Source organism: Carassius carassius, chromosome 22, assembly GCF_963082965.1.
Source record: "Carassius carassius chromosome 22, fCarCar2.1, whole genome shotgun sequence".
Taxonomy (NCBI): domain Eukaryota; kingdom Metazoa; phylum Chordata; class Actinopteri; order Cypriniformes; family Cyprinidae; genus Carassius; species Carassius carassius.
In genome coordinates, this window is record NC_081776.1 from 25,920,410 (window position 1) to 25,992,498 (window position 72,089).

At 37.8% G+C, this 72,089-nt stretch overlaps 2 long non-coding RNA genes across 2 annotated transcripts; both read right to left on the reverse strand.

Annotated features, from left to right (window-relative positions):
- Window positions 1-11,009: 11,009 nt before the first annotated feature.
- LOC132098484 (uncharacterized) lies at window positions 11,010-14,401 on the reverse strand. Its single transcript, XR_009422934.1, has 3 exons — window positions 14,136-14,401; window positions 13,503-13,563; window positions 11,010-11,839 (listed from the first exon to the last, which is right to left on the reverse strand). It is a non-coding gene; the product is annotated as an uncharacterized LOC132098484 (long non-coding RNA).
- An 8,476-nt stretch (window positions 14,402-22,877) lies between these two features.
- LOC132098485 (uncharacterized) lies at window positions 22,878-30,185 on the reverse strand. The gene is made up of 3 exons (XR_009422935.1): window positions 30,044-30,185; window positions 23,149-23,293; window positions 22,878-22,977 (listed from the first exon to the last, which is right to left on the reverse strand). It is a non-coding gene; the product is annotated as an uncharacterized LOC132098485 (long non-coding RNA).
- Window positions 30,186-72,089: the final 41,904 nt, after the last annotated feature.

Genomic DNA, 72,089 nt, shown 5'->3' on the forward strand with positions numbered 1-72,089 from the left:
TTAATATATAACTTAGTAAATGTAATATATGGCTATTATTTTATAATTATATTATATATTTTCTAATACCGTCGTCGTAGATCGGTGTTAAAATGGCGTGAGGTTGACAAATTCCAACAATATGAGGACTTCTGGCGGTCAGCCAATCAGAAGCCGCGATTTCATACACACAAATTAATAATTAATGAAGAGGCGCAGTACCAAGTCCGGAATCGCACTTCCGATACACAAATTCAGGTTTATGTGAATTATAAAGACGTGGAGAAACTTTGGATTTCAGCTCCCCCTAGCTGTTGGAGCACTTCTACATTGCCCGAATTATGAGGACACAGGCCATGTCCTTGTAATCCAAAATTTCCTTGTGGCGTGTATTCATATGAAATGTCCTCATAAATCACAAAGACCAACACACACACACACACACACACATACTGGCATATGTGGTTTATGAGGTCATTGTGACTTTTTGGTGGTTTACGGGGACACCGCTTTCCCAACATCCGATCGACATGGAAGTTGTGTCAAAAAATTTCATTTGATCTACGAAAGACAAATCAAGCAAAAAAACGATTTCACTTTCATAACACACAGATATTAAATATGTGACATTTCACAGTCTTGCGGGGTCGGGCTGAATTGTGGTTTATGAGGACACCTGGTTTATGAGGCCACTTTTACACACAACACACAAACCTAGCCTCAATCCTGGTTTAAGGGACTGACAAACATTAATAACATTAGTTTGCTTTGCTACTGAAAGAAGGGTCTTCATGACAATAGCACAGCTCCTGGCTTTCCCCAGCTAAACCCCTGCATAAACCAGTTCAATTATATATATATATATATATATATATATATATATAAATCAGTTTCACAAGTGATTTGTAGCCTAAGTATGCAGTAAAATATTATATATGATCTGGGATTAATAAAAGAAACCATACCATTTGACATTTTGCTTGGAAGGACAATGTAAATGCTTGGAAATATTAAACATCTTTAATTCCATTCATTATTTCTAGCATGCCTGCAGTTCGATAATCAGAGCACAAGTTTTGTGCTTTGTTACTTAAAATCAGAAATAAAGTATTTATTTAGTTTTATCACAAAATTATTATTATTAGAGACATCAGTAAAACCCAGTGTCACATAAAGCTTCATTTTTAATCGGTCATGGGATGAGCAAGGAGACTTGTGGAATGCAGACTTGTTAGAAAATGTGTACTCAGTGAAATCATGGCGTGGGGTGGCTTCACTTGTTACCATGTCTTGAGCAGTTCAGTTCTATATTAGAAGTTGTAGCCATTGCAGTGTGAAATGTCATCTCCAGCTATCACAGCAGAAGAATGTCTCAGCGTGAACATGCATTGTCTACACCAGGCATAGTTCTGCCTCATTGTAGTTTTAGTTGATGCAACAGGTGTAAATATATATTGTAAAGCTGGTCATTGCAAAGTCTGAAATCTTTTTGTTTGAACTAATTTAATGTATTCTATTTAAAATGTTTAATGCAGTGTTTGTTGTATATATTTTTCAGAACGAATGGTGGACTGTTACTGTCACATTATACACATTATCCATGATCAACTGAGGCAGTTCAGGTTTTTTTCTTTTCTTTTTTTTAATTTATTAAATTTTATTTCTTGATGTTAAACAAAACCTCAAAACCATAAAATAAAATAAAATAAATCAACAGTATTAGTAGGAGAGTAGAAAAAATGTTTAATAAAAAATTTCATCTTTTTGATTGGGTAAAAAAAAAAAAAACATTTTCACTCAAAGGAATTAAAAAAAAACATAACTTTTAAAAACAGTAAATCATTTAAGAACACTGTCACTCAATGACAAAATGTTACTTGTAAAAACAGGATTACATTTTAGTGCTGTTAAAAGACTAATCACAATTAATCGCATCCAAAATACGTTTTTGGTTACACAGTGAGTGCATACTGTGTATATTTATGTGTGTGTATATTATATGTGTGTGCGTGAATGTATATATATATATATATATATATATATATATATATATATACATACAGACAGACAGACAGTCAGACACACATATATTTATATAAACATGTATATAAGAAAAAAAAGTTTATATATATTTATAATATGATATATACATGTAAATATTTTCAAAATATATACTGTATATGCGTGTATATAAAGTATGTAAAAACTTATTTTGGAATGCGATAAATCTTTTGACAGCACTTTTAAATTACATTGCATTCAGAACTTTACTATATAACAATAACAAAACTTTACTTCTAAAAATGTACAGTAATTTAATTAGTCATCAATAAAACTCCATGCGTTTTAAGGTTACCCCTCGGTTACGGACAAAGTCTCTGATATTTTGGACCGTCCGGTGTTGTAGGACTGGACTTTCTGAATTTTTGCAGACCTCACACTCCCTCATCGATGCCAAGCCGCCTTTACTTATGTGCTGTCTGAAGTGTCGCAAAACAGCATTCACCTCAGATTTTTTCCATGGCCTTTTGGCTCTCAGTTTTCCTCTGCTTGGGACTGAAAAGAAACAATGATAAATTGTTACCATTACTGCCTACCATTTTTGTGCCTTTGCTTTTTCTCATTTATATGTCTAGGTCAGAGATCACCAACTGGCAGACTCCAGGCCGAATCCAGACCACAAAATATGTCCTTGTGGGCTGTGTCCATAATAGCTTCAAACATGAATTATGGCTTTATAATAATTACGTCGCAGAGATGTATAAATTACTAGAGACCCAGACTTGAATAAAAGTACAAGTGCTCTATCAAAAAAAATGACTTGAGTAGAAGTTGAAGTGCTCTTTAAGCACCACACTTAAGTAGAAGTACTAAAGTATTCAACATTTTTTGTACTTAAGTATTGCAAGTAGTCTATTTGAAAACTTACTAATCAAGTACTGAAAGTAAAAGTACAAGTATTGTGTTATGTAGTTATTAAAGAAAGTAGTCAAAAGTTTGAACATGTTTTTACTATTTCAAATGATTACTGTCCATGTCCAGAAAGGTAAGAAAAACATTATCAAAGTAGTCCATGTGACATCAGAGGGTCAGTTAGAATTTTTTGAAGCATCGAAAATACATTTTGGTCCAAAAATAGCAAAAACTATGACTTTATTCAGCATTGTCTTCTCTTCCGTGTCTGTTGCAAGACAGTTCAAAACAAAGCAGTTTGTGATATCCGGTTCGCAAACGAATCATTCAAAGTAGCCGGATCTTTTTGAAACAGTTCACTGAATCGTTTTAAACGGTTCGCGTCTCCAATACGCATTAATCCACAAATGACTTAAGCTGTTAACTTTTTTTAAAGTGGCTGACACTCCCTCTGAGTTAAAACAAACCAATATCCCGGAGTAATTCATTTACTCAAACAGTACACTGACTGAACTGATGTGAAGAGAGAACTGAAGATGAACACCGAGCCGAGCCAGATAACGAACAACAGACTGACTCGTTCACGAGTCAAGAACACTGATCTATATATATAACTTATATTATAGATCAGTGGTCAAGAACCGTTTCTTTCAGACGTGTCCGATTCGAGAACCGAGGAGCTGATGATACTGCGCATGTGTGATTCAGCGTGAAAGCAAACCGTTGCACAGAGCGTCTGAACCGAACTGATTCTTTTGATGATTGATTCTGAACTGATTCCGTGCTAGTGTTAGCCCAGGTAAACCGAAGGCTTGCAGTCAACGCCAATGACGCCATTACGTCGTCGAGCGCAAAAGAACCGGTGAACTGTTTTCTTCAACTGGTTTATTGAATCGAACTGTCAGAAAGAACTACTGGTGATCCGAAAACCGATGCAACCGGTTCTTGACTCGTGAACGAGTCATTATCCGGCTCGGCTCGGTGTTCATCTCTCTCTTCAGAGCAGTTCAGTCAGCACGCGCAGTCTTCTTAATCGCTTGATTCGCTCAATGATGTGCCAGCTTCATCAAACCTGCCATCTACAGTTCTGGCAGTGGTAATGTGGGTTTGTAATGGAATGATTCGTAACATTTTTATAATTGTAACGAGTAACGATGCAGCACATAAAAAAATATCGGAGTAAAAGTATTGAACTCATCGAAAATATGTACTGAAGTAAAAGTGGAAGTAGGAGAAAAAAAAATACTCTAGTAAAGTACGGATACCGCCTTTTAGTACTTAAGTACAGTAGTGAAGTAGTTCTACTTCGTTACTATACTTCTCTGTAATTACGAAAGGTCTTTCTACAGTATAGACCTGTTAAGATTGTAGGGATGAGAATCTTGATACACCTCATAATTTAATCCAAGTCACAATTTAATTTCAACAAAAATCTTGACCTACATTTTAAATGGCTATTTTAACCATTTATACATTTTTTTAATTAAGCACTTGAAGAAATTTTGAAATAAAACTGTAAAATTGTGCCCTTTAAAATACTGTAAGTGAATACATGTCACGGTTGGTAAAACCGTAGTTTCTGCTTAGCACTATGTGGGTGGAGTTTTTGTGTGTCTCTCGTCAGCACTGATCGTTTCATCGTTACCTGCTCCCAACTTATTGCCCTGTCTTTTGTTTGTCAGATCGTTGTTTGAAACTCCCTGTTGTATGCCTGGTTTCTCGTTCCTGTTTCTTCCCTGTTCGTCTCTTCGCTGGATCTTCTCACCACTGGAACCCCATCCACCTCACTCCACATCGGACCGCTCATCTCAGTTCCTGCATCACACTCTCCTGCTGCCTCACCTCATCGCTACTTCCTGGATTCCTGTGATATCAACTCTACATTCCTGTTGTTCCTGCTGTTCATCTCTGTTCACTTGTATCTCCAAATAAATCTACTATCATTAACTTGCCCTTGCTTCCTCACCTTTGCCGTTACAGAACGATCTGACCACAACATGGAAGCAGCAAGTTCTATCTCACTATCGGAATTCATCCACCACAGCATAACCCGTAATGATCAACAGCAGGAGAGCATCGTCAACACCGGATGCGCAGCCCAAGCGCTGGTGACGCAGGTGTCCGAGCTCACCCAGCAAATCCAACAGCTAACCACTCCCGCTGCGCTCCCGCAAGTCCAGCTACTAACTGGAGCCCCACATACCTGTTCCTGAGAGTTACTCAGGTGAGCCGAATTTCTGTAGAGCATTACTTACCAGATGTTTCATGCATTTCTCGTTGCAGCCTCGCACCTTCAAGACGGAAGTCTAAGGTTGCGTTTGTTCTCACTTTGCTCTCCGGGAAGGCAGCCTTGTGGGGAACTGCAGTGTGGGAGAACCGAGACCCATGCTGTGCTTCGTTCCACACCCTAACAGCCGAAATGAAGAGAGTCTTCTACTGAGCTGTAGCCGGCAAGGAGGCTGCCAGAAGACTTGCGGATCTCAAACAGGGGGATCATTCCGTTACGGACGACTCCATTGAGTTTCGCACATTGGCGGCCAAATGCAAGTGGAATGAGTAGGCGCAGTGGGATATGATCCTGCATGGGTTAGCCGACCGTGTTCATAAGGAGATCTACCTGCTTGAGTTGCCATCCAGCCTCAACGGGCTTATTGACTTGGCGCTTCGTGTGGATGCTCGCATTGCTCAACTGGGACCGAATGCCCGGTCTACACGTTTCCCCGGTAACCATGAGTGTGGCAACCCGAGCAGAAAGAACACGGCCGGCCAGTCCTCGATCACAAGCCCATGCAGGTGGGTAGAGCCTGGCTGACCCGGGAGGAGATAAGAGAGAGGCAGAGGTCCTGAGGACTTTGCTTATATTGCGGTGGCTCTGGACATTTTCTACTCTCTTGCCATGTAAAAGAGCCAGCCCGGTAGTAGACTTGAGGCTACTATCGGGTGGGATCTCTGCCGGGAAGTCCTCATCATCATCCACTCTCCTTCTGGTGAGACTGAGATGGGCCAACAACACACACACCTGGTTCAGTTTTTCAAGAGAAGGCAGTGGTTTTGTCAAACGTGCCCGCAGAGTATCTGGACCTGAAGGAGATGTTCAGTAAGTCGCGTCTCTGCTTCTCTTCCTCCGCATCGTCCCTATGACTGTGCCATAGAGCTAGTTCCAGGTAAGTCCCCGCCTAAGGGCAAGCTTTACTCTCTTTCTATTCCTGAGAGGGAGGCCATGGAGAAATACATCCATCTTCACAAAATTGGATTTACATAACACTTATCATTTGGTACGCATCAGGAAGGGGGATGAGTGGAAAACTGCCTTTAACACCCCCAGAGGGCACTTTGAATACTTGGTTATATTTGGTTATGCCATTCGGGCTTTCCAACTCTCCCGTGGTTTTTCAAGCACTAATGACTGTAACAATCTAAACTTCATATTCATCGGGAAGAAGGAGGCTGGGAACCGGCGGACAATCAAATGAAACTTTAATAATCAAAATAAACACAAAACAGCGCCCCTCGCGGACGACTGTTGCGCAGAAATAAAAAGCAAACACAAAATAAAGTCCAGGCCTGGTCCTCTCTCGTGTGTCACTGTCGTCGCTCCGGTTTTATATCCCTCCATCTCCTCCGTGGGACTCAAGACCGGTGGGTCGAGCAGGTGTAGATCATTTCCCAATCACTTCACCGGCCTCGCTCCTGTTCCCACGTCTCTCGGCCCCGCCCCACATACCCCATCGCCCCTCGCAGGCCGGGGGGTACTCCCGAGACAGCGCTCTACTCCCAGGCCGCTCACGGGGACCTGCGGGAGCCTGGGGGTAGGACAGACGAGGCGAGAGAAAAGGAGATGGAAGGAGGAGCGACAGAGACGAGAGAGGGGAGAGAGGAGAAAAAAAAAAAAAAAATCTGGTTCCTGATATTCAAGGTTTTCTGCCTGTAATCTTTCTTTCTCCTCCTGGTGTCTCCTCTCCATCCCTTGCAGACGAGAGTACAGATGTTAAGTGACTTCTCTCAAGGCTATAGTGTTTTCATCATCCTCCTGGCTCAGATGTTTAGAGTGAGAGCCGTCCACAAGTCCATTGGAGCCATTGGTTTTGCTGACAAGTAAGTCAACTTTAAAGCCATTGGATGGAATCTTATTATTATTGTTTTGCCTGGCTGCCATTTGCTCTCGCAGAGTCTTTGGACAGTATCTCCCACTTTTTTTTTCTTTTTCTTTTTTGACAATCAAATGAAACTTTAATAATCAAAATAAACACAAAACAGCACAACAGCCCCTCGCGGATGACTGTTGCGCACAAATAAAAAGCAAATACAAAATAAAGTCCAGGCCTGGTCATCTCTCGTCTGTCACTGTCGTCGCTCCGGTTTTATATCCCTCCATCTACTCTGTGGGACTGTTTCCATGTCTCTCGGCCCCGCCCCACTCGTCACAATGACGTGTTGAGGGACATGGTAGATCAGTTCATATATGTTTACCTGGATGACATATTGATTTTTTCTTCATCTCTCCGGGAACACGTGCAACACGTCAGACGAGTGCTCTAGAGGTTGTTAGAGACTGGGCTTTTTGTCAAGGCAGAGAAATGTCTGTTTCCTTCCTAGGTTAGATCGTCTCATCTGAGGGAATACGTATGGATCCTGACAAGGTTAAGGCTGTGATAGATTGGCCAAATCCAGATTCCCGTAAAGGCCCTACAGCGGTTTCTGGGGTTTGCCAATTTTTATCGGCGTTTTATTCTCAGTTTCAGCCAACTAGTCGCACCTCTGTCTGCCTTGACCTCCCCCAGAACAACGTTCAGGTGGTCCGATACAGCCGAAGCTGTATTTACCAACCTCAAGAGTCGCTTCGTTTCAGCTCCCATCTTAGTAGCCCCTGATCCCATACGTCAGTTCGTGGTGGAGGTCGATGCATCAGAGGTGGTAGTAGGTGCAGTGCTTTCCTAACGCTCTGCCTCAGACGACAAGATGCATCCCTGCGTGTTTTTCTCTCATTGTTTATCTCCTGCCAAATGTAACTATGACATTGGTAACAGAGAATTTTTACCCGTCAAGTTAGCATTGGAGGAGTGGCATCATTGGTTGGAAGGGTCGGGGGTACCTTTCATTGTCTGGACCGACCAAAAGAATTTAGAATATATTAGAACTGCCAAAAGACTCAACTCCACACAGGCTCGGTGGGCATTTTTTTTTCGGTCGTTTTGACTTTTCTCTATCGTACTGCCCGAGTTCACCAAACCCGATTCTTTGCCACGTATTTTTGATCCATCCGAACGCCCGGTGACTCCTGAGTGTTTTTTAAGTAGTTCTCATCACTCATATGGGAGGTCGAGTCGAAGGTCAAGACAGCCTTAGAAGGGGTAATGCCTCTGCCTGGGTGCCCACCGAATCAGTTGTTCGTTCCGGAGGGGTTGCGGTCCGAAATTATACTCTAATTATACTCAATGCTCTAATGTTGCTTGTCATCCAGGAATAAGTCGTACTAAGTGCTTAGTAAAGCAACGATTCTGGTGGCCACTAATGGGTCACGACATTCACAATTTTGTTTTGGCCTGCTCGGTTTGTGCCAGTGGCAAGATGTCTAACAGACCTCTAGATGGGTTACTTCAACCGCTGTCTGTCCCTTCGAGACCCTGGTCCCACATGGCTCTAGATTTTGTTACCGCCCTCTAATGGCATGACAGTCGTTTTGACCGTAGTGGACCGATTCTCGAAGGTGGCTCATGTAATTCCCTTGCCCAAATTACCATCAGCCAAGGAGACAGTAGTTGCTGTAATTGATCACGTCTTTCGGTTACATGGCCTCCCAATGGACGTGGTCTCTGACAGGGGTTCCCAATTTGTGTCCAAGTTTTGGCAAGAATTTTGTAAATTATTGGGAGCTACGGTAAGCCTGTCTTCTGGTTATCATCCCCAGAGCAACGGTCAGTAAAAGCGCGCCAACCAAGATTTGGAGAGAACATTGCGATGTTTGATCTCCAAGAATCCTTCATCCTGGAGGCAACAACTCTCTATGGTTGAGTACGCACATAACTCGCTACCAGTGTCAGCCATGGGCCTCTCCCCATTTGTGTGCAGTATAGGTTACCAGCCAGTTTTTCCTAGTCTTGAATCTGAAGTCGTGGTTCCCTCCACCCATGCTTTTGTCCAGAGGTGCCACCGCACATGGACCAGAGCCCGTGAGACTCTTCTCCAGGTGAGGGAGCGCACTAAGGCTAAGGCCGATCGCCAACAGTCAAAGCCTCCCGTATACGTCGTGGGTCAAAAAGTGTAGCTTTCTACCATCACCATTCCGCTTCAGTCCGTTTCTAATAAGTTAGCTCCCAAATTTATTGGCCCGTTCCCTTTCACCAAAATCATTAGTCCGTTGACAGTCTGCCTCAAACTTTCTCCGGTGTACAGGAGGATTCATCCCGCCAAAATGACCAAAATTAAACCTGTGTTTTATTAGCATATTAATCCGCCTACCCCGGTTCCTCCCCCGCCGCGACTCATAGATGGGGAACCCAACCTATTCGGTTAATCGCATTCTGGACTCGAGACGAAGGGAACGAGTATACCAGGTACTTGAAGGAATGGGAAGGTTACGGTCCGGAGGAGAGGAGTTGGGTACCTGCTAGGGACTGGATCACTCCCTTATTGATGATTACAATCGACAGGTAGGGTCGTCTGGGAATGCCAGGAGGCGTTTCTAGAGGGGAGGGTACTGTCACGGTTGGTAAAACCGTAGTTTCTGCTTAGCACTATGTGGGTGGAGTTTTTATGCGTCTCTCGTCAGCACTGATCGTTTCATGTGGGCGTCTCCATTAATTGTTTATCAGCTACAGCTGCCACTCATTACCTGCTCCCAACTTATTGCCCTGTCTTTTCATCTTGTGTTTGTCAGATCTTTGTTTTAAGCTCCCTGTTGTATGCCTGGTTTCTCATTCCTGTTTCTTCCCTGTTCGTCTCTTCGCTGGATCTTCTCACCACTGGAACCCCATCCACTGCAGTCAAAATCGGACCCCTCATCTCAGTTCCTGCATCACGCTCTCCTGCTGCCTCACCTCATCGCTACTTCCTGGATTCTTGTGATATCAACTCTACATTCCTGTTGTCCCTGCTGTTCATCTCTGGTCACTTGTATCTCCAAATAAATCTACTATCATTAACTTGCACTTGCTTCCTAACCTTCATTGCCATTACAATACAGTAACACACAGGTCTTCAGCCCTGCTCCTGTGGACCCACTGTCCTGCAAAGTTTCTTTCCAACCAGCTCAAGCACAACTGGTTTGTGACTTTTCAAGTGATCCCAAAGACCTTGATTTCCTGATTCAGGTGTGTTTGATTAGGTTTAGAGCTGAGCTCTACAGGAAACTTGGTCCCTAGAAGCAAGATGTGGACCTTTGCTGTAACAGTTGATTAAGGACCACAAAAAGGAGTAATAACAAACAAACAAAAACATAACATTTGATGATAAAATTTAGAATAACTTGGCTGTAAATACTTCCAATTTGATCAAGTGATTTTCTGTGCAGCTCAAGTAGCTTTCCCCTTTCCAGTGCAAGCAGTAACTTTTAAAATTTTCCACTTTGAATAGTGGGCTCAGACAGTCGGTAGAATTGTCTATGAATTGATATGTCATGTCCTAAAAAGTCAGCAAGCTGATCTAGCTCATTGTCTTTTAAGTTTAAAATCTGGGATGTGGTTGCGATCTCTTTGCGTAGTTGAGAGGACCGTAAATAATCAGGTTTTTTTGCACCACATTCAACTGCAAGTCGTCTGAGACATTGATGTCCTCGGTAGTACGTGAGGCAGTGTGGTACAGCGAATAAGTACTGATTTTCATCTGGAACACCACATTCCTTTCTCTTCGCAATTATCAGTTTGAGGGCAGTTGACATTTCGGGAGTTAGCAGAACTGCAACTTTTCTCCCTCTCTTCCCTTTCAGTTCTACACGCTCAAAATAGTTACACAGCTTCTGTTCGTATTCAGACAGCCTAATTTCTTCATGTGTGTTTGAGTGATCTCGTTCAAGAAAATTCCTGAGTCCTGAGTGTCATCTTTGACACCTCTCCCATGCGTCTTCTGTTGAAGAGGACAATTTTGGTCAATGTTGTATTTGCTAGGCTAGAATAGTCTCCTTTACTACCTCAATGACCTTCATAAAGTTGCTTGGTATTATAGCATCCTCTAGAGTTTGGATCGAGGACTTTCGTTGCAAAGTCTGTAAGAAACGTCCAAGTTGGCAGGTTTTTTGACGTATATAGTCATGCTTTGATGCATCATGACCATCATGTTTACTATAAAGAGACTCTGCAAAGCATAAGAGGCTAAAGTCATTGCGAACAACATCTGAAATATCGTCATCATGCATGCGACTTAACATTTTAAGCACGCCATCTTCAGTGCTAGAGCACACAGATTTTACCAGTGCTGCAAGGCCAATAACTCGCTTTTTGCCATGATGTTCAGAGTCCCCATGTTCGGAGGAGCACCTCTTCATGTGTCTCCACAACTCGGTCCGTAAAAACATCCCCTTGCAGTGGATACAGTACTCATAGTTTTTAACGTCACCTTTAGCCTTTCGCTTTACTTTGAGTGAACCAGATCCATTCTTTAGAACCTCGTTGTTGTGAATGAAGTTTCCCTTCTCAAGCAATTCCTTTCTAGTTTTTGACCTGACAGGGAGACTAAGAGCCTTTGCAATGTCACTGTCCTCCTTTATGTGTGTTCTGAAGTGTCGTGCTATTTTGAAAACTGGCTTTTGGCAAACAAAGCAGAAATTTTGCCCTCCAGCTGAAACAGTAGTTTTGTCTTCTGAAGTTTTATCTGTTGATTTTTTTGATCTGTTGACTTGTCTTACAGCGTCAACAAATAGTGATGTATTTGTAGGGTCATGGTCTGTGTCTGATTCAGAGTCTGGAATGTATTCTGGATCTTGTACCTCATCAGATTCTCTGTCAGTTTCCTCCTGATTTAAAACACAAGGCAAAACAAATCTGAATAAATACGAAGAAATAAACACATGTTTATCTTTGTAATTGTAAAAATGTACTAACAATTTCCAAGTTAAAAAAACAAAACCAACAATTAAAGGGATACTTCACCCCAAAATAAAAAAAAAATGCCAATCACTCATCCCGATGTCATTCTAAACCCATTTCGGACCACAAATTAAGATATTTTGGATGAAAACCGGGAGGCTTGTGAATGTCCCATTGACTGTATAGTAAATTGTCTTGCATACTTTTCTGGACCTTGACAGTGTAATTTACTTGGGAGTCAATGGTACAGTCAAAAGACGTTTTAATCCAAAATAGCTTAAATTGTGTTCTGAACACAGACTAAGCTTTTATGGCTTAGTGACGACAATGGGGATAAGTGATTTGTCAAAATTTCTATAAAAAAATATATATATATATTATTTGGCGCAAATGTAATTTATTCTGAAGCAATCGTCTCATCTGTGCTCTGTCGGGTATTACTTTATTAAGCATATTTGTGATATTTGCCTTAAATTGATTGCTGTTTTTTACTTCATGAAGAACAATATTCTCCTAACCTGATTAAATGTATGTCACCATTCACGTCAAATTAAGTTAGAATAAGACACTATATGGCTGTTACTATTCAAATGAAATCAGTATCAACAAACTCCATCTTTCCACAGCAGAGAAAACACAGAAGCTGCATTCTCTAGAATGCACCTTTTTACCCATCTTTCGCGAAGAATGGAGCTGCGTTGGAGTGTTTGATAGTATCTAGGGTGCTGTCATCATATTGCCATGCAATTTGCAGAAAGAGAAAGCTGAAAGGGTTTTGAGGTTAATATGTTACAGATAAATCAAGCATATTATTTTAACCTTGTGACTAAACAGCGCACAAGACTATATTTGTTTCTTTTTTTTAAATACATCAAACCAGACCATAGACTGGGACTCTCAAAGCCTTGACATCTGGGAGATAAGTCAGTAAATTCAAGTAAAACCACAGGCTTCTCCTATCCCATGCAAATGAACCACACAAAACTCAGATTTGGGGGTTAATTTTAAAATTATTCAAGGTCCCCAGGTAATACTAATCCCGTGCGAAGACGGCTTTAGTCACTGTTTACACTGCAAGTAATAAAATCAGAATCATTATCGACAAAGTTTCGGTGCTGCACTAGTTATTGTTACTTGTTCGATTGGGCAAGTAGGATTCTTTCACTTGCCCCATCGCAAAATCCACTTGTCCCGGACAAGCGTTAATGTCAAGCCCTGATACACAAACACACACTTGTGGGGGAAGTCGTGGCCTAGTGGTTAGAGAGTCTGACTCCTAACCCTAAGGTTGTGGGTTCAAGTCATGGGCCAGCAATACCATCACTGAGGTGCCCTTGAGCAAGGCACCGAACCCCCAACTGTTCCCCAGGCACTGCAGCATAAATGGCTGCCTACTGCGCTGGGTGTGTGTTCACAGTGTGTGTGTGTGTGTTCACTGCTGTGTGTGTGCACTTTGGATGGGTTAAATGCAGAGCACAAATTCTGAGTATGGGTCATCATACATGTCACCATACTTGGCTGTATGTCAAGTCACACAAATATATTTATATCTCCCCTTCCAGTAAATCATTTCCAAAATATAACACTTACCCATGTCTTTTGTTTTTTATCTTTGAATGGAAACAGTACACGTGCCATGTAGAACTACACACTGTAAAAAAAAAAAATTAGTGATGACAAAAATTCACAATTCTTAACACAGCCAACGTTTTAAATAAAAAATCTGTAACATAACAATTCATTATAATTGGTACAATTTTGGATTTATGTAATAACTGGCCATAAAATGAGCCTAAATGCTGATTTAGTTGATCTGTGCTCTGCTGGGTAATCCAGAACTGTATTTGTAGCTTTATTTACTTTGGTAACACTAAAACCAGTTTGAGAAATACTAATAATATAAACCTATGGCAAAATATCATACATACATGCATACATGCATATACAACCCCCTGACCACTGGCTATAAATTTTTTTGTTAACTTGCCAGACTATCTTTGTAATATTTCAAGACAAGACATTTCTAACATTAATCAAAGCATTTATAATGCAACTTAAGTAAAAAATGGTTACCAGGGTTTGAACAATTTGGCTACAAAAGTTTTAGATTACTGGCATTTCAGAACAAAGTCACAAAATAGGGGAAAAAAATTGCCGCACCAAACAGTGTATTGCACAACATTAAATACATTCACTGAATCTCATGATAATTTTTATACTAACCTTTAGATCTCAGCCCCCACCACTTCAGCGGTGAAAATGGTCCACAGCAAACTGAACATTTCACAAGCGAAGTCATCTCCTCTTTGCTAATCTGATGTGTTTTACAACTTTAAGAAAATGCACATTGAATAATCTGAAATCTAATTTAAAATAAAAATTTCTCCTTTCTTTATTTGCCAGTAAACAAATAATAAGATGAAAATGACAAACTATTTCAGTGCAAAACAAAGGTCCAATAGTGTGAACACTGTCCACACTAACTGAGAAAAAAAGTGAAGGATTCTCTGGGCTTTACATTTGCATAGCAAAATAATAGCAAATTTGAATGCTAATATTTGAGATTTTGAATAGATTATACACATATTCTCAATGTTTACAAGAATCAGTAAATGTTAACAAATCTAAGTTCTTTTACACATTTAGACATCTTAATATGGACACATGGGTGGATTTACAGTTTCATAACTCTACACTTACAAATCATTGTTACAATAATACAACCATACAGTTGTGCTCAAAAGTATTCATACCCTTGATAAATATGATCAAAGGAGGCTGTGAAAATAAATCTGCATTGTTAATCCTTTCGATTTTTTTTTTAAATTCCCCAAAATCTAACCTTTCATTGAACAATTGAAAATGGGGGAAAATGTAATTAGGATTTTTTTTTTCCTAAAATACATGTTGGACATGATTATTGACATTATGATTATCCTAGAAATTCTTATGAATAAAATATCTCATAAGTATATTCCCATTCATATTTAATTTTGGGTAATTATGAACATAAAATTATCCAGCCATGGCTTCCTGTCGCACAGGATTATAAATATGAGGGAAAACAAAAGGCCAAATTCCCATAATCATCCCTCATAATGAGTAAAACCAAAGAATATGTTTCTGATGTGCTGCAAAAAAATAACTGAGCTTCACAAATTAGAAAGTGGCTGTAAAAAAGGGCTAAAGCAATGAAAATTCCCATTTCCACTATCAGGGCAGTAATGAAGAGATTCCAGTCAACATAAAATATTAAAAATTTGCCCGGAAAAGGACGTGTTTCTATATTTTCCTAATGCATGTTGAGAAGGAGAGTTTGAGGGGAAAAGACTCTCCAAGAACCACAGCTTTAGAACTCTGTAGAAACTGCAGAGTCTTGTGGTCAAAATAAATTATCAAACTGCCCCTGCAAAACCTCGTTGTTTGGGACTGTTTAAAAAAAATGCTCTCATCCAAAAACAATCTCCAGCATATTCAGTTGTCAGACAGGACAGGAACTTCAAATGGGACTGGCTTCTATGATCAAATAAAAAATAAAAAATGAGCTTTTTAACTGCAAAAACTCAAGACGGGTTTGGTGAACACAGAGATTAAAAGTACCTCATGTGTACAATGAAATATACTGCTGTATTTTTGATGTTGAGGGCCTATATTTCTGCTGGAGGATGAACCTTTTCATGGTAAAGAGGACATATGATGCTTTTCATGTCTTTCTTTAACTTGTATGTCATCTGCAAAGTTATAAAAGCTTATAGTGTCCCACAAATATATTCAGTCAATATAACAGAGGACATTCATTCCTACATTCCTAAAGATTTCATGGCACAAGATCTTGCCACACCCCTAATGACCAGTTTAAATCTTATTTTAGATTTATTTTAGGATATACATCAAAAAGCCTGGCATGCTGCTAGCACAATTTAATTATTTTAGTGTGAGTCAGAAATGGACTCAAAACCAGACAAATATTACACAGAGCATGCCTGGCCTAAGGGGCATTACATTTCTGACATGCTCAGGGGCGTAGCACCAAATTCTGGGCCCTGTATACTCTCAATGTCAGTGGGCCCCCTACACATGCCATTGTACGATGCGGGTTAGCAAAATGAAAATTCAATTTTTGAATGAATTTTTTTTTTAAATTATTTTAATATAAACAAGTATAAATAGTGTTTAAATTTATAATCAAATCAGATTATAGTAATGACTGGTTCTTTCATTCCCCACCTGAATTGATGCATTTGGCCTACTTGTGCTCAAATACCTTTAAACCTTAGGCTACATCGGGTTCGTTTGTGTACTAACATTTTGATCCATGATACTGATGCAAGTTTTAAATTAAAAACATTTATTTTTGAACAGGAGAACACGAGACAACTGTACCCTCAGAAACCAATCAAATAAGCTAAGCCTGCCATAATGAAAAAAAAATGTCAACTATAAAGGAATAACCTTTCATTTTTGTAAATTCCCATTAATTCCCTTATATTCCTGTTAACTCCCATGGAAATTTTCCAACAAGCAGCCTGGTTGACAAACTAAGCTAAAGATTTAACATTAGCATACATACATTAGCAGCAGCTGTCTGGAGTTGACTACGTTAACTTTAATTGGATGTAGGTGCATAACAAGCAAACTCAGTTCACCTTTTGTAAAGAAAGCAGTCATCAGCTGCTTCCCCTCATTCTGCCTCCTTTCTTTTTCCTTCATGTCTTTCTTTTTTTTGAAAGCCTGATTTGGGGGTGGGGGGTCCAGAGTGTCTGGCACTAAGTTCATTCTCTCAGTTGGTGTTATCAATATATTTTGTAATGAATAATGACATCAATTGGAGGGCCCAATTAATTCGAATTAGGCTAAAAAAAAAAAAAAAAAACTGTACAAAACAAAAAAAAATTGATGGGATTTCAAAGGGCCCTCTCCCAAGACGGGGCCCTGGGTAGTCAGGTCCACTTTTCCCCCCACTACCACGCCCATGGACATGCTTGAGGTGTTCAGGCAATCAAAATTTACTTTTTTCAGCTGGCCATACTGTGAATTGGAAAGTTACAATAAAGAACAATATGTGAACATCAAAGAATGTTAATCTATTCTGTTACACCCAATAAACATAATAATGAACTTTTAAGACAGCATCATATGACTGTTTTAATTGGTTCAGTTGATTTTTACCTCTAGATGTCTCTCTCCTCCTCATTCCTAATGTCTTCTCTTCCCTCTTTCTCTTTCTTCCTCTCTCTTTTTCAATAGATTAAACATTACAAGGAAAAAGAAAACAATTGTGATAATGAGTAATACATGTGTTGGTATAAGGTTGATATCAAGACTGCAGACCCGTCATGTCTAGAGATGACAATATTTTATAAAAAAAATAAATAAAAAAAGATTTCCTTCTTTTTAATACTGTAATCTCTAGACATAAATGTAAACTTTGTTGGATTCCACTGGCATAAGTACACAAGTCAACAAAATATTTAACCTTATCCAATCCGTGTATCATTCGTTCATTAATTTTTTTTTTATTTAGTGTGAAAGTGAAAGTCTCAAGTTTTTCCGAGAATTTAGCTTAAATTTGTAACTTAAAAAAAATTTACGTTCAAAAGTTTTTCATTCAAGGGTAGGAAAAATAATAAACAGCTTGAATATTTGATTTCTACAATTAGAATCTGATTGTAGAAATCGAATAAAATTTACAATCTGATTGGTCAGCCGAAAATCTAACTATGCCTTCATCAGCTCTTCCGGTTTCACGCAGCAGGTGTCCTCTGCTATAAAGGACATCTAATAAATAGAATGTTGTGGAAAAGTTTATTTCAGTAATTCAACTCAAATTGTGAAAGTAGTGTATGAAATAAATGTGATATATCGCGATATATCAATATTGTGAATCCTTTTGGCCACAATAACCATGAAATGAAAAATCTAATTTGTGACAGCCCTAATAGGCAGATTCTGATTTCTGATTGAAAAAAGAAAAAGAAAAATTCAAAATTTAAGAAGTTTGAGATGGCAAAAATGCACACTATTTTTCTGCATGGAATATTTTAAAATACTTAGTTCCTTTCTGTGATTTTTTTAAAGGAATATTCTTACCGTCATTGCCACTGCCTGGCCTTCTAGCTTCCTGCTGGGACCTAACCATTCTTTCCTAGAGGGAAAAAAACAAAACAAAACAAAAACAAATCCATGAAAGACACAGTGGGTATGGATATTAGGGATAAGCAACTTTTCACACTAACAAAAAAACTTGAAACAAAACCAGTATTGAAGTCGCTTGTGAATAACCAAGGGATCTGGTTGAGATGAACAAGAACTCTCTTTTTTGACACACTGGGTAGATCTCAGTTCCCTAGTTCCCAAGCAGTATACAGTTTACATAAATTCATGCACTCGTGAGGGTAGTAAAGGACCCTGGCTCACCACACATTGAGACACTGATGACAACCTCTGCATTGTTAAACATCACTACTGGTTTTTATGAATACCACAAGAACTGACGTTGTTTAAAATACATACTGATTAAAAAATAGTTTTACACATACATACAAAATTTCAGGCCTAAATAAATGATACATTTTAGCTAAGTTATGTTTAGGGATGCAGCGGTTGAACGGCCATAAATCGGAACCGGCTGGTTTTTGCTTAAAATACACGATCGGCAATCGGACAGTTTTTGGTCTTTTTTTGGCCGATTTTTCCGGAAGTGCACCAGCATGCACAGACTACATTTTAATCATTCGCTATCATGTCGTTTGTGAGGAAGTATTTCTAAATCTGTGCGTAGGAGACAGGCAGCCGTTCATCACTGGAAGTGCAGAGCTACACGTCTGAGGCACAGATAGTAGGCAGCGAACAGACGTTGGTGTACTGACGCACAAATAAGTCTTTCCTGCGAGCACTGAAGCTGTGCGAGCGTACTGTACCTGTCCACACCCTGCACAAGCGGAGACAGTGAAGTATGTTCAGATCAACTTCTCACGTGTTGGATGAGAAACGAAACGGACTAAACTGTGACAAAACTGAAATGCATTTTTTAAAGTAGAACTGGGATACATGTTTGAAAAGCCAGAAGTAAACGTCAGTTCTGTATAGGATTATTATTTTTATTTTACCTTAAAATTACATCGACTTCATTTGATTTAAAAATCACCTGCTGTAGCACACTGAAAAAAGTTTTCATTCATCCAAACATTTTAGGGTATTGATTCACATTTATATTTTTTTACTTGAGACAATAGTTATTTATTTTTCATTGGCACAAGTAAAATAAATATAGATGTGAATCATTACCCTAATTTATTTATGTTTTTATTGAATGAATGAAACACTGCATCTTTGTTTTATTCGCACCAACATTATTTTATTTTAACATTTTGGAATGATTTATTTATATAGCATACAGTACTTTTATTTAGTCTCACTGGTAAAGACCTTTTTTAAATTTAAATCCAAATGTAAAAACTAAAACAAATACTGAATGCTGATTAAGAAACCTCTTATTGAATGTGTGTTGATTGTGTTGTTTTGACTGTAGAACTATGCAGTTGTTGCCTTTAATTTCACATGGTTACAATTAATCTTTTCATTCAAGGCCAGTTCTATGTAGTTTCAACCCAATTCAAAAACGAAAGCTAAATGCTGATGTCTGTACCATCTATGTTTGTATTGAATGTAGGCTAATTACTGTGCAGTTACTACCGTTAATTTCAGATGGTTACGGTTATTGTTTTCAATAGCCAAAAACATCTTGTTTATACACACTTTCCTTCTTTCTTGTTTGTTTGTAAAAAAAAATCGGTTTTGGGAATCAGCCCTGAAAAATCATGATCGTGCATCCCTAGTTATGTTCATAAGGCTTGCAAAATGTAAAAATCACAAGTAGCCATTCAGGCAGGCATTATTCAGATTTTGGTAGAAACTGATTTTGGCACTGCTATTTGCATATTGAGTTTACTCATGGATTATGAAAACACATATGACCACTGTATGTGCCACCTCAAACATTTATATTTTTGATTGTGACTCAGCAGTAGACTATAGTTTAACAACAATTTTGTGTGTTTCCTCATGCTTTATGAGGACACACTTGACTACTGAACGTGTCTTAGCTGTAGACTATAGTTTAACAACAATTTTGTGTGTTTCCTCATGCTTTATGAGGACACACTTGACTATTGAACGTGTCTTAGCTGTAGAGTATAGTTTAACAACACTTGTGTGTGATTACTCGTGGTTTATGAGGACACACTTGACTATTGAACGTGTCTTAGCTGTAGAGAATAGTTTAACAACACTTCTGTGTGTTTACTCATGGTTTATGAGGACACACTTGACTATTGAACGTGTCTTAGCTGTAGAGTATAGTTTAACAACACTTGTGTGTGATTACTCGTGGTTTATGAGGACACACTTGACTATTGAATGTGACTCAGAAGTGGAGTATAGTTTAACAACACTTGTGTGTGATTACTCATGGTTTATGAGGACACACTTGACTATTGAATGTGACTCAGAAGTGGAGTATAGTTTAACAACACTTGTGTGTGTTTACTCGTGGTTTATGAGGACACACTTGACTATTGAACGTGTCTTAGCTGTATAGTTTAACAACACTTCTGTGTGATTACTCATGGTTTATGAGGACACACTTGACTATTGAATGTGACTCAGAAGTGGAGTATAGTTTAACAACACTTGTGTGTGATTACTCGTGGTTTATGAGGACACACTTGACTATTGAACGTGTCTTAGCTGTATAGTTTAACAACAGTTGTGTGTGTTTACTCGTGGTTTATGAGGACACACTTGACTATTGAACGTGTCTTAGCTGTATAGTTTAACAACACTTCTGTGTGATTACTCATGGTTTATGAGGACACACTTGACTATTGAATGTGACTCAGAAGTGGAGTATAGTTTAACAACACTTGTGTGTGATTACTCATGGTTTATGAGGACACACTTGACTATTGAATGTGACTCAGAAGTGGAGTATAGTTTAACAACACTTCTGTGTGATTACTCATGGTTTATGAGGACACACTTGACTATTGAATGTGACTCAAAAGTGGAGTATAGTTTAACAACACTTGTGTGTGTTTACTCGTGGTTTATGAGGACACACTTGACTATTGAACGTGTCTTAGCTGTAGAGTATAGTTTAACAACACTTCTGTGTGATTACTCGTGGTTTATGAGGACACACTTGACTATTGAATGTGACTCAAAAGTGGAGTATAGTTTAACAACACTTGTGTGTGTTTACTCGTGGTTTATGAGGACACACTTGACTATTGAACGTGTCTTAGCTGTATAGTTTAACAACACTTGTGTGTGATTACTCGTGGTTTATGAGGACACACTTGACTATTGAACGTGTCTTAGCTGTAGAGAATAGTTTAACAACACTTCTGTGTGATTACTCATGGTTTATGAGGACACACTTGACTATTGAATGTGACTCAGAAGTGGAGTATAGTTTAACAACACTTGTGTGTGATTACTCATGGTTTATGAGGACACACTTGACTATTGAATGTGACTCAGAAGTGGAGTATAGTTTAACAACACTTCTGTGTGATTACTCATGGTTTATGAGGACACACTTGACTATTGAATGTGACTCAGAAGTGGAGTATAGTTTAACAACACTTGTGTGTGATTACTCATGGTTTATGAGGACACACTTGACTATTGAATGTGACTCAGAAGTGGAGTATAGTTTAACAACACTTGTGTGTGTTTACTCATGGTTTATGAGGACACACTTGACTATTGAATGTGACTCAGAAGTGGAGTATAGTTTAACAACACTTGTGTGTGTTTACTCGTGGTTTATGAGGACACACTTGACTATTGAACGTGTCTTAGCTGTAGAGAATAGTTTAACAACACTTCTGTGTGATTACTCATGGTTTATGAGGACACACTTGACTATTGAATGTGACTCAGAAGTGGAGTATAGTTTAACAACACTTGTGTGTGATTACTCATGGTTTATGAGGACACACTTGACTATTGAATGTGACTCAGAAGTGGAGTATAGTTTAACAACACTTGTGTGTGATTACTCATGGTTTATGAGGACACACTTGACTATTGAATGTGACTCAGAAGTGGAGTATAGTTTAACAACACTTGTGTGTGTTTACTCGTGGTTTATGAGGACACACTTGACTATTGAACGTGTCTTAGCTGTAGAGTATAGTTTAACAACACTTGTGTGTGATTACTCATGGTGTATGAGGACACACTTGACTATTGAATGTGATTCAGCAATAGAGTATAGTTTAACAACACTTGTGTGTGATTACTCATGGTTTATGAGGACACACTTGACTATTGAATGTGACTCAGAAGTGGAGTATAGTTTAACAACACTTGTGTGTGATTACTCGTGGTTTATGAGGACACACTTGACTATTGAATGTGACTCAGAAGTGGAGTATAGTTTAACAACACTTGTGTGTGTTTACTCGTGGTTTATGAGGACACACTTGACTATTGAACGTGTCTTAGCTGTAGAGTATAGTTTAACAACACTTGTGTGTGATTACTCGTGGTTTATGAGGACACACTTGACTATTGAACGTGTGTTAGCTGTAGAGAATAGTTTAACAACACTTCTGTGTGATTACTCATGGTTTATGAGGACACACTTGACTATTGAATGTGACTCAGAAGTGGAGTATAGTTTAACAACACTTGTGTGTGATTACTCGTGGTTTATGAGGACACACTTGACTATTGAATGTGACTCAGAAGTGGAGTATAGTTTAACAACACTTCTGTGTGATTACTCATGGTTTATGAGGACACACTTGACTATTGAATGTGACTCAGAAGTGGAGTATAGTTTAACAACACTTGTGTGTGTTTACTCGTGGTTTATGAGGACACACTTGACTATTGAACGTGTCTTAGCTGTAGAGTATAGTTTAACAACACTTGTGTGTGTGTTTACTCATGGAGGCTTTCCGTCCAGTTAAATTTTTTTATTTTGCCATTTGGCTTTTGACTGTCGTTAACTAGTCTCCCAAGAGAGCCGTCATCAAAGGAGGCATCGATGCTATATGGAAAAAAAATTATTGTTACAAAAGTCTTGTTCTTGAAAGGAATACATAAGTAGTAATCACTTTAACCTGCCCCAAAACTGTGTGTGATATTTAGTTTCAGGTTTAAGAAACATTTTAAAAACAATCCGCAGGGGTTTACATACAGTAAAATACAGGCTACTCACCAGCAGTCACGGCGTCCGTGTTTGAAAAAGTATGCATAATTATTATTAAAATATTTTCCCAATTTCCCTTTTTCCACTAAAGTTCCTCCGTACTCGAGAATAAAGGAACCTTGTGAGATAGGTGTTTTTGCAAACACACCCCGACCTAAATGAAATAAAAATCAACAGAAAACTGTTAAACAGTTTAAACTATGTGGTGATGTGAGTGATTCGTTGCCTCGTCATCCTCATTATGTATTTGGCCAATGGGGTACCACCCTTAGCGTATATAGCAGGGGTGGCGAACCTGTTCAGCATGATGAGCCAAAAAAAAATCCCTCATCACTGCAAAGAGCCACACAACAGATGTGTCTAACAATAACGTTACAATTTATTACTTATTACAATTACTAATTACATACACAATAGTTTTCATGGATTTTAATGTTTGTCAATGTTTGTCATAGTATCAGTCTACCTAAAAGGTTACATGACTCAGTGGGACACCTGGCACTCCTTGGTTTCCACAATCTTTGTTAAGTCTGGCTTGTATTCAGTTGTGGCTACTCGTAGTAATTCTTTCACATGCGTGTCAGTCAGGACAGAGCGATGCTTTGATTTCACTTGTTTCAGTGTTGAAAAAAGTGATTCACACATGTAAGTTGACCCAAACATTGACAATAGTTTGACTGCAGCCTGTTTGACATTGGGATATCTCTCATTCGGCACAATCTTCCAAAACTCCACGGTTCCTTCCCTCAGAACACTTTTAAGTCTGTCATCCTCAGAAAGTTCAATCATTTCAAGCTGAGTTGCTGGTTCATCTTCCACTAAAGGGGCTTTTAAACAGTCTGATTCAGCAGTGAATGGGTTGATAAGAAATGAAATTTGTGGTCTTTTTTGGCGTAGGCCGGAGAATCTGTCCTCAAAACTCTGTTCGAGACTTTCAAGCAGTGTTGCATACCGTGCAGTACTCCATTTACAACCTCTGCTGCTTGTCCACTTGCCTTCAACAAGGATGGAAAATGTGTTAACTGCCTCTTTTGTAGATGAGTCTTGAACAGCTTGAGTTTGTTGACAAATGTGAAAATACTCTGCACCAGGTCAGACACCATCTTTGACTTCCCTTGCAGATCCACATTGAGGCCATTCAGATAATGCAGCATGTCGACCAAAAAAGCCAAGTCCGAAATCCACTGGGGATCACGTAGCTCAGGATAGTCCTTATGTTTCTCTGCAAGGAACAGCTTCACTGGATTTAAAAGCTCAAAAAAACGAGAAAGCACATTACCTCTTGACAGCCATCTTACAGCACAGTGAAGAAGCAGATCAGATGAAAGATCTTCATCAAGCTCAGCAATGAGATTTTTGAACTGCCTGTGATTGAGAGCATGTGTGCGTATAAAATTGACAATTTCCAGCACAGGTTTCATGATGTGATCAAAGTTCAGCTTTTTAGACACCAAGTGCTCTTGGTGGATAATACAGTGAAATGTCCAAAATTCAGGAAAACGGTCATCAGCTTTACACAGCCCTACAAGGCCTTTCCCAGATCCCAACATGGCTGGTGCTCCGTCAGTGGCTATTGCTGTTAGCTTTGATAACTGCAGATCTGCTTTCTCAACAACAGCCATCAGTGTCTCTTTCAGGTCGATGCCACGGGTTCTGTCTTTCAGTGGCACAATGTCAAGCAGCTCTTCCTTAATTGTGCAGTCTTCTGACACAAACCGTACAAATATCGCCAACTGTGGCTTATCTTGAACATCGCAAGACTCATCCAAAGCAATGCTGAAATACCGGCACTTCTGAAGATCTGAATATAACTGTGTGCCGTGACAGCTGAAGGTCCTTTACTGAACGTTTCAAATTTTCATTTTCGGGACAAAGAATAGCAACAACATCACTAAGGCACTTTTTAAGAAACTCCCCTTCACGATATGGTTTTTTTGCACGAGCAATGTTCCATACCAGTTGATATGACGCTAATGTCACTGTCTCTGAATGCTTGGTAAATTTCCGAAAAAGCTGACTTTGCTTCTCTGACTGACGTTTCAAAGTGTTTACCTTGTGCTTGCGAAGTTCACTGCCTTTGGGAAATTCCCTGGCCACTGTAGAATGGAGTGATGTGAAATGGCGCTCAAGATTTGAAGCCTTAAAATGCGACAACGACGTCTGGCATATCAAGCAGAATGGTTTTCCATTTCGTTCAACAAAAAAATATAAATCCTCCCATTCAGATAAAAATGTTCTGTGCTCATCTTCATATTTGCGCTTGGCTGTATGCTTCTTTGATTCTGCCATGATAATTCCTACTAACGAACTTCACATTAACCTGACAGCGGCAGCTCCTGACAGTCAATAATAGGCTAGCCACGTTAAATTACGCGAGAGTTAAGGTTCTGTTAAAAATAATAAAAAAATAATATGAATAATGTATTATTTTTAAAAAGTCAAATTACATTCAGATAATACATTTAAATTCATTCCTATTTATTTTTAAATTAAATTTAGAAATTCTAAAAAAGTTGAATGAATTGCGATGTGAACATGTGGAGACTGAACCGAGCCGAAAAAAAGCAGTCAAAGAGCCGCACGCGGTTTGCCACCCCTGGTATATAGACTCTGTGTTCATGCCTCCTGGGATGCGCCATTGTCAAAAGCCCGCCCCCTTGTCTTCATTCCAAGAGACCGTGGAGGTATGCGTGTCAGCTGTGCAGCTGGTTGTTTTGATATTAGTATTAAGTGATGTTACATTGTTTCTTTATTTGTATTTGTTTAGTGTGACACTCGGCCATTGAGGCTGTGCGCGTTTCTGCGGTGACACTCACATTGTGGTAAGTTTTAATGTGGCACCGTCGTAACTTTTCGGGAAGTTTGGTTGTTTGAATGATTTGCAATACGTTTTAGTGTGGCGTACCTTTGGGGCTTCCACCTGTGTGGCATCTTCTAATAGCCGCGTCAGATTACCAGCTGTTTATTGACTCCCTAACGGACCCATCGTATGATTTCTGTGTGCATGTGATTTTACGTGTGTGCGCGCCGATATTAAATCAGGGTGAGTACTTTTTTTTTTTTTCTTTCGTTTCTCTTTTAATCTGAAATGGGTTTGAATTAGATGATTAATAAATATTTGTGTTCCGGAATTCTCTTTGCTCGCTTTAAAGCAAGGTTGAGCAGCTACATTAACAACTTGCTATCAGAACCCCTTGCTTTTTGAGCCACGTTTGCTGCTTTGGAGGAAATAGAACTGATTGCTGTAATTCCATCCCGTTTGCTGTTCAGGCGAGCTGTTTTAGGCTCGAGTGGGCCTGAATGTGGTTTTTTTTTGGTTTCATGATTTTGTATCTTATTTCATTTCTTTTGTATTCCACAGGAGCTGAGTTTTCCTGGAAGCAGGCTGGTGGTGGTAGCTGCACGGCCTTCACCTTAACTGGGGAATTTAGTGATTTTTTTTTTTTTTTTATCGTGTTTTCCTTGCCGTGTGCAGCTATAGCTAGCCTGCTTGTCGGGTGCCTCAGCCCCTGGAGTGATCTACTTTTTTTTTTTTTTTTTTTTTTTTACTTTTCTTTAATAAAAATTGCTTGTGTAAATAAACTCGCGTCTCCTGCCTCTCCTGAGCAAACGGATTTGTGTCCCGTTTATTAGATTATTTCCCCAGTAAATTGGGGTGGCGTAGTCACTACTAGTCGAGCCACGTTTTGCTACAACTACATGAAGGTAGGGTAGGCAATTTCATAAAGGCTAGCAATAGCAAGCTAGCTTTAAAAGCATAAGATTCCCACCCTCCCAGTATAATCACTCTGCAAAGCCACACCTCCTCCAAAACAAATTAATGCACTCAGGCGGAGCAGAGACTAGTTACATGAGAGATGTGGCTTTGGTGGAGGATTAAATGCAACGCTGTCAGATTATCTCATGCTTCATTCACCGGTGAGAAAACATTACAGTGCAAAGTGCATAATATTGCAATAATATGGCCTTTAATTCTTGCTGGAACACGCTGATGATATCACATCTGCGCAAACCGGGTGCGAAAAGATATGCAAATACATATTTGACATGCAGACAAAATAGCCTATCGTAGTAAAGTTCGGACCGAATATTTTGATTGGTCAAACATTCTATGGTCCTACGCCTAGATGATATTAATACATATAAATAAATAAAAATGTTTTTGAACCAAATCACCTACCCTGCCTTTGACCAAAACACATTTAAACAATACCACTAATACAAACTAGGGCTGCACAATAAATTGAAATCATGATTGAATTATCATGTGTATCTGTCAGTGAAGCTGGGTTTTGAGATCAGCAGTAAATCTCCATCCGAAAATCATATAAACTCCAAATACACCCCGCAGAAGAAACCCAGGTTATGCCCATCACTGCAGCTGAATAAACAGAAGATTTAACTGCTTTCATTGATTCAATGTGACTAATAAACACATGACTATGGCTATATATGGTTTATCTGAGATCTCATTATAATTTTCATGAAATTAAAGTATATCTGTAATGCAATGCTAATCGATATAGCCTTTATCACTCCTTAGTACTATACTATGAAATATTGTGAAGCCACATCATCTCACAGGAGGATTTATTACAAACACTCGACTGACTGACGTTATGAAGTAAGTTTGGAGTAAAAAAGCCGGTGATGGAGATTTACTACTAATCACAGAACCACTTAACTGACGAGATGTGCATGACAGTCACATTCGAACAATCATGCGGCTCTAATACAAACATACACACATCTTTTTTTTTCCACACAATTGCAACCGTGAACACTGGAAACAGGCGTAAAGTTGTTTGCACCTTGTGCAATGTGGAATTAGTTTACAGCTTTCTCAAGCACTTTGTGATGCATTTTGGAAAAAGGAGATGAGCCCCTGGTCTAATGCACCACCTGGCTTGAGAAACCCTTTCTCAAAGACTTAATTTTAGTCATTATTATATTTGGGTAGCACACATATTCTGAATGCCTTTGGCAGAATTCAAATGAGCTATTTTAATCTAGATTAATCTAAATGAATTCCAAGATTACAGTGAGATTAATCTAGATAAAAAATAATTATCTATGCCCACCACTAATATATATTTTATATAGATATATATATTATGAAACAAAAACAGACTCATTTTGGTCCAAAAATAACAACTTTATTCAGCATTGTCTTCTCTTCCGGGATTTGAGTGCGACTGCTGTGACTGACGTATGACGCTGCTGACGTGGTTTTTTTTTTTTTTTTTTTGTACAAAGGTATATTAAACAATTTACCATTTGGATCATTTTTGGTCAACTCCACCATTGACAAGTCATTGGCAGCTTCTGTCTTCTTCTTTGCCTTAGGCTGTTTACAAGGGGAAAAATCAGTAAATGCGGTAAACAGTCACTATGATATCATTGATGTTCATAACGCTGCTGACGTGTTTTCTGGTGCACCCAATAACAAAGATAACACGTCAGCAGCGTCGTACGTCAACTGTCACAGCAGTCGCACTCACAACAGACCCGGAAGAGAAGACAATGATGAATAAAGTCATAGTTTTTGCTATTTTTGGACCAAAATGTATTTTTGATGCTTCAAAATATTCTAACTGACCCTCTGATGTCACATGGACTACTTTGATGATGTTTTTCTTACCTTTCTGGACATGGACAGTAGACCGTACACACAGCTTCAATGGAGGGACTGAGAGCTCTCGGACTAAATCTAAAATATCTTAAACTGTGTTCAGAAGATAAACGGAGGTCTTCATGGTTTGGAACGACATGAGGGTGAGTTATTAATTTTTGGGTGAACTAACCCTTTAAGTCATTTTGATGTGACTATTTTGAAGTAGGGCTGGACGATATGGAAAAATTTATATCACAATATATTTTGGTCAATACAATATAGATCTGATATCAATATAAACACTATATGAAATATTAACATAATAAATTCCTTCATGACTTATGATTAATTTTAAGCATCCTTGCTAAATAAAATTAATTTCTTTCCCCCCAAAATAATAAAAATTATACTGACTCCAAACTGAATAGTGTAACAAACAACAAAAACATTTTATTTCAGATTGCTGGGGAAGTCGTGGTCTAGTGGTTAGAGAGTTTGACTCCTAACCCTAAGGTAGTGGGTTTGAGTCTCGGGCTGGCAATACCACGACTGAGGTGCCCTTGAGCAAGTATGTGTCGCAGTACTTGGCTGTATGTCACATCACTCACTTTTTTTAATACTGATCTTTGGGTATTTCTATTCATCAAAGAAACCTGAAAAAGGATGTACTCAACTGTTTTAAATATTGATAATCAGCATATCAGTATATTTAGTGACACTGAAGACTGGAGTAATGATGCTGACAATTCAGCTGCGCATCACAGAAATAAATTACAGTTCAAAATCTAATCAAATAGAAAGCTTTTTTAAATAGTGAAAATATTTTACAATTTTAATGTTTTTGATGAACTTTTGATCAAATAAATGCAGCCTTGGTGAGCAGAAGAAACTTCTTAAAAAAAACAAGTATATAAATAATATTATATATAAATCTTATTGATCAAAAACTTTTGAATGGTTGTGTAGGCTGATTATTCTTATAGATTAAAACAAATGTGCTTCAGCCAGAAAAAAAAAAGGTTTTGGTGGTCAAATGTGCTCGAGCATGGTTCAGATCATCTGGTGTGTGTACACCCCTTGGCCCCTTTTTCATTGTTGTTAAATCTAAAACTTTGGTCTATTTTTGAAACATATTTTACTCCATTATTGGATTATCCAAGGCATGCATGTAACTCTATACAGGTCACAGGCTGTACTTACGATGTACCACTGTGTATCCTGTATAATAGAAGTTAAGTAGTTAAGAGATAGTTTATGGGAACCCCCCCCCCCCCCCAAAAAAAAACTTACCTTTGAAGGGATTAATGTATCTCCCAGTTATTATGTCTTTGTCCTTTCCAATTATGACATGTATTTCTGCATCTTTTAAAGGATTGAGTCCTCTAGTCCGACGACTCAGACTCACTACAAAATAACATGTCAAGTCAATCACAGATAAACAGTGTAATATTGATTATATATATATCACTATAAATCAACAGCTAAAAATAACAACAGAACAAAAATAAATGTTGATGTTAAATATTCACTAAAAAGACTTCATCATTAGCTATAGCTCCACAGTGGAGAGCTGCTTTATAACAGAAAATCAAGTTGTAATTCTAACTGAAAGCGACTGAGATGTAGAGATGGTGTGAGAGACCTTCACTCGGAAATCACCAGTTTGTGTGTAGCAGGCAGCATGATTTAATTAACTCAAAATGAGATCAAAATGTATAATTGTCGATAATTTGTATTTATTTATATTTTTATCGACGTTGTTGATAATGTGAAATAATCATTTTAAACCTATCACTTATTTGACTTTTTCAAGAAAGATAATTAAATTACATTAACATAATTAGATTGCTTAGTAATGGATTACTCCTAACACTGACCCTGTTATTGGTTAACTTTTGTCTTTAAACACAAAGAGATACAGTAGCAGGCAGTGGTTTGGGTGTAAATTGCACGCTCCAGTCTCAAGGCCGTGGCCAGGGGAACGAGAGACAAGCGTCCCCGCTTTAGAGTGCACCTCAGCCGGCTAAACCGGAGAATTCTCCCGCTCACGCCTCGTAAACTCCCACGACCGCACAGACGCGACATTAGAGGAGATTGTTATTCATATGTCAATCTACTATATTACATGAACAATTATTAAATAATAACAATAGGTAACACTTTAAATTAAGGTACACATATTCACTATTAACTAATTGCTTATTAACATGCTTATTAGTAGCATATTGGCTGTGTATTAGTACTTATAAAGCCCATAGTAATGCCTTATTCTGCATGACCATATTCTATGCCTAACAGACCATTAACTAAGAGTTTTTCTTTAATAAACTGATAGTTACTGCTTATTGGGAGTAAGGCATTTGTTGTATGAGAATTATGATCTTAATATGCTTTGCTGGTTATGGGCCTTATAAGCTGGTAGTAGCAGAAGAACAGTCATTCTCTCTTAATAACACTTAATAAAAATAGTCTCTTCTTATGTAACAACACACATAACTACAAGTGTTAATAGTGCCCAATTAACTCTAAATTAAGTCTTTATAAGTCTGAATATGTTACCCATTCTAAAGTGAAGTCTTGCTCATTATTAATTCCCTAGTATTTGGACACTTATTAAGCCATAGCCGTTCCCTATTCTAAAGCTGCCTTCTCTTCGAATTTAATAAATCCATTACAGCACACAAGTACTTCAATTATCGAACCTTAGTCTTAAGACTGCACCTTAAAAAAGGTCTCTGTTTCACTGAAATGTAGGGAACACTGTGCAGTGTCAAAGTGACTGATTTCCATTCAGTAGCAGATCAAAGACGGCACAAGTAGTAATATCTCCTTTAATCTAAACATCTATGTAATTATGCAATACAATGAACAACAGAGAACCAAAATGACTTAACAAAAATAAAATTGCACAAAGATAAAACCTGTACAGGTCAATAAGAACTAGCTAATCTACTTTTGGCAAGGTTATACACAAATGTACTGCAGTCTGTATAAAACTGTGTGTAAATCTTTACAACAAAACTTTGTATTGTGTAGATCCTAAACATAGAACAAGCACAGGACAAAATACAGTTGGGTTTGAAAGTTTGGGCACCCTTTGCAGAAACTGTGAAAATGTGAGTAATTTTCAAAAAATAAGAGAGATCCTACTAAATGCATGTTATATTTTGTTTAATACTGTCCTGAGTAAGATATTGTACATAAAAGATATTAACATTTAGTCTACAAGACAAAAAAATGCTGAAATTATTAAAATGACCCCCTGAAAAGTTTGGGAACCCTTGGTTCTTAATACTGTGTGCTGTTACCTGATGATCCATGACTGTCTTTTGGGTGCCCAAACTTTCGAGCCCCACTGTAGCCTTGTTTTGTAGCTTAACTCACATTTTCAACATTTCGCACTGGCAGCAGAACAGAACCAAACAAATCAGCAAGTTAGTATTTTAATACTAAATCAGTAAGGGAAGAAGTTGCCCTCGAGATTTCATGTTCTCTATTATGGCTTTTTTTTTCAGGGCTAATGTGGGTGGCACACTTTTTAGAAAAAGACAGGAGGGTCTCATTCGCAGGATCGAACTTCAGGCATTTGTAGGTTTCTGGGTCCACTATGTGGAGCTCTGCAATTGGAGTCGTCATCTTGATAGTTCCACGATCCACGCCGTTTGCCCTGAAGGCTTCTGTCATTGTGCGGACACGGCTGAAGGTTTTCAAGACTTTCTTATATCTACAGATGACCTCAGCTGGTATTTAAAATGTCAAAATGTAAATGATAAGTAAAACTGAATACCTGTGAATTTGCTACAGCTTTTGTTCTAAAGAATATTTTAACAACTTTCACCATTAATAAAAAAATAAAAATTAACAGCTTTTAATCAATTAATGCTATTCTTACCTCTCATATGAGTTCGACTAGGCCCAGTTACTGGTGCAGATGCTGATGGCCATGTGTGCTTTGTTTTCTGTCTTGACATAACAACATCACTGTCGGAGGACTCGCTGATATTTGGAGATGATGGAGGAATGAATCACCTGAATTCTCACTCTCTTCCAAACCAACTGCTTTTGGTTGAGCTTTAATTACATTGTGGACAGATGTGAAATTGATCAACTTGTTATGAACAGACACCTCAGTTTTCAATACAATTAAGTTTGCAAACACAAGTTCCTCTCAATTTACTCACTTGATGTCTTCCCCATCAAGATTTGCTCACGTAAAAGAAATTGCGTTCTTGCTCCAGATCCTTTATCATTTTTTCTTGCCATTTGATCTTGGCTTCTAGGAATTCAACTTTAGAGATTGAACCTTAAAAAAAAGACAATTTGAGCAATTAAAAAAACATCAATAGGCAGAGATGGAGAGAGTGAGAGAAAGAGAGAGAGAGAGAGAGAGAGAGAGAAAGAAAGAATGACATGCATCAAAGGTCATGGGCTACATTTAAATCCAGGTCAGTGAGATTATAGGGTATGCCTTTACTTGATGATCCACAAAGACTTAGAAATTTGATTTGCCATGAAGTGAAAAAGTGACTTTCTGCCACCTACTGACATAAAAAGAAAATTAAAACATCAGTATTCAACGTTTTATGCTTGAAAACATTATTTAGGCATTTGTAACTATTCAGGTCCCTCTGAGTTGCATTTCAGTGTGTGAATACATCTATATGCCACTTCAGATGCATCTTCTGCTTTAAAATCTTTAGGAGTCAGCTGTCCACATCAGTCCTTAAGGTACCAGCACAATAACACATTGAGGAAAATATGATCTAATTATTATTATTGATGAAATCCCAGAAAATAGAGAGATATAATTTTTTGTCAATATCGCACCCCCCACTGCCATCAACCTAATGTGATTTATTTGTGATTTGTGTGGGGCTAATAATACTGTTGTGGACTCTAAGATCATGTGTCACCATGTACAGCAACATCGCTAACCAGAAAGCTATACAACCAAAAGTACTACATTTACATTTGGCAGACACTTTTATCCAAAACTAATTAAATAGTATTTAAACGTTTTATCATTTCTTGCTTATGACTGCCTCTTTCTCTCTCTATCCTCTCCAATATCTGAATTTTGGAAAGTTAGAAAACACTGCTAAAAACATAAAGCATCACCTGATCCAAGGCTACTGATGCTGCTGCTGCTTTTTTTGTCTTCAGTACCTATAACACAACATAAACTCAACACATGAACAGGAAACATAAAATGTTTTTTTATTTTGTTTTTTTTTTTTGTACAAAGGTATATTAAACAATTTACCATTTGGATCATTTTTGGTCAACTCCACCATTGACAAGTCATTGGCAGCTTCTGTCTTCTTCTTTGCCTTAGGCTGTTTACAAGGGGAAAAAACAGTAAATGCGGTAAACAGTTACTATGATATCATTGATGTTCATAACGCTGCTGACGTACGACGCTGCTGACGTGTTTTCTGGTGCACCCAATAACAAAGAAAACACGTCAGCAGCGTCGTACGTCAACTGTCACAGCAGTCGCACTCACAACAGACCCGGAAGAGAAGACAATGATGAATAAAGTTGGCATTTTTGCTATTTTTGGACCAAAATGTATTTTTGATGCTTCAAAATATTCTAACTGACCCTCCGATGTCACATGGACTACTTTGATGATGTTTTTCTTACCTTTCTGGACATGGACAGTAGACCGTACACACAGCTTCAATGGAGGGACTGAGAGCTCTCAGACTAAATCTAAAATATCTTAAACTGTGTTCCCAAGATAAACGGAGGTCTCACGGGTTTGGAACAACATGAGGGTGAGTTATTAATGACATAACATTTTTGGGTGAACTAACCCTTTAATTATATTATATTATATAATTACACACCTGTTTTATTAAAAAAAACTGTTTTAATAATGTGGTAAAATAAACTTAAGTGCGAGACTGTTTGATTTTGTAACTTTTACTTTATAATTTGCATTAGAAAAAAAAAGAACATCAGTGCAAGCAGTATGAGAACTGTTCCTTACAGTCAGAAAGCATAGGTTTCAGCATCTATGATACATTGAGTGAAAGGACAAATAATGAGGCAATTTATATCATCGTATAGTTAACGTATAGTTATCTCTAACGTTTTTAACGTTTTTTATCAACAAAAAAAAAGAAAAAATAAGTAAATTAAAATGAATAAGAAAACAATAGAAAATATATACTAATTAAATTTAGAAGTTTACACTTTAGTTTATTGAAGAAGATGTAAAAAATACGAAGAAATAATCAAATGACGATGTCGTCCATAATGTTTTTTTATTAAAGCTACTTAGAGTTTAGTTCTAACCCTGCTCGAACAAACTTAAGACTGAAGGACTAGATTAGCTGAGCCCTCCAGGAACTGAGTTATCGTAATACAGCACAGGCCTTGTAATAATTTTGAGGGTAGCACTTGGTTGGCACCTAACTTACCATTTCAGGTTCAAAAATGTTATTTCCTGTCCTATCTTCTTCACCCCTGACCTTCAGTGGCAGTGGCTCAGTGGTTCATGTAGGTTGTCTACAAACCGGAAGGTTGGTGATTCAATCCCCGGCTCCACCTGACCAAGTGTCGAGGTGTCCTTGAGCAAGACACCTAACCCCAGCTGCTCCCGACGAGCTGGATGGCGCCTTGAATGTGAACCGCGGTCGGTGTGTGAATGGGTGAATGTGAGGCAACTTGTAAAGCGCTTTGGATGGCCATGTGGTCTGTTGAAAGCGCTATATAAATGCAGTCCTTTTACCATTTACTGTAGGTGGAGGTAATGCACAACAACGCTGACTGATGGAGGAGGAAAACAATAAAGAACACTTTCCCGCCCTTTTCATTTATTTGCTGATGCAGATGGGACATGATGTAATATTATGGGAGATAGGTAGCTTGAATCAAGTAGTTGGTCAATATGGTGTCACATTACGAGTTTTTGAGCCGAATTCTTTTTAGACCGTGCTCCAAGGAAATCCTTAAGTTCAGCAGGTGCTTGATGAAAGAAGGCCTGATTCGAAAATCAATGAAATGCCCCTGCTCTCATCTTATGAGGTTGAAACTACGAAATGGCAAAAAGGAGCCAATATGGTGAGTATAACAACCACATGAATTAATTTATTATAAAATTAATTTAAATTAGCATATCATGACTGTCGGACTGATACCTTGTATCTCTAAATTTCCGGCTCTTCAAACTGTCAAACCTTATAGTCTCTACTGTGTGAATGAAGTGCGGCACAGAGCTATGCAATGGGGAATAAAGAACTGGTTCTTTAATCTATAACAGCGGTTCCCAAACTTTTTTTCCTGCGCACCTTCTATGTCCAAACCGGGTTGGCGCACCCCCAATCCCCACTTAAAAAAAAAACGCAACAAAGCTGTCTTTTATCGCCATATAAAGAGTCATGATCATGCGCAAATAACCAGAACACGCATGACAATAAAAACATCAACAAAGTTTCAATATAATGCAACAAAGCTACACACAAGCTTTCACTTTTAAGAGGGCGAGTGACACACACAGGCTCAGTAACAGGAAGCACGGTTATTTTCAGCCGCGTAAAAGAAACATGGCCACGAATTCAAATGCGTCCCACCATGCTGAACACAATTTTTTTTTTTTTCAGTTTTACAATTATTATTATTATTTCTTTCTTTTTTTACATTAATTTAAACATTTACTTAAAAAAACATTAGGTTATAGCTTATATTTCTTATGTTAAATTATTTTGTGTTTCATATATTATTTTCAGACATGAGCGGACCTACTCACATTAACATTACGCATTTAACGAACACATACAAGCGCCCACTTTGGCAGAATTCAATTCAAATAGCCATCAACAGCCATTAGTTCGGTAAAATTGAGCATCAGAATGGACAAATTAGTTTTTAAGGGAGAAAAAAAAGAAATGTGAAAAAGGCCAGCGAATGAACACGTAGAAAAAATAATAGTCGCAGTATCAGTAGTGAAGGAGAGTGCTGGATTTTCAGTTTGCCCCGCAACTTACTTGAAGAAGTTCAGGCAAATGGGAACACCATATATTACGTAGCAATCATCCTTAATTGAAGAAATGTGGCTAAACATCTCTGGAGAGAACCTTATATTATTAAATTCGAATGTGCTTTCCATATTTGGATCAACATAGGCTACATTTGTGAACGTACATTTTCTGCAATGTCGCGTCAAGTCATGCTCCCGTGCGCGTCTTACAGACTGCATCTTAAGCCTATGTTAAACTTTCCGCGTCCGCGGGGAGTCCGTTATGGACCGCTACGTAGGCGTGATGTAATCATCGTCATGGGAGAGTTTTTGCGGAGGCTCTGAGAGGACGAACGCGTACCTCCCATTTTTCATGACCGGGCGGACAGGTGCGCGTGGTCAGTAGGCTTCAGAAGCACAGCTGCACATGTGGAGGCAGTGTGAAGAAGCTCATTGCTACTCGAACCTGTGCAATCCGCTTGCACTTGGACTTGGAACAAAGTGCGGCCCAGTGGAAAAAAAGGTTAAGAACCACTATAACACTACGGTTATGGAAATTAGAACGAAAGTACATTGAATTAAATTGCAATGAAGTTACAAACGATCCACATCATTAAAGAGAATAAGCTCCGAAATAAATAAAATAAATAAAAACGAGGATCAATCTGAAACTTTTAAAGTGCGACAATAAAATTAGCCTACACACGATCCACAACATAATTAAGTTGCAAAGAGCATAGGCTCAAACATAAAATAAAATACAAGAGGATGCATCTGGAACTTTTCAAGTGCAGCGCAAAAGTCGCTCAGCCTGCAGCGAGAGAGAGATTTCCTCAAGATTTTTTCTTCGCTCATTTTCTTTCTCTATTCTCGTCTCTTTTGCCTCCAAATCCTCACTCTCTCTTGGCCCCTCTCCTCCTGACTAACAACTTTATCATAAGATGTCCGACTTGACAGTTTCCCTTGATTTCAGCCAGTTAAGCATATTTATAATATATATTATGGAATGAATGAAACGAGTTGGCACGCATATAGCCTAGCCTGCAGTACATAAAAGAAGAACAGTGCGTAGAAGAAAGCATCTGTCTTCAATGTTTCCATCGAAAACTAATAAATTATAGGTTTTTATTTAAAATTAAAGCGATTACAAAGGAAATGTTTACTGTTCATGTTTTTTATTGTATGGAAAAATCCCACTTAAAAAAAACAGACAGCCATTACATTTTTCCTCTCGCGCACCCCCTGGTGGCAGCTCGCGTACCCCTGGGAGTGCGCGCACCACACTTTGGGAATCCCTGATCTATAATAACATGAAATTGTGTCCAAATGCCACACAAAAACTGAGTGTCCATAGCCACAGTAAACTTTAAAACCTGCAAGTCGATGAAAATGCAATACAATGCACTTACTACTTCAGATTTGCCCATTGTAATGATAAAAAAAAAAATTCCATTTGAGCTTTATTGTAGTAAACTGTTAATAATATAATGAAATGTGCAAGCATATTCTGAACATATATAAAGCCGTAATATGAACTTTGATAACACAGTGTTTTATTATATGTATATATATATATATATAATTTATATTTGTTTGTTTGTTTGGAAATGCAAGGTTTCCGCCGGACAGTGATAGGACAATATCATATATCCCTTACCCTAAATTTCAACTACAACTGAACCCATTGGTTGGTATTGTTAGAATGCTTTGTAATCATAAATTGCATAATGTTACGGTTTGCAAAATAAAATAAAAAACGTTAGTATAAATTAAAGGCACAATAATTATCACACAGCTGTTTTTATTCATTCTTAATTTTCAGGATATGCAGAGATTCATGTCACAAAGGAAAATCCTTTGCAAAGTCCATCCGACATGGCTCCATGTTTGAGAACTCTCATATTTCAATTCAAATGTGGATGGATTTCATTTATAGGTGAGCAGTTCTTACGTTGTATAAAAGGTCTGTACCTGCCCATCTGACCCAAATCGCCTATTACCTGAACCTAACTTGACAAAACAATTTTAAATGTTGTACACAAATCCTGAAATTTTAGCCTGAGAGCTTTATAGCAACAGTATATAGGAGGGGGTTAAGTAGTTTAATGTAATTCATATTTAACATGCATTAATTTTAAATCAAATATTGGTAAATTAGTTGTGGCCTGCAGCTGTATGTTTATCTATGGGTGCTGAGACTGACATGAGAAACAATTACTTTATAATATTTAGTTATTCCTGATCTGTCCCAGATTTCTGATCACGTAACCATGAATGAATCATTCATTTGAATCCATTCTTTACAGAGAATTGGAAAACCTGGCCTTCTAATAAAATATTTGTTTCATGATTCAGTGGAATAATTGGTTTGAACTGGAAACACAATGAGCAAACAGCATAAAAAATAAAATAAAAACCTGAAAAGACTGCCTTTTTTAGCTGTAATTCTGAAAAAGTGCTGTAAAAGGTCATTTACACCGAAAGTTGGTATTGTTTAAAAAATTTAGGTCTTCCTAGGTATATTTAGTGAAAGAATGTTTATTTAAAATTACCAAATGTCTAGGGCTACTAATATCAATCCCAATCCATGCCTAAGGCACTGAAAACACTCAGTTCTCTGTTCAGACCTCAGGTATTATGATCTAGGTGGATCTATTGTGCATGCATGTTTGGGTGGTTCTGCATCTGCAAATGGGAATTGTGGTTGTCATGTTGGGAGAAATTTGCTTCAACCCCAACTTCTAAATTGTGTACCTTAAATATTTTTTTTGTTTGTTTGTCCATTTCAGATTTGCCCAAAGTCTTCGACTGCGACAAGTGGACATGCTACAGGAGGGGATTACTCGGAGCTCTGCAACTCTGAGTAAACTGGCAGACAAGCTGACAAGAGTTTGTAAATCTGCAATGAAAAGAATGAGAAAAAGAGGCAAGCAGACTATTGGAAGAAGAGAAATTGTTCTAATAGATGAAAGCAAATTTGGCCATAAAAGAAAGGTATGTAAATTGCTCAAACACTTCAGAATTGTCAGAATATATACCAGTGGAATTGATGTCCATTGCATAATTTTGCATCTAAAATGATGTGGAATAAACCTAAACACAGTGACTGAATGTAGATTTATGAATGTAGAGACAATTTAATACACAATGCAGTTGTGTTATTTTACCACATGTCGTCTGAAATGTAAATGGCCAATTTGCACAGGATTTAGAAATCTCAGTATAACTACTTGAAGTGGGAGGGGTAACTCAATTTACACTCTATAGCAGGGGTTGGCAACCTACGGCACGCGTGCCAACAGTGGCACGCAGAGGGATAGTCGCTGGCACGCAAGCAATAAGGAAAACTGTATAATGACGTACAGTTTGATGTAATAACTTCTCATAGTCACACAGCCTGTTAGGAGCTACAAATACTATTAAAGTGTGAGAATTAACTTGCATGGATGCACGTGCAAACACTGCACATACTAGGTGCTTCAGATCAAAGCCTCGGTCTAACAGCACTTGTCAATGTCAAAATCACTGAGATGGCCAATCAGATCAAAGTAGGCGGGGTTTACTGTTCACAGAAGCAGAGCGCGAAGCGTCAGTTTAACGTTAAAGAGAGTGAGGTAAGATGAAGCTGCAAATCAATTAACATTAGTCAACTTTTAATAATACGTTTTACCATAGAAATGTTAAATGACCTAAAGCTATATCCAGTGATGAAACATTTTCTGAAATATGGCCATTTTGAGAGAAAGATAGTGGTGGGGGGGGGGGGGGGGGGGTAAATTGTCTCTCTCTGCAGACAATGAAGCGATTTTGCCCCTTTGTTGTTGAGAAATATAATGTAGCGATTCAGTATCGATTAATAAAAGTAGCGTGACAACACTCTGAATGCTACTTTTTGCACAGCACGATCTCAGATCTCTGTGTGCGAGTGGTGTGTGTTGTGTGTGTGTGTGTGTCTGTGTGTGCACGTTCATCAATTAAAGCAGTGCATTAACGTTGATTAAACGTTAAAAAAACTTTTTTTTTTTATCGTATAATAAAAAATTGTGTATGTGCCGTTTAAATACAGAATTATATCGGGGTGTGTGTGTGTGGGGGGGCTGTGTTGGCACAGTGGTTAACCATAAAAATAAAAAATGGCACGTCATGCCGAAAAGGTTGCTGATGCCTGCTCTACAGTCATGTGCGTCATGTAGGCGTTGCTTACTGATATCCTTGTTTGATAGGACCTAACTGTTTTTATCCAATCAGAATAAAAAATGTAATGAATAAAAATCTGTTGTGTGCATATATATATATATATATACAGTACAGACCAAAAGTTTGGACACACCTTCTCATTCAAAGAGTTTTCTTTATTTTCATGACTATGAAAATTGTAGAGTCACACTGAAGGCATCAAGGGCTATTTGACCAAGAAGGAGAGTGATGGGGTGCTGCGCCAGATGACCTGGCCTCCACAGTCACCGGACCTGAACCCAATCGAGATGCTTTAGGGGTGAGCTGGACCACAGACTGAAGGCAAAGGTACTGTTCACTTCTTTTCTTTGTTAATTTATTTATTCAAGCATTTGTTAATCAAAAGTGTTGATAATCAGTTCAAAACAACTGTGTACTGACAGAGTTCAATTTAGATAGAACCTTTGAATTAATTTCCTTAGGTTATACAATTTTTATTGTGGGTGTCACTATCCTAATTTTTACTTAATTGCCTCTTGTGAATTCCAGTACAACAGAGGACGAGCAAACAACAGAAGCACCTGGGTATTCGGAATGCTAGGCAGTATACTTGCATATACTGTAGATAGATAAACACGTACTGTATGAAAATTTGGAAATATGTATGTAATTAAAAACCTGAAGTTCATAATCGCCTGTGTTTTTTTATATTTAGAGTGCTAAATAGAAGTGTAATTACATTTGTTTACAGCAGCACATTTGTTCTTGGCCATAAAAAAGTTTTAATAGGTTTGTAAATCTCAGAAGTTGTCTTAGATTAAAGGAGATATTTGTACTTGTGCTGTCTTTGGTCTGCTACTGAATGGAAATAGAACCTGTAAACCCTAGTAGACATCAGTCACTTTACACTACTGGCATCTTCCATAGTGTTCTCTACGTTTCAGTGAACAAGAGTGAAACAGACCTTTTTTAAGGTGCAGTCTTAAGACTAAGGTTCGATAATTGAAGTACTTGTGTGCTGTAATGGATTTATTAAATTCGAAGAGAAGGCAGCTTTAGAATAGGGAACGGCTATGGCTTAATAAGTGTCCAACTACTAGGGAATTAATAATGAGCAAGACTTCACTTTAGAATGGGTAACATATTCAGACTTATAAAGACTTAATTTAGAGTTAATTGGGCACTATTAACACTTGTAGTTATGTGTGTTGTTACATAAGAAGAGACTATTTTTATTAAGTGTTATTAAGGTGAGACACTGCAGGCAAAAACACTGTTTTTTCAAGCACCTGTCAATTTTGAGATTTTGGGCTTTTTGGTTTTTCATAAAGTGCTTTTTCAAACTAGTGGAAGGAAAACATCCAAAAGACACTGTTAAGTGTTTCTTTTATAGCACTTTATCTGTTTGTGTCAATAGATTTCAATTAAAATACATATTTTTAAAGGCCGTTTTCTCAAAATGAGTTTTTTCTTCAACACTGAGCCATAAATCTCCACTTCAGTAGCACTTACACACACCAAACTTGACATTTTTATTCCTGTCTATATTCTGAAGGTTTTTACTGAGGGATTTGTTCATATATATTTTCCTTGATTATATACAACATTTTATTCCCCCCAAAATTGTGAAAATATATTGTTTTCTGGCTGTTCAAAGTATTTTCTGAATTATGGAGTGACAAAAAAAGATAACCAGAATTCCCTCTGTAAAAACATTTGACTCTAATATGTCAAAAAAATTTAACAAAAAATTTGAAACTGACTTCATCTAGTGTTCAGATTTTTGTACTAGACATTTATGCAAATTAGCACATATTTCATTAAATAATGCCTCATTTGCATATTTAAACATAACATTTTTGAAAACTTGTAATACAAAAAATGTTTGCAATAATCAATGTAATCAATCAACTGGGTAAGTAAGGTGATAACTATTAGTTATTTTTTTTGCCCTATTCACCTGCAGTGTCTCGCCTTAAGAGAGAATGACTGTTCTTCTGCTACTACCAGCTTATAAGGCCCATAACCAGCAAAGCATATTAAGATCATAATTCTCATACAACAAATGCCTTACTCCCAATAAGCAGTAACTATCAGTTTATTAAAGAAAAACTCTTAGTTAATGGTCTGTTAGGCATAGAATATGGTCATGCAGAATAAGGCATTACTATGGGCTTTATAAGTACTAATACACAGCCAATATGCTACTAATAAGCATGTTAATAAGCAATTAGTTAATAGTGAATATGTGTACCTTAATTTAAAGTGTTACCATATATATATATATATATATATATATATATATATATATATATGGTAACACTTTAAATTAAGGTACGTATATTCACTATATATATATATATATATATAACATCTTCAGCAAAGCATGTACAGTATCAGAGCATGGAGAATTTAATTAAGTATTTGCATCCCATTCTTACCACACTTTTTGAGCAGTCGAACAGGCTCAAAGAGTTTCCATCCATCTTGTACAGGCTCTTTTCTCTTTACTGCTGCCTTTAATTTTGGCTGTTTGTAATTTGGCCAATAAAATTTTTGTTCAAAAATCCTCTTTTCTGGGACAACATCTGTGCTTTTGTCTGGAAATTCTATCAATGCATAACACTGCTTCACTTTATCCATTATTGTCTAGGAAAAGATAAAAGTGTCTAATCAGAAGAAGCCCTCTTATTTTGTCCTTTTCTTTAAAGGCCGTGTTGCAAGGTTAATTTTTTAACAAATTTGTGCAATTTGCTTGTTGGTAATAAACATTTAAACTGTTATCCATTGTATTTTATGTTGTTGGGTATCACAAAACGGAAGATAATACGAAAAAGTAGGTACTATCTTACAGCGGTCTCCTTTCACCCACAATGCATTGCATCACGTCACGTTGGGGAGAGAATTTACCAAAGCCGCCTTGAGAGCCTTGAGAGTGACTAGAGAGACGAGTAGTAGACGTGAGTATTCAGATAGCGCAGATTATAGATAAATAGATAAATACATAGATATATATAGATAGATGGACTACATATATAGATAGATAAACAGACAGATAGATAGAGAGATATCGACCAAAAGCGACCCAATATCACTCACTTCCCTACAGCACAAGCTTTTCAGCGCAGTTTCCATGGGACAGCACCCACACACAAGCACCTGCCAAACACAGCGACACATACGCGGCTACGTTTGCAACAACATTTTCATTGGAGGAAGAGATAAACGCTTAAAAATGCCCATATAGCAAACATGATGCCTTGTATTTCTAGATTACAAAGACAACGTTTACCAGTACTACGACACTATGAAAAAAAAGGTTACCGGTACTTATCTGAACTAACGTCATGATCACTGCCACTAGATATAAAGAAAACGTAGATTTTTTTTTACTCGGTGCTACTCAATGACAGCAAAAAATAAATAAAATTTTATATATATATATATATATATATATATATATGTACATATATATGTGTGTGTGTGTGTCGTTATTGTGCACTGCTGCTCGTAGACTAGCTCCAGTGCTCATTGCTGCGATGCTAAATGATAGCACCTCACCAAGACACTTCACCAACTCTCCACTCTTGGCAATTCCTCATTTGCCCTCTCACGACTGGCTCGATCGAAATTACACAGCTGCGGATCATACATGTTGGCTCTTGCCACCTCTTCGCTGTGTTCCAGACAGGTTTTTGAGCTCGTAATCACTAACTACTAACGACTTTGTACCGTTCCAGGCAAGTTACGCCAAACTTTCTGAGCGCAAGGAATTTTAACTAGATTATTTATTTTATTGCAACGTTGCATTGACCTAAAATCGTTTTTTCAACGTGTAACGTTACCACTTGCATAAACACTGCATCCGTAGGCAGTATTATCCGTAGGGACTGTCATCGTTGTCCAAGTAGGGCTCGCGCGTGCTGTGTGACCTCGGAACTCGGAGTACATCGATCTAGTACGAGACACAAGTTAATGGGTGGGAAGTCACGGGTTTGATTGCCGTTCCAGTGCACTTTCACGGGTTTAAGGGTGGAAAAACATGGGTTACGGGTTGCCTGGAACACGGCATCATACTAGACTGAGGCTACCTTTCCTCGACTTCTCCCCAACGTGACGTCATCACCGTGTTGGGTAAAAAAAACGTTAATACCAAAAACTTAAAAAATACGTCTTTAAGACCATTTTTGAGACATTTTAAAAATGATATACATATCTTGAGTGATTTATGTACCCATTAATCGAAAGTGGTGGTTAACCTGCAACATGGCCTTTAAGATCTCTTATGTGTGTATATATAAATGCATGTAAAAATAGTTGTGATTAGTTCTGGGTTGCTGCGTGTTCAGCTCCCATACCCATTCTAACCAATGTGGGGTAAGAGTCAGATTTGAATCTATTTATTTGTGTGTAATGTCAGTATGAGAAAATAACAGGGAATGTGTGTGTGGTATCAGGCCTCAGAAAAAATGACATATACATAACTCTAAATCTATAAGACTTGGGTTCATTTTGGAAACACTTTATATTTTTTAATGAATTCAGAGAGATTTCGGTCACTCCATTGACAGTCCAACTAGCAAAAACTTTCTAGATCCAAAAATATTGTTTTCAAAACACTGAAAGACGAATTCATTTGAATAAAATGTAATCCAAGTATTCTGAAGAGACACAATCAATCACTTTATATGATTTAATTTAGCCATAATAAACTTTTGGCACATGTACAGTGCACTAGTGCTTGTGTGTGTGTGTGTGTGTGTGTGCATGTCCCACGAGCCAGTGAGGTTTGTTCTAGTGGGTTTGAACTTACTTTTACAAAATTTTAAGCACTTTCTGTGTGTTTAACCAATATTTACAAAGAATTGTATCAACGCATAAAATATTTCCACCATTTGAAATGATTGTCTCTTTAGAAGATAGTTTACATTTTTGGACCAAGAAAGCTTTTGCTTGTTGGACTGTTAATAGAGGGGCTCAAATCTCTCAGATCTCATTTAAAATATCTTAAGATTAGGGATGGCTCGATACCACAATTTTGGCTTCGGTACGATACCAGAATTGAATATCTCGGCATCAATAATAAATCGATGACCTATAACCAGCCTCAAAAGTTAAATGAATTGAAACAATTTTATAAAAAAAAAAAAAACACTGCTTTAATCTCAGCTGCACCAAATATACAAACCAAAAGTATCAAAATGTTCACACAAAAAAAAACTTACAGCCAAGCCAGGGAACATACAGTAGGTTAAATTTTGAAAAGATACTATTAAAATAGTTTAATATCTTCATATCTTGTCAGTCTTTACTCTTTATCACATGGTGCAAAAAAACAACAACTAAAAAGTATCAATGTAACAAGCCAAAAAAACCTAGAGGGAACATAGGTTCAGTTTTGATTTTGCAGAAAGAACAAAAAAAAGTGTTCAAATCGTCACATCTTTATTTTTTTGACAGCTGCAGATTTTTGGACAGCAAAAAAAATGCTTACTGTTTGGTTTGTGTTTGGGTTCAAATTATTTTAATGCATTCCATAAAGTAATGTTAACATGCTAAACTATATTAGAATATTTAAATAATAATTACTGATTCATCTAGATTAATAAATGTTATAGTACAGTTAGGTCAGGTTACCTATAATGGATGTTATTTAAGTGTTATTCTAAAATTAATATTAGTGTAATGGCTTTCCAATGTCGTTGATAATAGGAGTAAGCAAGTGTAGAACACGTACAAACAGAGTCCATGCAGACGGATGAAGATGAATAACAAATGTCTTTATTTATTTCTTGAGCTCCATTAAACATGATCTCAAACTACTTGTGTCTCTCCTTGTTCACATGTACACAAAGCCATATCTTATGGACCGCATACAACTAGAATCCTCCTTGCGAGCTTCTCTGCAGTGCACTCAAAAACTGTGTGTTTCCCTATTTCCAACACACACTTGTTGCTCAGGTGCTCGAATTAAACATAGCCACAGCACCACCCAGTGGACAAAACCTTTACCATCACCAAAATGGCTCCTACAATTAGTGATATTCATATTACTACTATTACTCTGGAGGACTGTGCAATTTGAAATAAATAAATAAATACTATCTGATTTCTTTGATCAATTTTGACACACAGATATGCTCCACAGTCATAAATGCATTCAGGATGAATTTGAAAACATATTTCCAAAACAAAAAAACTATTAGAGCTTTATCAAAAAGTTGTAACGTCTCTAGAACAGACATAAGTCAAAATAATCACTATAGTAAAGTATTTAACAAAATTTCTAGACTTGTGGCAAAAAAATAAATAGATAAATCTGTGTCCAGGGATTTTGGTTTTCTTTTTTGCCATGCATTGTTCATAGAGCTCATTAATTGTAGCGGTGCCTCAGGTGTTGAAATAGATTTGTTTCACATTATACAGGTTCACACGTACTCCGTCTGCAGTGAGTATACAGAATGTGTAAGCGTCCTGAAAGATTTCTGAGGTAATTTTTCATTTAAAGATTATCAATATTTGAAGTAGTTACATTTATTTATTTGAATATACATGTTTTGTTAATGCTAAAACATGAATAAATTGAATTTACGTTCAGTCTTATGATAATAAATCTCGTGAGGGAACTACAGGCGATTCTGTAACGGTTTCTGTCTAATTTGTGTCTGATTTGTTCCTTTTGTCAAAAGCATTAACTCATGTGCCCAATGTACAATATTTGATGGATAATCAGGAACGAAACGACACATTTACAATGAAACTTAAAAGCATATTCATATAACTTAAAAGTTCTGGTTTCATTAGCCTAAGCTCTTTTCAAAAAAATCCATGCAACGATCTGCATGAAACTGTGATCCAAATTCTGCAGCATCATCCCAACTGTGTGTAGTGGGATGTATTGTGGCTCGTAATTAAGTCCAAATGTGCTTGGGGTAGTGTGAGTCCAATCACGAACAGGAGGGGACGATATAAAAATGGCATGAAAACAACTCCTTGCGTGTGCTTACCAGTTGAGTGTCGCGTCATTGCCGTGGGACCGCCCCTTGTTCCGGTAGCTCTTCCGCCCCGAGTTTCGGGATAGTTTGCGGCTGTTGGCGGCTCCAGAGCACATCTCATGTCTCTCTTGCAGTCCCGTGTCTCACGATGCTTTGAGGTAACTTTATGCGTGTGCGTTGGCTGATTAATTAGTGCACAGATATAGGATGTGTCGTAATGACTGTGTGATTTATAGTTTACGGCGTGAGCTTTTCGTGCCCCTCTTGCATTCCCGTGTCCTGTATAGGCGTGGTGTGGATGGGCGACGGGTTTATGAGTTAAAGGTATGTGAAACCTCCCCACTTCGTACGGCACTCATGTTTTTATATGTTGCAAGGATGTTTATGTTTGGTTATTAATGTTGGGTGACGTCTGGGGAGCAACGCGATCTGACGCTGCTGCTTGTTGATATTAAGAGTTCCGCGATCCCAAAACTGTTCTCCACACACGTGTATACAGTTTATGTGTTGGGTGGGCGTGTGACGCTCGCTCGTCCTCTAGTGTGTGTCATTGTGATCGCTGGGTATCTTCAACCTGACACTTTTATGGGTTTTTGTTTATTGTACCATTATTTGTTTTCAGTATTTCTTTTTTATTTATACTTATTTTTTTCACTGTTTGTGCTGATGGATTTGATTGGTTTACTTTGAGTGTTTGACATTATCGTATTTAGTAATTTCGTTTCATTTGTGTTTTGTTTCTAAACTGTTGGTAGAAGGCCAGTGAGGGTAATAGCGTTGGCCCTGAGCCTTCATATCTTCATTATAGTTTTTTTGGTTTATTAACTTAAATGTTATTGTGTATGGCTGGTGTGAGTGTGATTGTGGTATATTGAGACCTGTAGTAACGTGTTGCTCTCGTTACAGGAGCCGAGGCTTGAAGGCAGGCCACTAGTGGGCCCTTATGCGGTGGAGGGCGTGTCACCGAGTGCTGCGTGGTGATTTCTTGATGTTATTGCGGTGTGTGTGCTGATATTCGTACACGGGTTGAGAGTGATCTAGGAGCTTTGTGCTTATTAAGGTCGTGTGTCTGCCATTAAGCCTCGGTGTCCTTTTATCTTGTGGTCTCTCCTTTTTTTTATTGTGAATGTTGATAACCCAAATTTTGATACCTGTTTTAAAAAATCATTGTGCTTAAATAAATATTCCTGATTATTGGCATCCACGTCTCTAGCCTTTCCTGAAAGTTTCGTTCCTGTGTGCCTGGTGTAAAATCTTAGATACAGAGTGTTAATGTTTTCCCTGGTAATCAGGGTGGCGTAGTCATGTTTAAGCTAGAGGTAGTGCCACGGGGATCGCTCCTCGTATAGGCGAGGGAGGCCCCGCTACATTTCGTTACAAAATGATGTTGGGGCATCCGCTTACAGAGTAAGTGACTGTATTACCATTCACTGGCTCTGGGGGTAGTTTACTAACAGTTTGGGATTTGGGCTACTTGCTCAGGTGGAAAATTATTTTCTTTTATTTACTGTCAGGCTGGATTTTGGGCTACTTCTTAATGTACTGTGAGATTGGGAAATGGTCAACTTGTTTTTTGAGTACACCTAATTCTCTGTCCCAGGGCCGGCCTGAGGCATAAGAGAACTAAGCGACCAGTGGGCCCCCAAGTGTTTTTTTTTTTGTTTTGTTTTTTACAATTAAATTACGTAAACAAGTGATATAAATGAATGAGTGAATGAATGAATATGAATGAATAATTGAATAATTCAAGAAAAAAAAATTCTGATTTGCCGACAACTGCTGCTGTGTCTGCTAGCGTTTGCGTTTGCAGGTGCATGTCACTAATAAATGATAAGCCATGTCACAAAAAAAGATAAAGAAGAAAAGCACAGAAGAGGAGAAAAAAAAGAGCAAGATAAAGGTATGCTTGCATGAAGATAAAGGTATGTTTGCAAGAACTGTTTTTGAGATCATTGTTGTACAATTGTCATTGTTGAACCCTTGATGTTCTTATGTTTGCTTTCATTAAGTATCTATTTTTTGTAACATTATTTTTTTGACTATATTAATGTTTGTCTATTTTTGTTTTTATGTAAAAGATTGCACATTTGAAAATTATTTATTTCATGTATTGTGACAGTTTGTATTCAGAAGTTTAAGAGTAAAGTTTTGTTTTATTATTAACCTTACTCTATTCATTTATAATGTAACATTATAGCGTGACATTGGCGTGGTTGGAGGGGGGCCCCCAAATCAAATTCTGCTTAGGGCCCCCTTTTTTGCATATTATAGGACAACGTGTGCAGGAATCCATGTGGCGTGTGGATTCTCAGGGAGTTTTGATGCACACCCTTCAGCTAAACCCACGAAGCCACAGGAAGTATCTTGTACCAGCGCCAAACAGTTTGTGGCACATCTACGGAAATCATATTAATAATCATATAACCATATATGTTTCAGATAGTGAATTGTTGTACATGGTGGTATTGACGGCTTGAGTCGTCTCATTGTGTACCTTCCAACAATCGTGCAGTGACAGTCCTGAGAAGCTTTCTGGAAGCCGTTGATGTCTATGGTGTGTCTCGTGTGAGGTCGGATAAAGGAGGGGAAAATGTTGAAGTTGAACGCTACATGGTGGCAAACAGAGGACTTGAGAGTCCATAATCAAAGCTAACTTTGTACTAATAAAAGATGGCAACACAAACTCCTCTTTTTGCATAACAGCCTATATCTCTTCTGGTGGTACATTTTCAAGTTGCAAAGATGAAGGTTTTATGCCACACAATTACATACAGAAAGTCTAATACAGAAATCTGCACCAAATTACATAATGAAATGCAGTTTTCCTTATTCCCATAAGAATAGAGAGGCTCTGGAGAGATGTTTACACCGGAGTGCTTGATCTCTTCTACAGCATCTTTAACAACCTTGAGAGAGAAGGGCTTCTAAATCCTGACAGCAAAGTTCATGTGTTTGCTCTACATTCAGAAGCACCTTGAGGCTTTCCAGCTTGGCTCAAGAATGGCAGCAGGCAGGTGTGAGCGCATCTGCACGCACAGTGAGGCGAAGACTTTTGGAAGATGGCCTGGTGTCAAGAAGGGCAACAAAGAAGCCACTTCTCTCCAAAAAAAAACATCAGGGACAGATTGATCTTCTGCAGAAAGTATAGTGAATGGACTGCTGAGGTATGGGGCAAAGTCATATTCTCCGATGAAGCCCCTTTCCGATTGTTTAGGTCAGAAAAATCTGGAAAAAGGCTTGTCCGGAGAAGAAAAGGTGAGCGCTACCATCAGTCCTGTGTCATGCAAACAGTAAAGCATCCTGACACCATTCATGTTTGGGGTTGCTTCTCATCCAAGGGAGTGGGCTCACTCACAATTCTGCCCCAAAACACAGCCATGAATAAAGCATGGTACCAAAACACCCCCCAACAGCAACTTCTTCCAACAATCCAAAAACAGTTTGGTGAAGAACAATGCATTTTCCAGCACGATGGAGCACCGTGCCATAAGGCAAAAGTGATAACTAAGTGGCTCAGGGACCAGAATGTTGAAATTTTGGGGTCCATGGCCTGGAAACTCCCCAGATCTTAATCCCATTGAGAACTTGTGGTCAATCCTCAAGAGGTGGGTGGACAAACAAACACCCACTAATTCTGACAAACTCCAAGAAGTGATTATGAAAGAATGGGTTGCTATCAGTCAGGATTTGGCCCAGAAGTTGATTGAGAGCATGCCCAGTCGAATTGCAGAGGTCCTGAAAAAGAAGGGCCAACACTGCAAATACTGACTCTTTGCATAAATGTCATGTAATTGTTGATAAAAGCCTTTGAAACGTATGAAGTGCTTGTAATTATATTTCAGTACATCACAGAAACAACTGAAACAAAGATCTAAAAGCAGTTTAGCAGCAAACTTTTTGAAAACTAATATTTATGTAATTCTCAAAACTTTTGGCCACGACTGTATCCGACCCAGTGAATGGAGTGAAGACAATTTATCCAGAGACAAACACATGTGCACTTATTCTGAGACTCATACATGCCTTGTATGACAGCTTCAGCAGACACATCATTTTGGGCATTGTGCAGTCCCCGTATTTTGGGCTAGCCTGATGGGTTATTCATGTTCTTTTTTTTTTCTTTACTCATGTTCAAATGTTAGACAACTTTTTTTTTTCAGGTGTTTTTTGTTGTTGTTGTTCATGTTGAAATTTTAATATTTTTGATGAAAATGCCTTTTTTGTGTAGTTTTTTTCTATACCTTTTTTTCATGTTGAAATCGAAATGTTTGACATTGCCTTTTTTCAAAGTCTTCAAATTAAATGTTGGATAACAATCAAAATGTACTCTGAATTTTATTCACATTTTTAGATAGTATTGTAATAACCCAAAACTTCAAATGAGTTGGTCGGTAATGAATTTAACCCTTGTGGATTGTTCAAATTCACTACCCTTTCGAGTTGTTCGGGGATGAAAACATCCACTCAATTAAACTGCTGTAAAAATGTATCAGATTCATATTTTTTTTTCAAATCAACCTCAGTCCTGATCAAAACTACCAAATGTTTTTAAAAAAATCCAAGATTTTAACTCTTTAATTGCCAAGTTCATAAATGATGTCACTGATTTGGGGGAAAAAACACACAAAATGACTTATTTTCAACATAAAAGTATTGTGGCTGGATTTTTTTTTAAACTTTTTATAACAGTCTTGGGCATGTCAAAGATTAAGAGCCACCAACAACAAATTAGGGAGAAAAAATTAAATCTAATGTTGCACAAAAACTAAAAATGCATCAAAGCCAATCTTGTTACTAATCTTTGACATGCCCAAGACTGTTATAAAAGGTAAAAAAAAATCCAGTCCACAATCACTTTTTATATTGAAAATATGCAATTTTGTGTGTTTTTTCCCCCCAAATCAGTGACATCATTTATGAACTTGGTAATTAAAGAGTTAAAATCTTGGATTTTTTTTTTTTAATTTGGTAGTTTTGATCAGGAATGAGGCTGATTAATAGATTTATGCAAAAAAAATTGAAAAACATATTTATCTGATACATTTTTACAGCAGTTTAATTTAGTGGATGTTTTCGTCCACGAACATCCCGAAAGGGTAGTGAATTTGCCCAAAGCATTCAAAACATTTTCCAAAATATGGGTCAAAATAAGATTTGTCACCAAAAATCATTCCATTAGCTCAAACACAGAGAAAGTTGTGGCCAAAATAAGACTCAACTTTACCCCCTAGTGGACGAAAACGTCCCCAACAACGCACAAGGGTTAAGACATTATAGAAACTTTTCACAACATTCAGTAACACAAAGCAATGCCTATTTATCATTACTGATTGTACTTTTATTTCTGAAAATGAGCTAGCAGTACAAACCGTGGCTTCAAATAATGACAATCGCAAAAATAATTGCACTGGAAAATAGACGCCACGAAATTTAATAATATGAGTTGTATTATAAATGTTAATGGTTCCGAAGTTTCCTGAATTTTAGTGAAATCATTGTTTATCCTACAGGACAAAGTAATATTTTTAAGGGACATGGAAAGTAATATTTTTAAGGGACATGGAAATGATTTGCATCTTGTAGTGTTCTCAGGTAACAAGGCAGATATTCTGACAGGATTTCTGAGAAAAGAGTTTCTGACTGGAAAATATATTCATCAGCTCTATTGTGTCTTGTACCTCCAATTTAATTTATTGATTAAAATGTAAGAATTTGACACTAAAGATGATGCACACATCTAGCAGAAAGGTTCAACCTGTTTTGACAGCAACAAAATCCATATTTGAGCAAGTACATGACCAGCATGTGTTCAAAAATATCGTCTTACTTTAGCCCAATTAGTTTATAATAATGTTTTGTTATTTGAGTGGTACAGGTAGGTTTTTGCAGGAAATTTGAGCATGCTGCTGCATCATTAAGTTGTCTGGGCTACTAAACAATCACATGTGAGGATCCTGCAGGTGGAGGATCATTTAAAGACTTTCTGTGATTGTGAAGTACAGTAAATATCCACACCAGTGCAGTGACTGACTGCCATTAGATCAGTGGTTCTCAACCTTTTTTTTCCAGCGGGCCGCACTATGGTCCAGTGCAAGTCTCGCGGGCCGCACCTATATAATTTACATATTACGTCACCAATACAAACCAACCTGATTTATAATATTATAGCCTAACTATTATGATATCTAATCTATTACATTCATTTAAAAAGATAAGTCATTCTACTCCCCATAAATAAAACACCTGATGCTGTCGGGAGCTGACCAATTATGTGAGATTCAGCTCGAAAGTAGTAACATCACAAAGAAGTTGCGATTGTAATGCCTGTGTTCTGCTCAGACAGTCTGCTCAGAGCCTTGTCACACACTCTCCGATGATGATTTTTACGTCAGGCCTACCTAGTGGTCCATAGCGGACTCGTGGACCCAGAAAGTATAAGGAGGCTTTAAGATTTAAGCACGGGAGCATGACTTGACGCTCGACATTGCAGAAAATGTGCGTTCACAAATGTAGCCTATGTTGATCCAAATATGGAAAGCACTTTCGAATTTAATAATATGAGGTTTTCTCTAGAGATGTTTTGCCACAATCTTACATATATTTATTTTTCTTATTACAATAATCATCTTTTTCAGTAAAAAAGGAATAAAAAAAAGTCTAACGTTATTTTTGGGGCGTTATGCACATTGACATGCTTTTCATGTGATTTTACATAGGATATGTACATTTACAGTCTATTTCTGTAATTTTACAATTTTAAACTGTATTTCAAAATTACGTGAAAAAGCTGTAAAATAAAACAGTAAAATTCCATAAAATACGTTTTTTTTTTACAGTGTACATTTCAAGTGGATGGTGAAATTAAGGGATGTCTTCGATGAGGGCGTGACATAATACATAAAAAACTACACCGTGTCCTCAAGATATGAGCAGGAACGTCTGTTCATGGGGCCGAACACGACGACCTACAAAACCTCACACTGAGTTTTGATGCAGAGAAGATGGCCAAAGACGCCCTGATTCCTCCATCTGTCTCAGTGACTGGGGAGGAGCAGGACCTCTTTTCAGAGGAGGCCACTTAACTCTGGAAGAACTGTGGAACATGTGAGTGATTTAAACTGGATTATCAAACACTGTCCTAAACATTACTAATATTTAACAATTATATTTTAATTTACCATTACTTTATAGATGCAGGTTCTGAGGATGACGACTGTGAGGGACACAGATCTTAGACGTGGGGATCAGAAGCGTCTCCAGAGTCAAGGACGTGTCCTTATGACAGGACCAGGCTCTGACCAAGCCCAAAATTAATGATAAAGTGAACATATAATAATAATTCATTACATTTATATAGCGCTTTTCTAGGCACTCAAAGCGCTTTACATAGACGGGGTACATAGTGTTGACAGTATAGTGTCCCCATCACTACACTGGGGCGCTAGGACCCACACAGACCACAGGGTGAGCACCCCCTGCTGGCCTCACTAGCACCTCTTCCAGCAGCATCCTAGTTTTCTCAGGAGGTCTCCCATCCAGGTACTGACCAGGCTCAATCCTGCTTAGCTTCAGTGGGAAACCGGTCTTGGGCTCCAGGGTGATATGGCTGCCGGCCAATATGTCACCTTCGAACAAATACCAAGTTCAGTTCAACCGTCCACACAACTGTGGAGGTATATAACATACACATAAGAGCAGAACAACTGAAGAATAATCAAACATGTCTGTCTGTAAGTGTAAAGAAATACGCAAGACTTTGGCAGGAGTTTTCAGTTGTGTTTGATTGTTTGTTGTGTTGCATTTAAACATTGTTACTCCTAAATTATTGCGTAGTAACTATTTCATTAAAATCAATAACACACACAAAATCACAGGCTTCTATCAGAGCCAAAAAACAGGAACAGCCAGACGACTGGGTCTTAGAAAAACATACATTTCCACGAGGGCAGAAGCAGGGACCCCGGGATGCATACAGCCAGTCCAAAAAACAGTGAAGACAGCCGGCAGAGTGAACAGCCAAGGGCAAGCGCTGCACAGGTACTCTGCAAACAGGCACAGCAGGATGATACACAGTTCAATGACAAAATAACTCACAGTTGCAACAATGACTCCACAGACAAGACAGGACAGGACTGGGAAACAGACGTGTCTCACGAGAGGTCATCGAATAATCCGACAACAAGACAGGGCTAGAAAGAGGGAATAAGAAGCAGAGACAATCAAGGGCCAAAGAAGGGACAGGTGAGGAGAAGGGAACGAAAGGGGAAACAGCTGAAATAGATAATGAGCGGAGGAGTGGATGTGTGTGCGTGATTGTGTGAATATGTGACCACAAGAGGGAGACAGAGAAGGAGAAAAAGCCAGGATCATGACAATTTCCTCTGTTCCTCATGACTTTCTTTTGTAATTTCATCATTTTTTATTTTGTTGATGATTATTTAATAGTAATAAAGTATACATATATTGTTATAAAACCGTTGAAAGTGTGATTGTGTGCAGTGGGCGAATTAGCAGTTGAGTCTATGAACAGTATCTGTGTTTCTGTTTGTGATTTCCAGGAGTCACAGAAAACAAGCGTTAAGTCTGATGTGTTTATCTCCTCTCTACTATAAACACTGATGTTTAGTGCTGCTCTGATCTTAATGCTACCAATGTGTTACACATAAATAATAAGATCATTAATCAGTTTCTGTTTAAACATTTAATTACTAGTCGTTAACTAAAAGTAACATTTTCTCTCTTCCTCCCCTTTGCCATCTTTTTTTATAAACATATTTAATTGTAATATCTTATTTCAACAAATACATTATAATTGTTTACAAGTGTCTTAATACTGTCATTTATTGCATTACATTAACTAATGTATAATACATTATAACAGCTTATTGTAAATGTACATAATACTTTTATAGAGAATGTGGATAGAGTTTTTAGAAGTATTTATATATATATATATATATACACACACACACACACACACACAGACTTTAATTTAGCTATTAAAATGATAAATAATATCAATACTAGAAAGCGCTGGTGACACCTGCTGGTCAAAAACAGGAATGTACCATTTAACAACCTAAATTAGGGTCCTGATAATAACGAGCACATTTTCCAGCTTTAAGGGCTTATATATATATATATATATATATAATTAAATATTTTGTCCTTTCTGTCAAATAATTCATTTTTAATCAAACCTATTATTTTTTTTAAACAAATTATAAAATAAAAAAATGGAATTCATTGCGGAGGCTTCAATGTTACAAAAAAGAAGATAATTATTGACGATTATTGCTCATAACTTTCATTGTAATAATGAAACAAAAAAATACATTAATCAAGTGAAGTTCATCCGGATCTTCTTGAACCAGTTCACCAAATCGAACTGAATCGTTTTAAACGGTTCGCGTCTCCAATACGCATTAATCCACAAATGACTTAAGCTGTTAACTTTTTTAATGTGTCTGACACTCCCTCTGAGTTAAAACAAACCAATATCCCGGAGTAATTCATTTACTCAAACAGTACACTGACTGAACTGATGTGAAGAGAGAACTGAAGATGAACACCGAGCCGAGCCAGATAACGAACAAAAGTGCTCGGTGTTCATCTTCAGTTCTCTCTTCACAGCAGTTCAGTCAGTGTACTGTTTGGACTTCTGATGTAACATATTTAAATTCATATTTGAATGTGTGAAACACAGTAGGCTTTAATAAGTATACATTTATTGTGAAATGACTGCATTTCCGTGTCAATCTATGTTCATTTTTACCGCGAACAATGCGCTGTCACTTTATTAACTTCTGTCCATTTTAGTGCAGCTGCTCGTGAGCACTTCATTACTGTGGACGGCAGTGAAAACTCTTCTTAGACAGCGTTAAGACTGCACTGTTTGTTCTGCTGCTATTTTATGACTGTGACTGTTTTGTATTTGATTATTGCTTTGTTTGTTTTTGTTTTGCTTTATTATTTTCTGGTTTTGTTCTTCTCTCTTGCTGCTCCATGGCATGTCTAGGCTCATGAGCTTTTGGCACAAACCTAGTTGAGTATTTACATCTCTCTGTCTGACCCCTGTGGCCTGTAAATTGTCCATTGCTGTTCCCCTTTATGTTTTGAACTTATTCTAATGCAAGTTGTTGGATTGAATGTGAGTTGAACTAATTGTTTTCTCTTTTTTTGTTTATTTCAGGAGCTGAAGGCCCCCAGTGAGGGAAGCTAGCTGTCTTGGTCCTGTGGTGGTGTGTTTCTCTCACAGAGTGTTTGTCATTGATATCTGCGTCTCCCTCATTTAAGAGAGTGTGTGTGTGTGTGTGTGTGTGTGTGTGTGTGTGTGTGTGTGTGTGTGTGTGTGTGAGTGTTTGTGCGGGGCATAGTTGGGTGAGAGGGGTGTCTTAGGATACTCTCTGTTCAGCTAGCTGCCCTACTGGTAAGACTCAGCTGGAAAGTCTCTTGGTTTTCTTTATTTTCTTTGTTTGATCAACAGTTTTTTCCATTTTAATTAATTATTGTGAAATAAAAGCATTTTTGTATTTATATCCACGTCTCTTATATTCAGTGGTAACGAACCTGTGTGCTATATTTTGGGTATAAATTTCCCCCTTCACAGAAACGGGGTGGCGTAGTCTGTGCTAATTATTAGTTGTATTCTAGTGTCAATTCTTGCCCTTCACCGCCCCGACACACTAAGGATAGCAAAATTTGCTCACACAAAACAAACCCAGATTTTACACCCAGATGACTGACAGGTCCTTTAAAGTCCAGCCTCCTAAAAGTCAGTGAATAATCGACTGAAGGAAGAGCATCAAATACAGTCGCTGCTAAAAACTGTTCAGCCGTCTGAACTTCTGATGTAACAGCGTGAAACACCAAATGAACAAGCCCCTGATGTCTGTACACATTAACAGACAAACTGCTAATGATTGTGTATTTTCACATGTTTTTTTTATAGTCATTGTGTTTTTTGAGGAAATGTATTATCAGATTCTACCTGAGGGAAGGGAAGAGTTATTGTGTGTTAATATATGCATTCAAACTTCCTTTATCACGTCAAGCATTGTTGAAGATGAAGAAGCAGAACTCAGTCCGCTCTGAGAGATGATGTGTGTAAAAATACTGATGTTATCACTGGACAAACTGGAAACAAGATCACAGATAATAACACACTGAGAATTCAGTCTGAACTCACAGGAACTGAGATTAATCATGAATACATTCAATCACACAATCATTATGTACAAAATGTTCAAAATAAGACAGTTTCAGTCAAAGTTTGTAGCCTCCACAAGTTCTGAAAGTGAAAGTATCGTTTGTACAAGAGTTTCGTCATTCATCACATAAACAGGATGACATGACCCCATATTTTGACCTCTTTCTCAGTTTAGCCTTTTGTCAGGCAGGTGGATGTAAATGAACTCTTTTATTCAAGATATATGTCTGCATATCATAACATAACATGTCATTTGTCAGGTCAGAAAGAATCATGCCAATTAACATAAACCAAATTAGAATTCAATTTAGTTCCAGTTGAAATAAATACATAGCAGCGACAGGATGTGAGAGGTCTAGTGCAGCGCTCCAGAGACTCTCTCTCACACACACACACACACACACACACACACACACACACACACACACACACACACATTTAGTGCAGACTCAAGAGAGACACACACAGCATGTGAGAGGTCTAGTGCAGAAACTCAAACACACTTCTGCTTACAGAATCACAAAGCACTGTTTTGTCACTTCACTTATTATTATTATTCACTTATTCACCCATAAGAGGGGACTGTTGCAGCATTCATTAAAATGTAATTAAAATCTTTTCTTAAATATTTTTTGTACATTTTATAATTTCCTTATTTTGTTTCTGCACAGACAGGGTCTTTATTAAGTTAACTTGGCTGTATAAAAACATGTTAAGCTAACAAGTCACAATGTAAGTGTTGCAGGAACCGGCTGACACCACATAAACAGCTTGTATGCTCTCTCTGGAAACAGGAGAAATAAATGAGACCGGACAAACTCTGCATGCGTTCTTCATCTCGCTCAGCAGAAAGAGAGAAGAGAGGATTTATTAGACATTCACATTTCAAATCCTCCTCTGTTACAAACACTCAATGTTCACTATCAAATAAACATGATTTCAAAATATAATACATTGTCTTTTTTTTTCATCGTTCAGCAAATACTGAGTTTTAAGTTTTGTGTGATTAAATCAAAATGACAATAACCACGGTTACCCTTTAAGTTGTATCTTTTTAACTCAAAATAAAACATAGCTTATGTTATCACTTACATATAAAACATAGCTTGTTATCATTTACATATGGTTCCTAAATGCATTTTCCTCTTCCAGTAAAAGTCATTTTTACTCTTCCCAAAATGCATGAGCTGACAGATTGTTAACTTGTTTTTAACCACTTTTAAAATATAAATCATATTTGCTTTTAACATTAGCTTTTAGCCATGACAAACTCAGATTTTAACATTAGCCTTTCACATTTTACACAATATCATACATTTCAAGAGTATTAAGACTTCACAAAAAATGTTCAAGGAGCTAAAAATAAAACTCCTCAGACGTGACTTTGGTAGCAGCAGGTGACAATAACAGGCGCGAAAATGTGGCTACAGCCATATGTTCATATATGTCTACATATTCATAACACAGCCTTATCAGCGGGCATTAAAACATTCAGTGACATGTCAACGTATTACACTTCAGGTACTTAGATTAATTTACTATTCCACCAACCTGGAAACAGGAGAAATAAATAAGACCGGGCCGGGACGATGAGGGCTAATAACGGGAGTAGCTTCCCGGTGGGTAACTGGAGTGGGACCTTGGTCATGGCGCAGAACGTGCGTCCGTCGATAAACGCCTTGAGGTCATCATGCATGTTTGGCCACCAGTATTTCTGCTGGAGGGCAGAGTATGTTTTACCGATGCTGGAGTGACCTGTTCCAACGAATGAGCGGAGGAGATGAGAGAAGTGCGGAGATACGGCGGGACACTCTGGAGGAACGGACATACGTTGTGACAGCTCGAGGAGCTGTTCATTGTGATCTTACTGGATTGGGTTGACTTATAACTTGGTTGGCAGGATTGTTTCTGGTTCTTCCATGGTTTCCTCGGGAGCGTGGAGATGTGACAGGGTATCTGCTCTTGTGTTCTTTGACCCCGGGTGGTAGTATATCTTAAAATGGAATCGGGTAAAGAACAGAGCCCATCGAGCTTGGCGGGGGTTAAGCCTCTTGGCTTCCTTTAAGTATTGGAGGTTCTTGTGGTCAGTAAGTTGCAACATTCATGAAAATCATTTTTATACTATTTTTTTAATACATTTTTCAGTTTCTTTATTTTTTTTTGTGCACAGGCAGGGTCTTCAATAAGTTAAAATGGCTGTTAAAAAAACAATAGTAAATGGAAAAAAACATGTTTAGGGTAACAAGTCACAATGCAAGTCTGTGATGATTTGGGGTGCAATGTCATCTGCTGGTGTTGGTTCATTGTGTTTTTTAAAAACCAAAGTCACTGCACCAATTTACCAAGAAAATTTTTGAGCACTTCATGCTTCCTTCTGCTGAGCAGCTTTTTGAAGATGCTGATTTCATTTTCAGCAGGATTTGGCACCTGACCACACGCCAAAAGCACCAAAAGTTGGTTAAATGACCATGGTGTTGGTGTGCTTGACTGGCCAGTAAACTCACCAGACCTGAACCCCAGAGAGAATCTATGGGTTATTGTCAAGAGCAAAATGAGAAACAAGAGACTAAACAATGCAGAAGAGCTGAAGGCCACTGTCAAATAAACCTGGGCTTCCAGACCACCCCAGCAGTGCCACAAACTGATCACCTCCATGCCACGCTGAATTGAGGCAGTAATTAAACCAAAAGGAGCCCCTACCAAGTATTGAGTACATGTACAGTAAATTAACATTCTTTCCAGAAGGCCAACAATTCACTAAAAAGTTTTTTAGTGTTTTTTTTATTGATATTTGAGAATTGGTGGGGTTTTGTTAAATGTGGGCCAAAATCATCACAATTAAAAGAACCAAAGACTTAAACTACTTCAGTCTGTGTGCATTAAAGTTTTAAATCACAATTTAAATCACAAGGTTCACATTTTGAGTTGAATTACTGAAATAAATCAACTTTTCCACGACACTCTAATTTATTGAGATGCAGCTGTATATGAATATTCTTAAAGAAGGATGACTATAAACACAGATTTAATTTTATTAACCAAATAATCAGGTCGTTTTACTTCCAAGCTGACTAAATTTACTCATGCAAGATGGACCCACATAACTACAGAGGATAATATAAATCAACCTCAAAAAAAATAAAATTACAATTAACACTAAAAATTAATTAATAAATGAACCCAAAAAACAAACTCAAATTTTCATACATAGTCCCTCAAGCATGAAATACACATGTGAGTGATGGTGAATATATTTCCTCCTCATATAGTTACACAGAGTAAAACTGCCAGGAATGGCCTAGTTGGCATGTTAAATTAACAGACCAAACAATCATGAGCCAACATCCAAAGTGAACAAAAACAAAATAAAATTTCAAGGCAGGGAAAACAGTGATCAATTGAGCTGGAACGAAACAACTCTTTGAGACTTTAGCAGATCACACACACCATTAAAGGGCTACAATCATCACCATGCGACTCGTTCAGCGTCTGCCTCTCCTCCAGCCCAAGATAACCAACATGAGAATGAAAGACATCAGAGATTTTTCTTCCAGCGACAGACAACTACCTGCACAATTGAAACGCACTCATCTACTTATTGGATGTGCGTATTTAAAGGAAGTCCTGCATACCATTATAGGTACAACAACACCTCCTAATGGCCTGGCTACACATATATTGATCTACAATTCAAGAGAAGTAGAAGATCCCCACTAACAATTAACACTTGTTCTGAGGTCCTTTTCATCTGCTTCTTCTGACTTGAATCTGGGATCCAGGGCTGTGCTCCTCCAAGAACTACATGTTACCATCCTGCAAGACAAAAACAGTATGAGTGCCTGAATAATCCTAATGAAAACAAGTGAGAATACACTAGGTTTACACTACAGACCTGGTATTTTCTTGAGAGGTCATTCCAGATAGTGTCCTTGATAGTCTTTGTGAAGGAGGAGTCCTCATCATTAACTGTGAAGTATTGCTGGAGTTTATTCAAGATCAGAATCTGATCCAAGGTTGGGCTCCTTTCAGCAGAGACACAGAGGGTTTAACTGTAAAGTATCTTTGTAACTTTGACAGACTGTTAGTTCACCCAAAAATGAAAACATGCTCATTATTTACTCAACCTCAAGCCATCCTAGACATATATGACTTCTTCTTTCAGATGAATCCAGTTGGAGTTATATAAAAAATTGTTTTGACCTTTCAAGCTGTGTAATGTTGCTGTGCTTCAGTCCAAAAGAGGTGAAATAAAGCACATCCATCCATAATAAAAAGTGCCTCACCTGCTCCAGGGGAGGGTGAACAAAGGTGTCCTGTAGCGAATCGATGAGATTTGTAAGAAATATATCCATATTCAAAGCGTAATAATGACTTTAGCTGTACACGGAAGTAGCTCTGAATGGATGACGTATGAGGTCAGCGCTGCGCATGTGCTGGTGAGTCTCGTGAAGAACAACCTTTGTTAACAGAAACAAAGTTTCCTCACTTTAGCACATCTGACATTCTTCTTTACAAATCTTCGTTTTGTACTTTAATTAGTGACCGTTGTTTTTTATTATCTCTCCCCAGCACTTCCATGTTCGTCACTTTTGAGCGGCGCATGCAGAGGTGGATTTGGTTTCATGTAGAGTCTCCGACCAACGCTATAATGATAGCAGGACTGGAAAACCTGTTCAATCTCACTCTCAGCTACAGACACAGTGCAGATATTCTTGTCTGGTATCACTTGACTGTCAAGAACTACATCACTGAGAAGTTAAATGGACCGTCCCTGTGGTGTTGGGTCCTCCGAGAAGAAACTATGAAAAATGTTCTCACGCCGAGTCCTTCATTCATGTCAATGACTTCCCAGATGCAGAGTCACTAGCCTGACACTCATAGAAAAGAGAAAACAAACTAAACAAAATAAAGCAAAAATACAGGCTGTAATGCCATGAATTTATGCTCCCAAAGGGACAATGTACCCTGGGTAGTGTTAATTTTGTCAGCTAATTTAATTTTAGTTTTAGTCCCATGTTAAAATGTCCTTGTTAGTTATTATTATATTAAGTCAACCTTATACTGTTTAGTTTTAGTCGACTAAAAGTCTCAACATTTTAGTCTAGTCTTAGTCCAAGACGGCCCTTATAATCTCCCTATAGTTGACATCATCAGAAAATGTAAAAGAATAAGCACGCGTTAACAACATAACTAGTTTAATGTGAGTTGAAAAATTATTATAAAGTATAATTATTACAGCTCAAGATAACAGTATTATTCTATGTTCACTCTTCCTCCTGCACTAAAATGACTGTATCTAGATGCTGTAAATTTAGCTATGGTCAAACATGATGTGTGAAGAGTGTCATGTATTCAGTAACTGATAAGAGGAAGTGTGCTGAAGAAGTGTTAAAGCAGACTGTCGCTTCATACTCTGCACAATTCTTGGTTTTTATTTGGTCTGTACTTGAGTTTAAAGTAGTTAAGAATCAAGCAGAATCACTGAATGAAAGAAACAACTGCGACTGACTTCCAGCTTTACAGCCTTCGATGAGATCAAATACACATTAAATCCCTCAATACCTCAGCAGAGGATGATTAAACAACTCCACAAACAGCTTTACCAGCTTCACTTATTCCTTAACAGTTTGACCTGATTTCATTTCTACAAAAGTTCATATTGAGAATGAACAGAGGTTTATCTCTAGTAAATGCTGAACTCTACTGCAGTCAGTCAGAAGAGGGACACAGTCTCGTCTCTCTTGACGTCTGTCTCAGTGTCACATACACAGAGTATGTTTTCAGTCATATTTTTATGACTGGTGAATCTATGTAATGAAATAAAGGAGTGTGAATCAGTGTCTCGGACATGCAGCGTTATTACAGTGGAGAATATTAGTGTACCTCCAGAAATGAACATGGAGAGAATTACTCTGGTGTCATGTGTGAGTTAATGAGGCATGTAATTAAAAACTTGTGTCTTTACAAATAAATGACTGAGTTTGATTTATGTATTGATTTATTTGATTTATTTCAGCAGTCAGTGTTTCATTTGCTGAAACTGTTGGAGCTTCAGCTGCTCAGATTACTGTAGATCTGGTGACTCTTAACTGCAGTGTTACTTCACATTTAAAGCTCTGAATCTCTTGAGGTGTGTCACTGAATCATGGGTAACATCTCCTCAATCACCACAGCAGTTCAGATGGAAATGGACTTCAGATCAATATGGTCCAGTAGAAGAACAGGGCAAGTTTTATCCATTACACAATTTAAGTGTTTTGATGATCTATCTGTATGTTGACAGTCACATGAAGAGGATGAAAAGGGGATCTGCTGTAAAAGAGAGTTTTCTCATGAAATGTCAAGTGAACCACCAACAGCAGGTTTTTGTCAGACCATGTCTGCAGTTTCTTCATCACACATCGAGAAACACAAACCCAGCTCACTTCCTTTAGTCACAGTCTGTTCTGAGAAAACTCTCTTCAATAAAGTCTTCTTGTCCAGTAAACAGTGTCTTTGTCTTACTTTACAGATATCTCACAAATGTACACAATTATTCACGTAAATTTAATTAACACGTTTAATTCACATGAATTTTACACCTAAAATAATTGTGAAAATGAACTTCTAGCCTGTGATTGTATAGTTGTTTTTGTTAAAGGGTGACTTATATGCTCATTTACAGATTCATGATTTTGTTTAGAGGGTCAACTAGAAAAGGTTTACATGATTTAATGTTGACAAAATGCATTCTTTAGTCTAATATTCATGAGTTCACACTTACATATAATTAGCTGAAGTATTATAATGCATTTTTGTAATCAGTGGGCAACCAGGGCAGTTAACTGACCGAGAGCACCCATGAAGCCTCCGACTGGAGATCAAGACTCAGGACGACAGACGTGTAGGTCCTCTCAGTTGAGCAGATAAACCGTATTGAGATCCGTCAGATGTCGGTGAGAGTGCTCTCGGCTCAATACTCACTGCATCAGATGGGTAAGCCTTGCTGGCCGGGGAGCAGGAAAAGGAAAACCCGACTGCGCGGGCTCCCGCCACATCCGATGGGAGATCAGGACATCGAATGGGTAAAGATTTGGACAGCGTTTGGTGGGAGGTCGAGACTCTTGTAGTTGTATGGCTGAGACTTGTCACCCATCAAACAGGAACGAAAAGTTAGGTGGCCGTGAGACTCTCGCCGACGTCATACTGTAAGCCTTGCTGACTGTGGAAAGGAAAAGTAAGTTGTCTAACCTGGAGACTCTCGCCAACATCAAACGGGAAAGCCTCTCCGAACGTAAGACGGAAAGGTATAGTTGAATGGCCAGTATTTGGCCGGACAGTGAAGAGTTAGATATAGTTTTTTAAAAAATCTAAAAATTGAGGTTTGTGGGGGAATTGCGTTTGAGAAGGAGTAGGTTCTCTAACTAGGATGGCTAGTAAAAGAAAAGAAAAGAAAATGTCAGGCAAAAAGAAAAGAAAAGGTAGTTTTCTAGCCAGGAGGCTTTCACCAACATCCGACGGGAGCTCAATACTCACTGCATCGAACGGGTAGCCTCGCTGATGTAAGATAGAAAGGTAGGGTTGTGTAGCCGGGAAGCTCTTGTCGCATCAGATGGGAGCTCAATATTCACGTCATGAACAGGCTTCACTGGTCGTCGGATGGAAAAGCCAAAATTTCTTAACCAGGAGGGCTCTTGCAGCATTCGAAAGGAGTTCAATACTAAGAACAGTTTGGTTGTCTAAAAGGGTTGACGCTATGAGGATTACTTACATAATTGTTTAACAAATCCAATGAGCTGCTTCCGATAACATGTCAGAAAATCTTGTTGCACTCATTGGATTTTAAAATTAAGCGTACAAAAAATAAATCGAATTTCCTGAGCCAGTGTACCCCAAATAAGTGCCATGAATCAGTGATCTGGTCATTTGTCATATCATCAGCACGTGAGAACAACGATATTATCGTGCATGGGTGGAGTAAGAGAGAGACTCTTTATTCTTGTCATAGTGTAACTACTTAACGTTTTAAACCGTGCAAGTGCGCGAGAGAGAGCCTATGGAATCATTAATAATCTTTAAAAAATGTATGTATATATATATATATATATATATATATATATACACTTTGTGCTGATAAACTGACATTAAATGTATTAATACTATTTAAAACAGTGTCGTGGAAATTCTAACTCAATAACAATTTGTAGAGACTGAAAATGAAAAACCAAACTGAGTTTTGTCTTTGTATTGCTTTAATTCTCTGCAGAAAATTATCTAGTTTATGCACAGCTTGAGTCTGTGTGCAAAGAGATAACACGCAGACTCACAACCCACCTTTTATAGCATGTAAAAAGATACATTGAAGGACAGATTGGGACCTTTGTGCCAATCATGTTGCTCAGTGCACATCACCCCGTTAAACATGCACATCTCATGCACATTACATCGTAGATGCCTGGTAACTCTCAAAAACTGTCCGTCCCCAGTACACAGTTTCCCCTTAAATGTTGTTTTTCAACCTAAAGCAGTTACAGTAGGTAGACATCCAAAACGCCCCCTTCTACCGCTGTGGGTACCGGTAAACTGCTAACATTTTGCATTTTTGAATTATGCCTTATGTGTGACCAGAAAATTTGTATTTTCTGTTTCAGGTGTTTAATCGTACTGGTGCCTCGCGCACATATTCACTGGAAACAACATGAGTTAACTGTGACATTCAGCTTGAGCAGCGGTCCACTTTGGCATATTGTTCATTACGATTTTTTTACGTCGATACTGAAACACGAGTGAACTACAAAGCCTATTTTACCTCATGAATAATAGTTAATCTTCAAATGGGCAACATCACGAATATGGAAACGTTTGGATTTCTCCCGAATAAGAGAATGAGAAAGCCCAACCTTACCTTGTGTTTCGCTTTTAATTATTATTTTTTTTTTTTTTGTTTATAACTAAGCCTATATTATTATATACTGCAATTATATTTTTAGTCATTAGAATTATATATTTGTAATTCTTGTTTTGTTCTGATAAATTTGTAAAATTTAAAGGATTTGTTGTAAAGTGAAGGGAACTAAATATATCCTGTTGGTACATTATAACATTATTAGGCCAGCCGTTATTATTTCTAAATTTAATAAAATGTAACTTATACATGACATATTTTTTTTCCTTTCACAAACTTCATAAATTTTTTAGAGTGTTTAAAAAAACATGCAGCAAATGAAAATAGGTGATTAATCCGTTAAAATGCAACTTATACATGCCTTATTTATTTTTCCTCTCACAAACGTAATTTATTTTTTAGCGTGTTAAAAAAATCTGTTAAAATGTGTTACTAATTATTATATACTGAGGAACAGAGCCTGGGCCTAATCTAGGCTATCTAGTTTTTGTTTTTTTCTCATTGCATTTTGCATGACTTTGTGCATCACATTCACTTCAAGCTCTCTGGCGCAGATCCACCTCTTGAGTTGCTCAGCTGTGGACGATTTAAAAATGTTTGATATAAAGGTTGCTGCCCCATTTTATACAGGAACTGTTCATTTAAAAAAAACAAATTATATTGTTAGTTCTAATTATGTTTACACAAGTTCATTTAGGCTATTTAACATGCACTGTGACATTTTACCCTTTTTAACTCCTTGAGAATTTTAAGTTAGTTTAATAGTATTTAAATTCAAATTTAAAAAAGGTTTTAATTGCTTAAATTATTTTTATTAATTAATAATATGTTATACTGAAGGAAGGTTGTGGAAGTGTACATAAAACTGCAAGCGTAAATTAAATTTGCATGCGCAAGATAAGCTTTGTGAAGGTGTAAATCGCGCTTCAAGCGCAAGAAAAAATTATTTGCAGAATTTTACTGTAACTCATAAGTGTAATTCAAGTATTGTGAAACTGCAGCTTCATGCTAAAGCAAAATAAATATGATTTGCATGCATATGACTTCCATTTTTCTGCGCTTACACTTTTGGCATGTTGTTTTCGCTAAAATACGGTCAAAAGTACTGCAAGCACGTGAACAGTGATTTGCAAACATGAACAGTGTTTTGCAAGTGATAACAAGACTTTAAAGAAATGCAAAACAGATCAACTGCATAAAACCAGTCTGTGTGTGTGAAAAAAACTTACTGTTGCAAATGTCTAAATGACATCCTGTGCATGTGGGGCAAAAAGTTCCCGAAATAAACCAATATGTACAGCTCTGTCTTTCTTTTCTCTGCGCTTACAATTTTGGCACGATTCTTTCACTGACTAAGATTTTGCAAGTGTAGCGGGACCTTGGCCCTTCACACTTGGGGCAAATATAGAAACACTGCCTCTAGCGTCACATGACTACGCCACCCTATTTAATAGGGAACTATAGATGTTACTAAGAATTGGTAAAAGATACACAGGAACGTAATTAGCAAGAATGGGCTAGAGAGGTGGATACCAATAATACAAAAGTTTTTATTTAAATACAATCATTTGTAAAATATATAAAAGCTGAGAATCATCAACAGACACATGCAAAGGAGACCATAATCCAAAGGAGGCCGAGGCTTGATGGCAGACACACGCCCAAGGCTTCAATATCACTCTCCACACCCCGTGTACAAGTAACAGCACCCACACTGCAATAAACTCAAGAAATAATCACACAGCACTCTGTAATGAGCTCTCTACCACCACGTACGGGCCTACTAGTGGTCTGCCCCCAAAGCCTCAGCTCCTGTAATAAGAGTGTAAAAGTATTTATGGTCTCAATAAACACGCTCATTCAAACATGCACAAATAATAAACATTTAGATCAACAAACAAGAAAATACTACAGAAAATGAAAATATGAAAAAACAAAATTTGGTGCTGGCATTGGGTATTACTCTCACTGACCTTCTACCAGCACCTCTTGAAGGAACGCACGAATCAAAATAAATACAACACTGCAAAACACTCAAAATAAACAAATCAAATCACTCAATACACACAAACCATTATAAATGAAAATACTGCAAAATTTGAATGTACATAGTGTGGAAGACACGCATCGTTTACAGTGGTTAATACTGGAGAACGGGCGTCACGTTAGGCTGCGCAGTGCGCACACACATACACGCACACACGTGTGTTGGAGAGAGAGTTGTTGTAAGGAACATGGGCTAACTAATATTTAAAGCAGCAGCGTCAAGTCAGCATTGCTCACCAGGCGTCACAGAACATCTATTCGTCCTAAGAATAAAAACATCAGCAATTTACAATATATAAAATAAGGAGCGCTGTACAAAGTGGGCATTCCACATACCTTTCATTCACAAACTCGGCGTATAGAGGACACGGGACACAACATCCCTCCGAAGCACGGGAATGCCAGAGAGGCAGGCGAAGAAGAGCAGCCGCCACTTAAGGCTCATGCAGCGAACGATCCCCGCAACTCTAAATCACATAGTCATTACCACCAGTCATAGGCGCCGATACCGTGGGTGCTCCGGGGCTCGAGCACCCAGCACCCACGGAAAATGAGCACCCACGTGTGCCAGTGCCAGACTGCCAGTAGGCTACATTTATTTAAAATTAAACATTGCAGTTGGCGCTATGAAGCGTCTGCTACACTGTGATTGGTTATGTTGTTGTCAGTGACAGTGACATAACCAGTCGCATGCATGTTCCATATCCTATCCACCAATCACAGCGTTTCTGAAAACGTCCCATCCCCCACTATACAGTGCCGTGCGAGTATGTAATCATTTACTGCTTTCCGTAATCACTAATCATTAATCAGACTAAAATGGACAGATTTGTTATAAAAAAAAAGCCAAACCTATTAATATTGATATATCGACATCCACCACAAGTACCCTCTCAGATAATAAGCTATGTGCTTTGATCTTGATGTGTTGTCTATGTTATTCGTTCGCTATGAGACCTTGAGTAACAGCTGGTAGTACAGAGGGAAGAGAACGCAGGTCAGTATATCGCGATATACACTGTACATATTGTATAGACACACTAGGTAAGAAGTGAGCGCCACACATTGTATTTCTGTTTTTGTTAGACAGTTTAGTTAAGGTGCCGGATGCACTGAAGATTTCGGTTTATTTTCTACAGTTTGCTTTGGTTAGATTAGGTTTAGATTAAGGATTGTTTTCTTATATTTTGTTCTTTCCTTTGGCGCCGCTTTCGTTCTTTTCCCATTTTATTGTTTGTTTGTTTACATTTTCACCTTGTACATAGCGCACATTATTATTGTTATTTTACTGGATCTAGTGGCTTTGGCTTTTTGTGAATAAACGTCCAGTATTTTTTCTCTTTCAAAGTTTTGTCTGTCATGTTCTTCCACCTCATTTCATACCCAGCAGTACGTTAAAATGTAAATGTTACGGTACATTCCCTAGACTCCTTAAAGTTCGTAACAGGGTTTAAATGGGAACATTTTTCTGCTCAAGTATAGGCCTATATACGGTTTAAAAGAGGAAAAACTAATGGACACAAAAGTAGCCTACTTTTGGACAGAATACGAGTTCTTTGTTAAATACATAAAATAAAAAAATATTTTTTTAGCCTATATGAATAATGGATTCGAAACCTCAAAGAAAAGCCAGGCCACTATCAAAAGAAACCTCGAAACATAAATGAGGTAGACATTCCCAGAAACTCATTATTTTAGTCGCAACAATCGGTTAATGGAAACGCTGTCCTTTCGCAATAGTTTTTTTTGTTTTTTTCAAAAAAATGTTTATTGGCTTTTGTTTGTACATTAAAACAATATAAACAAAGAAAAAAAAAAATTACAAAAAAAAATAAAATAAATAAATACAAAACAAAAAAAATAAATAATAAATAAAGACAATAACAAGAAACACATTACAGGACATCTAGAACAAAACTAAACCATAAAAAAAATATATATATACATATACATTTCGGTATCACAGTTCACAGCTTTACATTGTGTAGTTTACTTTGCTATTTCAGTCATCCCATGTTGTCTGATCAACTAGGTTACAGTAGTGCAAAAAGGGAGCCCAA